This window comes from Callionymus lyra, chromosome 13 (assembly GCF_982586985.1).
Source record: "Callionymus lyra chromosome 13, fCalLyr1.hap1.1, whole genome shotgun sequence".
NCBI classification, from domain to species: Eukaryota; Metazoa; Chordata; class Actinopteri; order Syngnathiformes; family Callionymidae; genus Callionymus; species Callionymus lyra.
Genome location: NC_141830.1, coordinates 18,906,303 through 18,978,391, shown reverse-complemented (window position 1 = coordinate 18,978,391; position 72,089 = coordinate 18,906,303). Strand labels below are relative to the sequence as shown.

The 72,089-nt window shown below is 38.9% G+C and overlaps 1 protein-coding gene and 1 pseudogene across 1 annotated transcript; both read left to right on the top strand.

Annotated features, from left to right (window-relative positions):
* Nucleotides 1-18,603: 18,603 nt before the first annotated feature.
* erfl1 (Ets2 repressor factor like 1) lies at nt 18,604-60,171 on the top strand. The gene is made up of 6 exons (XM_087806423.1): nt 18,604-18,683; nt 52,105-52,178; nt 53,044-53,278; nt 55,561-55,738; nt 57,427-57,556; nt 59,374-60,171. The coding sequence occupies exons 2-6, from the start codon at nt 52,118-52,120 to the stop codon at nt 60,159-60,161; spliced, it is 1,392 nt and encodes a 463-aa protein (XP_087662549.1). The 5' UTR covers nt 18,604-18,683; nt 52,105-52,117; the 3' UTR covers nt 60,162-60,171.
* Nucleotides 60,172-70,810: 10,639 nt separating this feature from the next.
* Nucleotides 70,811-70,906, top strand: LOC148067646 (U2 spliceosomal RNA; annotated as a pseudogene).
* The last annotated feature ends 1,183 nt before the right edge of the window (nt 70,907-72,089 follow it).

The window sequence follows — 72,089 nt, the reverse complement described above, 5'->3', positions numbered from 1 at the left end:
TTTGGCCTAAACTATATAAACTTTATTTAAATTGATTAGGATGACAAAAAAAAACGTTCTTTGTTGGAAAGTTATGAGTAAGTTTAATAAAAAGAGGAATTCTAACGATTATGACCAGTTGCTTACTGTCATATAAATAGTGAAAAAATATCTACACTTCCTACACTTGTAAAGCTGACTCCAGAACAGTTAGTGCCTCACCACAATCTGCTGTTGTCCATTATGATGCAACGATGATGGTCTTGTTCTAAAACGGTGAATCAGCTGCTTTAGATTGAAAGCGTAAATTTAATTTTCAAAGCAGTATTGACAAAAATAGTCAAAGTTTAAAAGCCAAATCATGTGAAGACCCACATTTCCTGACTTACTTACATGAATAAAATGTTGAAGTCTTCCTCTCTAAGAAGCAGTAAATCCCTCATCATGACCATGTTTTGAACTTATTACTTAATATAATATAAAGTCCTCCCCCGTCTGAAATCTCGAGAGGTTGCAAGAGCGAAGTCCATTATGATGGAATAATGGCTTCACTCCTCTTCCAGCCAGCTGTAATCATGCCCTGCTTTGTTTATACAACGAGTCCCTCGGAGATGGAGATCTCGGGAATCGATGACATGCCGTGACAAACCTCAATGTTTAACTAATCACAACAGAGTGGTGGCGGCTAAGGTAAACAAACTGGATCCAGCCTGATTCTTACAATAGAGGTCAAAGATCAATGTAAGAGATCAACACATTAGTTGACCTTTAAAGAGTTTTAAGTTCCACTTAATCACTTATCCTTGTCACTCTGTCAGGTACATCAAAAGTGTCTGAAACACATGCTTTGTATATTGTGTTTATTATGGTTTTCTTTTCAAGATGACTCCAAAGTTGTCGATGCACCTGGGGAGCTGGGATGAACAAAAAAAAGTCTAAAATGGTGGATTAAGATGTGTTTGATCAGATTAGCGTCTCCTGTGTTTGTAGTCAATTATGTAATGTGACCTGAAAGGATAGAGAGTGACATTCAGTTTACTTTTTATGAAGGTATAACAAACTCATATTTGGGCCACTTTTAGCTCAGCTCACTTTCAAATAGATTCATAGTAATGGTAAGAAGCGTCTCGATGAGATCGTGTGCACGGGCAGAAGCTGACTCATTCCTCTTAGCTCCACTCATTCACAGGTTGATCGTGTGGATCTCAGTCCCGTAATTGATTTTGATAAACTAACATGCATGGTGCGAGGAAGTCCTCCCGTATTGAGAGAAAATCGAGAGTGTGGCGACCGAGAGGCCACCCCCCCAAATCAGCCATGATAAAAGTGGAGCTGGAATGGGTTGTGGGATGGAATCAAGAGAAATGAGATACACCAAATTAGAAGAGATTGGCCTGATGGACTTGGATTAGAAGGAAAAGGTGTGTTACAAGGGGAGGGGGACGACGAGAGAAGGGAGGAGAGAGAGTGGGTGAGTGCATATGTGAAAGATGGGGAGAACTAGAGAGGAGGGGGTCTCGGTACTTGGCAGTCTCTGGGTATCTCAGGTTCTCTACGGCCGAGAAAGCGGTCGATATTTAATTGTTATTGCTAGCATGGAACGCACGGAAGCGGGGCCTGTACGAAAATTTCTCATTTATTTGGTATTCTTGTTTTCTCTCCTTTTCCTTCGTTCCTTTCCAAAGGATGTGGGAGAGCGGTGGGAGGGGGGTAAATGGACCTTTGGATGGATCCGTAGCAGATCTGAAGAAGTAGACTAACAAACCTAGTACCTCTCTCTCAAGTTGGTGCCCCCCGAAAATAAACGGAAAAATGTGTTCAAATCAAAATTTACATTACATTCAAATATGGTTATATACTATATAGCTTAACTTTTTTTTTAGTCTCAATCTCCACTGTTACATTCTCAGGTGAAGTTGAAATCCTTTAAGGCTTTGTTGCATTTCTTCATTTCTTCATCCAGTTCCTAAAGTTCTGTCCTTTGAATAATGCAGGGAGGGCTGGATGGGTACATAGCTAGATAGTTCAAAGTTCACAAGTTGCCAGACCATTCCAGGGCACTAATAGATAGCCATGCACATTACCAAATGGTTATAATTTGGATTTACTTTTCCTTATAACGTCCATATTGAAGAAATCCTTTAAGAAACATCTTAAGACATTTTTATTTGTTCAGGCTTTTCCTTGATTTTCTGGAACTCCTGTGTTGTTCTCAGTGTTATCTCGATATTTTAAGTATATATTTTATTGAATTTTGTTTTTGATTGTTTAAGCGCTTTGTGACCCTGGTCTGGAAAAGCACTATATAAATAAAAATGACTTACTTACTTGCTTAAACATATGAAACAAATGTCATAAAACCACGTTTATTCTCATTATTCATCATAAAGGATCATTTCTGATTTCATTTGTTCTGCCAAAAAGCTCTTTGCTCTAGTCAAGTCAAAAACTTTAGAACAATATGAACAAATAAGTAGAAAAGAAAGGAAAATAAACGTATCAGTTAATTGTTAATAATTGTATATATATACATTTTGCTCTAGTCAAGTCAAAAACTTTAGAACAATATGAACAAATAAGTAGAAAAGAAAGGAAAATAAACGTATCAGTTAATTGTTAATAATTGTATATATATACATGTATATCGGCTATATTTATTGTTTTACTTGACACATTAAAACGAGGACAATGGGAATTGGCTGTAAATGGATTTTTTTCTTTCATTGAACTAATCGTCTTTTTTGGAACATCTTAAAATCTCAGAACCAACAAAGTAGATACAGAGTTCGTATGTCTTTAAGCTGCTGCTTTTCCAAACACATGGTAGACTAGTAAGTTTCATCTTCCACCAAGGTTGCTCCAATTTGATCAACACTTTGGATGCAGCAGTGAGTAGAGTCGGCAATGACAACACCTGGCACTAAAGTCCTTCAGTTTACCATCTGAAAGAAAGGAAAGTTTAAAATCCCCAAATGGAATGTTGCAGAGAGCTTTAAAATCATGAAAATGCAATCTCTTTTTTTTCCCTCTTTTCAAATTTCCATCCCATGTTCTTGAACAACTTTTTGTATCTCTCTGAGTGCACTCCCACCTGTCCAAACATGCCAAACCCCAGTCACATCCATCCATCGTCCTCCCAAATATTATCTCCACTCCACTCTCTCACAGATCGAATCTTATTTAGGAGCAGCGACGGGATTCGCCATCTGTTTTCAGATTCCATTCCCTCCATGAACTTTATTTTCCCCCCCGACTTTCGACTTTGGACAAAATTATAACCCGATCGATCCGCTCTGCCGTCTACATATATTTTCTCTTCACTCCGTGGGTCAATTTTCTGTCTCACGTCCACGGGAAAAGCGCCTCAGAAAAACGCGCTGATTGAAAGTTAAACGCACTCGGGTCTGATGTGAGGTGAAGAGGTTCGAGCGCCTCCTCCTCCCCCCTTCTCTCTCTCTCTCTCTCTCTCCCTCCCTCCCACTGCGCTCCCATCCATCTCCTCACTGTTCCTCCACTGGTCCATTCGCTGTCCATCATCTCCTCTTTCGGACAGCAACTTTTTTTTTTTGGTTGCTGCCCCAGTAACTTTTTCTTGGCACATTTTTTTTCCACGCGCGCACGACCAACCGGACCTCTTCCCGAGCACGTCTCCAGTGGGGGGTCAGGATTCCCAAACATCCCGGGGTTGGGATCCAGCTGGTCAATGAAGGAGCATCGGTGAAGGTAAGACTCTCCTCTGGATGAATAATGAAGAGACGTGTCTAATATCTTATTCTCGCGGGGGAGATTCTGCGCTTTGAGAGGAAAACATGAGCAACTCCCGCGGATATTGATCAATGCGTCGATCCTGGACTCTCCATCCAAAACAGATCGACTGCAAAAAAAAAATCCTGAAAGATTTCTATCGTCTTGTTTGTTGCCTTCTTCAAGGACCCACGTGTGTAGAAAGTGTGGTCTGGACTGAAAGTAGTGCAACTCTGAGAAGTTGCGCAACTTAAAGCGACAGGTCCGCGTGCATGGATGGACGAGTTAAGTACAATTCAGTTTTGACGGAATTATCTTGTCAGTATGTTGAAAAGTTTAAGTTGCAGAAAGTTCATTTTCTTCCATTTTTATTCTAGCAATGAAGCCTCTTTCAAGAGAGGACGAAGAAAGACATTGACTTAAAGCTGAATTTGGACCTCCAACTTTCTAGTGGGGCTGCTCCATAGTCCTAGTTCATAGTCCTATATATACATACAATAACAAAACAACATGTTAGTTCTATATATAATTGAGTGTCTAAGTAGAAAACACAGATCAAGCAACGCTGTTTTGGATGCAGCATCAGAACATGAGTGAAATATTAATTCAAACTCTGCGGTCATATTAGGAAGGTGCCGTGGATGTTGGCAGTTACAGTTACAGTTACAGTTTTTAAAAATTATCTTTGATAAATTAATGTCAATGAGGGACATATCCCGAAAGAAGCTCCTTATCATGTTTCTGTCAATTAATCAATTGACTTACTTGTGCATAATTGTTAGAATCCTAAAATGTATCTGAATAAAATGTACATTTCTACAGATATATATAAATTATGTGTACATTTGCAGAGGTAACATGCACTTCTTATTTTAATGAAACATCCCGATAAATCATAAATAGCATTGGTTTGTATTTTATCTGCGTCACATAGGGGCCAATGTTGATAGAATTATCCAGGCAGGAAATGTGTGACGACAACACACCAACACAGCCCTCAGTGATGACAATCTTGCTTTACTTCTTCATTACTTTAGTCCCGAGATCTTAAAAATGCCAAATCAGCTGTTTTAATTGACAGCTGGCTGATCCAATAAATTATCTTTGCAGTCCAACTCAATGGACGGATCTTGTGACAAAGAAGAAGCTGCCATTGGTGGATTTCCTAACTAGTGGTCGGCTGCTCCAATCACAAACTTCCATCCTGTTACCATGTAGTGTCAATAAAGTATTTGTGTGGGTCGTCGCGGTCCCTCCTTCCTAATTAAACAGTTTAATGTTGGATATTATAGATGCCTTTTAATTAAAGGTGTTTTTTTTTGTTAGATAATATTCCCATCACTATGGGAATATACATTTTATAAAAATAATAATAAATAAAGTAATAATGATAACAACAACAAGAATAATAGTAACAATGATTTAATGGAATGTTAAAAGCTCAGTGTATTTTTTTTATTTATTTTTTTATTCCTAGGCCTTAATGGGAATTTAAATATTTTAATTAATCATAAGTCATTTTGGGTAAATATGAAAAAGGTTTATCAAATATGACTTGATTCAAGATTTCCTCTTCCCACCTATAACCTTCGCTAAGGATCTACAAGCTAATTTCAAAGCGCACATAAAAAAATCCTAGACCCTCAAACTGAATCCTTTTAACTCTAAAAACAAATCTAAATGAGTCTCTAAAGGAAGTTTGTGAGCATACTTGCATTAACTATAACTTTAAATATCAATATGTTGTAAAATATTTTGCACCTTTACCTGCAATGAATGAGATTTCTTATTAAAAACACATTTTTCCTTCTTTTTTTGCTTTTGGATTTTGAGCTTTGCACCTTGGTCCTCGGAATTCATGTCTGACTGACACAGATGAAAAACAACTGCCATTATCTAAAGAAAAGAATGACAAAAAAAATCGTGTTTTCATGTCTCAGTAGGAAAATGATTTATCATTGTGAGATCTTGAGACAAACCTCATATCAAGGTGCAGGCGCAGAAAGTTTGAATTCATTTAGGATAAATTAACCTAAAATAATTTGAACTTGTTTGAGGAAGAGAGAAAAATCATTGTTGAAACACTCACCAAACCAAAGAAACCTTCACCAGTGAGACGTTCGGTTCCTACTCCGTCATCCTTCCACTTGTCAGACGCGACTGTGAGCAAGTTTCCTGATCGACACCGATAATGTGTCAATCAATAGGGCAGTTTTGTGCTTATTCTAAACCACATTATATCCACCCCGTGTAAGAATCAAGACACCACAAGACGCCCGCTGCAAGGGACCAGCCCTTCATTGATTAGGTATTAGCAGCAACTCCTTCAACGCCCAGCCACTTGTTTGCTAACACTGCTCAGTCTCCGTTTGAATGATCAGTAAAAGCACGGCAGCCGATATTTATAGAGGCTTTAACAGGTTCATTAAAGTCAGCGGGGATGTTCCGTCCGGAGCGCGGAGTCGTAAAGGACACGGCGAAGTGGCTTCCGAACATTAGAGACTACAGTCAATGGCTTCTATCGTTCCTCATCTGCTTTACGGCCTTATTGACATTTATGGCCGTTATGAGGTTAAGCTAAGAGCGCTAACACATGCAGGGGCCACTGCTGTGTAATCAAGGGCCCTTTAAAATAAAGTCCATAATCCACTTGTGTCAGGGAGTGGAGAGGAGGGTCGGTCTGTTAAATAACCTCATATCACCGAAGACGAGAATCATCTCGAGTGACCCATTTCTTTGACACAAATATGTTGTGGAAATAGAAATTATGGAAATGTTTGAACAGTTTCACGACACAAAGAGGATGACACACACTTATTTTAGCAGTTTATCATATCCTGATAGCCAATTGGGAAACATTATTTTAATGTTATGTTAAAAATATGTATGTTAATGGAGAGATTTTAAATGTGATTTTGAAGCCAGTTTTACATTTAAGCTTTTCCCCAATTTTCCAACAGTATGTAGACATTTTTTAAACAGTTAATTATAAAAAAAGGAAACTTGATAGCAGTAATGTATCACATTTTTAAAAAATATATTTGTATGCAATAACTATAAATAAAACTAAAATAAATGCACTTATATATTGAATTGGGGGTGCGTAAGGTTATGTTTATTATTATTGCTAATTGTTTTTACTGCAGAATTTATTTACTCATATAAACATGCACAATATAGCTACTATAGTTAATTATGTGATAAACTATTTATGCAAGTTGTATTCATGTAATTTACATGTGTAAATATACTGTACAATACACTATTTTAAATTAACAAAGAATTAGATAGAAATAATGATTATGTATAATCTATATTAGGAGGTTTTGTCGATAATGATGTGTTAATTATTTATCTTATTAACTTTCTCTCCATAAAATTTTTGTTTTTTTAATAATTTCAATAACTATCTATCATAATATTCACATTGTGAATATTTTTTACCACATCTACTGTTTCTGTCAATTTTCTAATAATTTACACTTCAACTGTATTTCAAAATCAATTTTCATTCTCACCTTCCATGACGTTGTTTTTATTGTATGTGCCCCCTGTTTAGGAGTCGCTGACCCCCGCCTCAGTTCTCTTTTCTCAACAACTCCATCTTCCACTTAACCCCATATTTCACAGCTGAACTACAGTTAATTTCCCCCCAGTCATCTGTACAGTGCTCCATATACCGGCGGAGCACGCTTAATTACCCACAATTAAAGCCAAACGCTAACGAGAAAATTGCTCTGTTATGAAAGGACTTCAAAAGGACGGGAGTAAGTCGAATAGATTGGAGAGAGAAAAGTTGTGTGGTTGCCCCGGGTGGAGGGCGAGGGGGGGTGGGTAAGGCTGCGGTGGTGAATCCCCCCCAAGCCGTCCCAGTGGAAGCCGCTAAGCAAAGAGTCCACGGGCAGAACTGGAAGCTGTAGACTCTGATATTCAACGGATAAAGCAAAAGTGTTCTTGGTTTTAAATTATAATGATCCGTTTTTGATGTATGAGGTGAAATACTTGATTCTGAAAAGTAAGACACATCCAGAAGATCCGGATTTATCTCCGTCTCTGGTCCGTGGTCGACACTCTCCCTGTCTTTTCTCCCGCCCAACCGCTCACCGCAGAAGATCGTTCACAAACAGCCTGGTTCTGCTCGAGGTTTCTGCGCTGTGCGATGTGATTCACTGTTTACTAATCTTTTACTTAGTGTTATTTGATCTGTAGTGTTTGAAGATAACTCTGTTATTATTTGGCACTTTAAATAAAATGTAATTGAATTAATATGTACTATATCCAGTTCAATTTGTTGATGGTAAAGCTGACAAACAGGAAGTTTGTCAGAAGCTTAAATAGAATAATTTGTTCTATAGATAACATTTGATCCATCTGCAAAACAATTGATTTTTCTGTAATCAGGAATTTTTGGTGGAAAAAAAATTCTCTCTATTTCTACATGTTTTGATATCTTAATAATGACAAATACCAATTATGTTGTTTGGTGTACAATAGTTTTGAGTGAGTAAGCACCAAAATAAAGATAAGGATGACCCATGTTACTAAACTTGGTTCGAGGTGCTCAGGCTGCCCATCACCACCAGCACCGAGCCAATACACGCTGAAGATGACGCCTTTGATGGAAAGATGGTATCGAAACAAGGACTTACCATCATCTCAGCTGAGTGATGTAAATTGATTTCCTGGGAAAATCTTGCAGACATATCTATTAAAATCTGTGTCACAGTTCCAGCAATTTAGCACTTTAGGATTTAGATCAGGAAGATAGACTTTGAAACAAATAAAAAAGATAATATACTGTATAAACTGTCTAGAAATTCAAGGAAATTTGGACTCATTTCTGAACTGTTCTAACTCATCCTAACCATTTTCTTTTTAGATAACCTTGGCATGTTTTTTAGTATCACGTGGCCCTGTAGAAAATGTGTGTCTAGAATAAAAACTCCTTCTTCGTCTTCGGTGACGTCTACTACATACTGGTGCTTCTATTATGGTTAATCTATTTATATCACTATTCATTGTTAGGCAAGAGAATCGTACATATAACTTAATCCTCCTGTAAAAAAATATAGTACAATTTATTTAGTATCATTGAGGATCCACAACCTTCTGGCAGGCTTTCGGAAAGGAAAACAAGTTTATGTTACGATTTGTCGAGATGTAGACTCATAGCAAACATTTTTTCTTGGCATTCTTTCATCCGTGAAAATAAAATTAATTTAAGATTATGACTGACTTCGGACACTCCTGGGTTACTGGGGTTTGATCGTATGGCTCATACCAAATAGTCAATGAACTAACAAGTCGCTGTTCCGCTTACTGCCATACTGGTGGTATTAGATAAATAAATCCAATTAATCGATGGTATTCCTGCATGTTCCAGTTTAATTCAGTATTAAGTGGTTACAGGTGATCCCAGCTTCATTTGGTGAGAGGTAGTGGACACCCTGGAAAGGTATGCAATCCATTATAATGCAATCAGACTCAATCATACAAGGGGCATAAATGTCTTTAAGCAAACTTTCTTAATTATCCTTGTGTTTATCCTCTTTCACCAACACTCTTAATCCCTTTCCGATCAGTTTAGCTCTTTTTGTAAGTCTGTGTATAATTGTTGACATCCATAATCTCTTTTAATTTATTTTAAACACTGGCATATTCACGTTATCAACATAAACAATGATCTACTTTGATTTTGAACCAACAATCCAACGTAAAAATAACTTTGATTTGCCCTTAACTGACTGTTTACATTGACAATAATCAAAAGTATTCATATGAGCTCTGGAAGGAAACCAGAGTGCAACAAGGAGACGGACAAAAAGCTTCACGGCGTAACTTCACGAAAGATGCCATTTTTCATGATAATTCTCCTCCGATCCAGTCCTTTATTGAGACATCCTGCCTGACGAAGTCGGCCTACTGGCGGCCCCGACAGCCTCCCGGCTTCCATTTAACGAGATTACATTTTGATCACAAGCCCATTCTTGTAAAACAACGGTATTATCTCATTAAAGCCTGGTGGAGGGGGAAAAATAACAGTGCCGCTGAATTGAAACGTCCAGATGTGAAGAGTTTATCTGGCACAATATACCTGACCACAAAGCCCATTCCCTGTCACCGAGGAATGAGACCGGTCCTTCCACACCATCACCCACTCCCCCCGCCACTCGGCATCCCCCCCACCCACCCACCCTTCCCTCACCTCCCAATCCAATCTAAGGCCGGCAAAATGAAACAAATAAACACTAATACGGATTATTTACGTCCAGTTTACAGCACATGACGCGAGGTATGAGGGAGAAAAAGCGCTATAGGTTGGTGGATAATTGTAACAGTGGTAGTAATAAGTGCAGCGGCTACAGTGATAACAATTAGATTTGATTTCATTTGAGAATGCCTCCACAGCTGCTCCCCACTCACCCCTGAACCCCCTCCCTTCACTGCTCTCCCCCTAGATTAAAGTGGGTGTGTTAATTCCGTGGTGTAGCGATCGAACAGCTCTGGCAACAATGGGAAATGGGCTATTGATCAGAACAGCTCAGATTAAGACTAGGCAGTGGAGCTCTTTCTTGCTCTCTTTCCTTTCCTTTTCTCTCCATTTCCCACCTTCTTCTGCCCGTCTTCCTGTCCGTCCCGTTTGTGTCATCCCCGCCTCCCCCACTCCCTTGTTTTTCGCACCCACAAAGAAGAAGAAAGCAAGTGCATGGATGAGAGCACCTCTGATGATCATTCCATCCTCTCCAACTTCCTTTCTTTTAGGGTTTACGTCAATACGACACCTTTGTGGTCAGATCTTCTCCAGCAACCTTAATCTTTTCTCAATATTCACTCCATAGCCACCTCATATTTCCTTAAGTTCGTGTCTTCTTTGCTATATTACAAACCTAAGTAAGCCTCCATTAATGTTTAGACGACTTGGTTTTTCTACTAAAGGTCAACTCAATTCTTAGTTTACCAGACCCTAAATGTATTCTCATTAAGTCGGACTTTAAAAGGGATGTAAGATGACCATCCTTTCAAATTTACACCCCAAAACACTACTAAATATATATTTTCTTTTGCTGTATTCCCCTTGAATTCTCAACACGTTGTTGTTAACCACATCAATGTTGAGACAAACTTTACAAAATCATGCACGTCCCAGTTGAGTTTGTTTATTTCACATCATTAGATAAACCTTCAAGTTGAAATAAACCAACACAATAGCAAATTATATAAATGGTGGCAACATAACTAAAGAAACAGTATAAATAGTACACTTAAAAAGGAATGACCAGGTCAATGTATAATTATAATAAAAAAATAAAATAAAAAGTGACCATCCTTATATATATATATATATATATATATGTTTCCGATGCATGCATGATCACTTTTTATACTCAGCAACCTGCATCTCTAACAGACAGTTGCTTTGATCTTAAAATGGTTGGTTTTCTAAAAAAGAAAAAGGGATAAAAAAGAGACTAGCAAAGAATACTTGAGAGAAAATAACACATGTATTAATGGAAGTACTGTAAAAAACTGGTGGTTGTAAACCTGTGTATATCCTTTGCTTCCAAGTGAAATGACAGATAACACTAGAATAAAAAATTAAATAAAATGAAATCCTAAAAGTGTACACATATTGTGTGAACTTGTCTGGCCAAATTATGAGTTTCAACCAATTTTAACTCAAAAATATAACTATAACTATAACATATATATAACTTAATATTTAGGACTTTTAAATGAGCTGTGGGGGAATGTTAGAACTATGCATAACTACTTAATGTGAAATTGTCTTTTATTGTCAAGAAAGTTTGTTCTGATTAATAAAGAAGTAGCCAAATATGTGAAGAAATATCTAGACTCCAACCTGATATGCTAATATCCAAATATGCGTTTTTATGACATCGTAACAATAAGTCTCTTCAGCAGTTTTACGCAAAATATTAACAGTGTAACTTTCATGTCAGCGAAGAAATTCAAGCCTATTCTTATTCCCCAAAATACAAAAATCTCCATATTTTGAAACAGGTTTCTGACAAAGAAAGTTCAATATAGTCGACGTAACTAAACTAATAAACTATTTCTGTTTTGCTGTGGTTAGAATACATTTTTAAAAAATCCTCTCACACTTCTTCATCACTCTGGTCTCAAATCACTCATTTTGTTCATAAGTTCCTCACTGTCGTGATTTGTTCTTGTCATGATCTTCCCCTGGTTCCCCTCGTAACGTTAAAAAATGTCCCCGCAATTGACCTCCTTATGACACCAGAACATAACAAACCATGTTACTTAAGAATATAAGGAAATTTGTACCATGAAAATCGTTTATTTTGACAGGATTTTAAACATAATAACAAAAAAAAATTAAATGCACTAATAATTGGAATTTTATTAATATATATATAATTAAACATAGCAGTAGTACAAAGAATGAAACATTAGATTCTGATGAAAGATAAAACCAAGATGATTGTTGGGATGTTTCAGTTGCTGGAGGAGGAAGTCATCTTTGCATTCATCCCTACACCAGTTCCCGTCAGCATTGCTCACAATGATAATCACACTGAGTCTCAATAAAAACCCGTCCTATCCAAGAGCTCGCCGACCAAAAATGAGCTGTCATGATGGGGCCCGGGGACACGAGACATTGGATTTGCATTGAGCAGACGTAAAACAAAGCAAATGTGAGGAGACAGCAAATCCATACAGTGAAAAGTGAGCTAAGAATCTTCTGCTCTACTTATATTAATTAACTCAGTCAATGGGGATGTGATGGGTCCGTTTTTCATCCTCTCCCGGCGCCCCGTGGCCGATCCGTCACACACACCTCCCAGGTGTCACCGGCTGCGCGAGCCAGAAAGCAACAGACGATAGGACGAAAGCAGTGCTTAGAGGTTACTGGTTGGTGTCTGCTTCTGCCCTTTTGGATATTAGAGGAGACAAATGCTACACACACGGCAAACAGACTTGCAAAGAAAACACACACACACACACTCACACACACACACCAGTGGTCTCATCAATATTGCCATGACCCTCTGGGGACTCAAGAGTATTGGCAAAGCTTTCACCCGCTCATTGCGAGAGTGTGTGATATCCTCTACACACACACACACACACACACGCGGTCTTGATGTTCAGCTTGAAAAACTGATCTCTGGCAGCAAACAAATATATTTTGGGTAGTTCTTTAAGTAAAAGTGTGAACAGCTGAAGAGGAATGGAGTCCTGGGGGATCCACAGGGGTTAACAAGGAGTGATGGAGAGCCAGGTTCATAAGTTGACACTAGAGGGCAATGATGAGAGCCGTGGCTGTCGTGATGTATGGCTGTAGGAACGGTTGGTCTATAAACTTTGAACCGTATTATAGAAACTATTCATTTTGTTGAGTACAACTGCCTTATAGATGCTTCAAATATAATTATGTTGTAATAATACGAGTCAAACATAGTGATATCATATATTGATATGTCACAATATAATGACAAACCTACATGATTCTAAATATATGATACTAAATTAAAATAATTAACATAAAATAATAAAAGAAAATTATCTATACATTAATATGTATATCATAAAAACTACAATAACAATATGATTTATTACAGTTATTTATTTATTTATTATTTTCTCCCTAATGTTAATTGCATGAAAAATAATTCGATGAATTATTATAATAAATCAATAATTATTATCCCCAATAAACTACTCTTTTCTAGTTCATACGTCGCTCCGATCATCAGTCGAGGAAATTCTCCTCCTGCCACAACCTTTTGCCAGAGACCAGAGATATTTATAGAAGAAGAGAAGAGATAACTTTGTACATCCAACGTCGGGTCACCGTGGCTTTGACCTTCGACCCGTGCGAGTGTGTAACGGTGACAGTTGTTGTCAGTGTGAGTCTTTGACTCGAGTCAGAGCTGCTCCCCCGCACCTCCACCCCCAGGTCTCTCCCCTGATACGCCGTCATAGACCCCGGATAAGTGAGTTCCAGAGGTTTAGTTAATTGATTATTAGGCGGCTGATTGGGGATCAATTAAATAATTAAAGTTGGTTAAAAGAAAAGTCGATCTGACCGTGGGGTTTACTTTCTCTTCTGGTCTGTTTGTGCTTCAGTCAGACGAGACTTTTATTTTGTTCGTTTTTTTCATGAACCCTGATAAGTGCAAACACCTTCAACTAAGGGGGTACGAGACATTCTTCAGTCGGTGGACTTTAAATTGTTTTTTTTGAGTTTGCACTATGATGCAGAGATTAGTACACAGCAGGTAGAGTGAGGATGACGATCGGCTCTTCTTCGGGTGCTAGAGTCACTGGATCTTCCTCCTTGTTCCATGTGTTGTTCATCCAGTGGTCAACAAGGTCCCATTAGGGGGTTTTGTTATATTATTATTCAACCATTTAGCCAATTTTAAATCTTTTTTTGGGTCCAATTTTTTTTCGGTTTTCCGTTGATTGACAGACAATAAAGGTTCGGGAAAAAAATGTTGTTTTTTTCTTCTTTGAAGGACATTTTTGGAATCACTTACTGTCGTTCATTTTAAACCCTACGATCTGTAATGAAACATTTTTTTGTCAGTTTGGTTTGTTGTGACTAATAAGTAGCATTTCTAGCTTCTCAGGCGACACTCAGACACGGTGGGTTCTGACCTCAGGTCTGTTCTGTTGGACTCAGACTACACCATTACATTATATAAATGTATTATTATTATTATTACGTAACAAACTCCAATGATTTCTGAATATAATAAACATCTAAACGATGAATTAATTAGTCATAAACACAACAAAAAGTCTGCAAGTTCAAGTGAACTCTTGAGTCCAATCCATGAGGAGATTGAATCTTCTGAACAGAGTTCCTGTCCAGGGTGTCCCCTCTCTCTTCCTCCAGCAAACTGGGATTGGCAGCTCAGTGAAGGAATTGGAAGAAAAAAGAATTTAAATGTTTGGAGAGTGAGTTGAATCCCCATAAAACATCTTCTATTTTAGATTTGTTGAAGTGTTTGAAATGAAAAACTGGGGTCAACTCACGCACCTCATCGAGACCAACTTTCATAATCCGAAAAAATTTGGGGAAAACACACACACATATATATATAGACTTCGTACCCCGACTTTTCCCTCTCACACATACTCTCACACAAACCTCTATATGAGACACAGGAGCGGAAACGGGTCGAATCCTACTTCAAATTCTCTTTCCTCTCGGCTTGTCGACCGGGGAAAACAAACCGACCCGAGGCGCGGCGAGTGGGGATTTACTAATTAACTACTTACACACTCGCACGCACACGCACGGGCGCGCGCACACACCGACGAATGGAGAGAGAGCGAGAGTGATGCTCTCCTCCTCCCTCCTCCCTCCATCCCTCCTCCCTCCTCCCAGTGCTCTCCTCCCAGGGTTCAGGTGCTGCTAGTTCCTCCTCTCCGGTCTCCGGTGCGCCGTCACATTGAGTGCGTGTGGATAGACGGATCATCCGCTTTGACAACTCTACCAGAAAGAAAAAAAAACACACTTTTTAAAAAACATCCCGGTATGTAGTTTGACTTCATCTTGTTTCTCCTTTATATGTGTTTTTTTGTTGTTGTTGTACTTGCGTTTACTTTATCACCGGAAAAGTGAAAAGTTTACCTGACAGCAATGTTTTGGCATCTGCCATTTTGTTGCACTTTTTAATTACTATTTTACTTTTACTTTTTATGTACTATTTACGTGTTTATTTTAAATGGATGTGGCTTGTTTTATTTAAAATGTGTGGCAAAAAAAAGGAATTTATCTCATCGTTTGTATGCCCGTTTTTTAAATTATTATCATTATTATTATTATTATTTCCTGTTATTATTTCTACGTTTTCATGTTAAAGATGGCGCGTTTATTTTTCAACTCGAATAAGAAAAGAGTTTATTTGATGTTTTATGTTGGAAGTGTAAGTGTTTGGCTCTCGCAGCAGGAGGATGTAGTGGGACGCGTGTGCGTGTGCGTGGAAGTCTGCGCTTGTACTCTGTGCACGCACTTTGATGCGCTCAGCTGTCGGCGTTGGCCCCAGGATTAGCCTTTAAGTGTCTCTATTTGTTAAAGCGTTGGGGCCTCACCTCCACGCACCGGATCCATCAGTCAATTAAACAGCCGCTCACACACGGAGAGACCCCCCCACCCTGAGCCCACCCCAACTCACCCCACTCACCCCTTAAAAAAAATCCCTAAAACTCTGCATATTCAGGTCATCAATTAAAATTGTCTTGTGAAAAGTTGTTTTTTTAAATATCCACGAATTGTTTACTTTCAAGTGCAACGGAATAAGTTCTGAATTTCCATGTACTTGTTTATTTATTTATTTTTTTGGTGGGTGTTTATCGCCTCACACAACTTTGATAAATATTTATGCGCGCCCAGGGTGAGTGGGTGAACCCCATCAATGATTTGTGTCGGTATATTTCCAGATAAACACTGTTTGAGAATCGATACACGCATGTAACTATTGCAGATTAAGAGATCGATCGATGGATCCACAACAACCCCGGCCGATGTTTTTTTTTTTTTTGTTTTTTTTTTCCAGCGTCAATTATTCACAAGTTTGTGTGTAAAGTTTGTTGCCTCATTAGAAAGGTGTGCCAACTTTTTTTATGAAACAATTTCGATATCAATTATAATATTTATATGTACTTCTAGAATACTATTCCGCGTGGACTGGTATTTCATTAACTTTGCTTCATTGCATCAATCTATGGTCGTTATTGTCATTAATTTCTGTGTCAAGTGGGTTCAGTGTCTGTTTCCAGGTAATTCATTTTTGAAGTTAATTTGGTCACTTGTGTGTCGCGCGCTAAACCAACTCATCCGTCTCTGTGCGGCCAGTGAGTGATGGAAATATTTGTAAAAACGTTTGGGCCTTTTGCGGAAATTGACCTTCGAGCATCTGACAGTGAGGTCACTCAATAATTGTTTTAGTTAATTGACATTAATTAATATATAGTATTAATTGGAGTGGTTAGGTATAATTCTTTTTTTTTTCTTCAACGGAATTATAGTAATATAGTACGTTGGATTATAAATTGATACTAATAATAACCGCATTTAATTCACTGATCAGATCGGAATGAATAATTATGTGAGGTTACACTTTACAAATAAAAGCGTGTATTAATTATTTATTTAGGAATAATCATAACTACTTGGAATGCAACGAAAACTTAAAAGGATAAGTAAATCAATAATTTCGTTGCCCTTAATATCGGATGTAAATTTTGGAAAAGACGAAAAAACAATTTAAACTATTGCGTGAATAACCAATATTCATGTATTTTTATAGTTAGAACGAGTGTGTTTCCAACGATTTATTTTTAAGGTCATTTATTTGTTCGACAAATTAACATACACTGAATATTAAATTAAATCCCAGAACCACTCATTTACTAGTATTTAGATCTAGTTTAATCAATTTTTATTTTGAACCTAAAAACTGAGCGTCTAAAAAAAACGATAATTAAACAATTGTTTATAAAAAACAAATTAAAAAGGAAGGAATTACATTTGGGTATATAGTTTTACATTTTCATATTTATCGTTATTTTAAATGAAACACTGAGGAAAAAAAACGTTGTTTTTTTTTTTTTTCAAACGGGACAGAAATAACTTTTTCGAAGGTTTAAATATCGAATGATTTTTCGGAGGAAATAAGCATTTTTTGATGTTAAAAAAAACAAACAATCTCGGTCGTTTAATTGAACTCAAATGTATTAATATTTCCTCAATCAACAAATTAAAAAAACAGTGTGTATTCTGTGTCGGATACACCCGACTTCAAACTTTCCGTTTTTCAATTGATTTCAAATATGTCCATTATTGTTGTTAATATAGTTTTTTTTGGAATCATTGCAAAACTATTTTCCTGTTGATTTCCTTATCATATGTTCGGCAGTATATATGTAAGTTTTAAACATTAAATCTCGAGCGTGCTCACCTGTCGAGGGTCTCACACCTTCTGACGGCTCTCGAAAGACGGTGGATTTTTTTCTTTTTTTCTCTTTTTTTCTTTCAAAACGCTCTCATCCTTAATGTGTTGTCATGTGGAAAGCAATCTGCTATGATCAAAGAGCCGCTCGTTAGTGCGCTCGATATCTCTTTTCCAGCCAGATTCTCAAATATCGATAAGGAGACAGCGGAGAGTTTCCTCCGTGCTGCGTTCACGGCCTCAGCGCAGCCGATACTCCCGGATATATCACACTGAGAAACATCACGCATTCGATATTCAGGCGTAACTTAATATAAATAAAGGTCAGAATCGCCATCACGCATTTAATGAGTCGTTTATCATTTTTCAACAGTTGGGTAAATTAAACATGATATAATGTTTTCACTCTCGCATATTAAATATGTGTTTTAATTGTTCATTGACTGTTGAAAAAGATTATTTCAATGTCAAGGATCATTTAGGGAAATGTTTTTTTTTAAGTCCGTCTGCATTTTGTCAGATGTTCACGTCCTTATTGATTTAAAGTTTGACACAAACAATATAATATAGGGTTAAAAAAAATACTTTGTCTAATACCAAAGTATTTGTTAATAACGTTTCCCTTGTATTACCGAAACGATCAGTGATTAAACAAGTATTAACATATACGACCATGATTCCTGTCAACCGTCTTTTCCAAAATGTTCCCTTATTTGTTCGTTTAAAATGAAATAACAGAACGAAAATAAAGAGAAAAGTTATAGCTAACATCCTTCAAATACACACGTCACGTGATCAGATGTAGACTAACTTTACACACGAACTAGAACAAAAAAGTGTTTTCATAAAAGTGAATTATGTCAACGTTGTTCTTCCAGAGATCCCTTTCCTGCACGACCACCGCTGTCCCTCAGAGCCACGCAGCGGAGAAGAAGTTTACCTCAGCCCGAGAAACAGTTCAGGGCTTCGGCCTCAGGTGCATCTCTGAGGCGGGGCGGCGCGGAAGTCCAGGTGAGTCCACTTGAACTTCTTATATAAACACCATCGCTTTCGCGTTAATTTTAAAACTTTCAGTTCACGCAAAGAATTGGTCATTAGAGAAGGAAATAAAAATACGTGCATTCTATTTCGCCGAAGATCATTTTAACATGTTCTGCTTCATTTGGGTTTGGTAAAGGAACAACACAATCGTCATTTGTAATGGCAGACTGACAGAGGTTGAAACGGACTCAACACTCAGGTCCTAAACACCACTCGAGCTCTTCTTTTATTTTTATTTTTTGCAAATTAGGAAAGTCTCGATCACTAGACATGAATTGTATTTCATTTATGATATTACAAAAAAATCCATTTCCCTTTTGCAATTTGGATTTTTCTGTATAAATATGTGTATTATTTGTCATTAAAATGCACACATAACTAACTAACTAAATATGGACCACCTTAAATCAGCCCTTAAAAGCATTTATGTAAAAAATAAATAATTGAATACCACATTGTTTAAATATAGTCCAAATGGTTAATTAACCTTATTGCAGAGGAATTAAAATGAAATAAAAGTGTGTTAATATTCACTTACAAATGGTTCAGAAACATTTTTGTCTTATTTTTCCTATGTTTTGATAACAACTTGTTGGAATTGGTTCTTCCACTATTTTAGCATTATAAAAGTGAATCACAAATGAGTAAATATATTATACCCTCATGGCCATTTAACATTCTAAAATCTAATTTTTGTTTTTGTTAGTTTTCTAAGCGGATTGTTTCACATCTTTTTGTTCCCAAACATAAACCATACCTAACATGTTGGCTCTTCCCAATCAGATATACACTTGAAACCAGCCAGTACTTCATCACTTCCTTCACTCCTCAACTCCCCACTTAATCCTTCCTTTCTGGTATTTGCCCCTTGGCTCCCTTTCAAATATGTATTTCATTATTCAACACTCAGACTGATTGCTAGTGAACACACGTCCACCTGTTACACTTTGGGTTATTAATTCCCTGGACATGTATCATCTGTTAAGTCAATATTTAAAAAAAAAAACATTATAGTGTACTTCTTTACGTGGTCTTCGAGGAATACTAAAAAGATCTAATGAACAGTAATTTCTGCATTTTTTGGCCTGAAAATTTCATTTGAAAAGCAATTAATTTCAGAATTATATCAAATATTACTTATTCAAATGAACAGGAACAAGGTTCAACAACCCCTTGACACAATTTAAGGCTTTCAGATTAAAAATCATAAGTAAGTAAGTAAGTAATTTTTATTTGTATAGCGCTTTTCCAGACCAGGGTCACAAAGCGCTTAAACAATCAAAACAATACTCAATAAAGTATATACTTTAAAGGTCAAGATAAAACTGATAACACAACAGGAGTTCCAGAAAATCAAGGAAAAGCCTGAACAAATAGAAACGTCTTAAGATGTTTCTAAGCTTTCTGTATAACAATAGACAAAACTCAACAAACTACTATTTATTCACCAGCTAATAAAAAAATATATACACGTTATGTTGTGACAAACACCAAAAAACAGACCATACATAACCACTTTAAAACAGTCTACAATAGCAGTCTATACCATTTTAGGAATATGTGAAACCCCTTCAGAATAATGTCTCTGAAGATGACTTGAAGATCGTGGATCTTGGAGTTCGGTCCCTCACAAATGAAGATACCGTTGCCCGAGGGTGTCCGGCGTATCTCCACCACTAACTTATCCCTCACCTCTCCTTGTAACCCTGTCGCGGCAGGTAACTGGAAACTTGTACACAATAATAAGCGCCTCATCTATCTATCTATCTCTCTATCTGGTCTGTCAGCAGTTAGGCAAGTGTCTGAGAGGCTCGCGGGCGTGAAAGGTCACTTAATCAATGGCGTACAATTTGACAAATCCCAGCTCTTATCATCCTCATGGGTGTTTGGGCCAAAAGGACCACCAAGATAAATGCTTAATCCTGACATCGCTGTGATGAAAGAGCCAGGTTGGGGAGGGGGGGGGGCGGTCGGGGGTGGCAAAAAGTCAATGCAATGAGTTCCAAATGTATAAAGTTATATAGCCCAAATGAACATGTATATCAGTCAAACATACCAAATAACTTTTTCTTTATATTTGTTTACTGTTTGAATGATTAATATCATGCATTTTGTTACGATTAAAAAAAAGATTTGTCCCCAAAAAGAGGACCTAGTCCTCACTCAAACAGCCTCACAAACAGACTTTGAATCAACAGTTCTCTCCCAATAATATTTATATCACAAATCCCTTTATACATGGAAATAATTGAAATATATTGAGGTGATTTCCTTATGTATGTGAGAAGATCGGGATCTCTCATGGAGTTTGGACCACTTAACCAATATCTAAGATAATGGCCAACCTTCCGAAAGAAACCTGGAGTTCCACCTGTACTAACAATGTCTTTTTTTTACATGACGGTTATAGTTATTCTTACCTTTGCGGTTGTAGTCGACACTCATCCCTTTCCTAGGGTTGACAGAGAGCCATGGTCTGCTTCAATTTGAGTTTCTTGGTGTAACGTGGTGAATTATTAGCCTTTTTTAAAAAATCTTGTTTTGGTGCCGTTACGTTTTCAGAATCATCCTTGCCTTATGGTCATTGTTTAGGAATTCCTATTCCTCGAAAATCTTTGTCTCATCATGAATAAAATAAACACCTTATTCAGATGAAAATTCAAAATGATGGCTTACACTAACTAATCCCGGTGGCCATTTGGCCATCAAACCGCTTTGAACTGGACAGATGCCGAATAAGAAATCCAGATTCGTTGTGCTGTCATTTTTTTTTTTTGGGATTGTGTCTTTGTGTAAAGTTGAAGCAAACAAAGGTGTATAGGAGCTTGAACTCTCTCGTGGCATGTTAGCCAGTCGGCAGCAGAGTGCAACCAAGAGGAAAATGAGCTTTTGTCCACTAGACTGGCTTATTTTGTCCCTCAGGTTCTCGAACGGCAGGGGTTTCGGACGAATGGCACAATTTCTTTTACGTTTAACAAGGATCAGCCGTCGCTGTGTGGCAGGACACCAGTTGTTTTCCAGTGAACTGCGCTGTATTTTTTAGTTCTGGTGCGGCTTCACTGGTGTTAATCATATCTGCCGTACACTGTGATCACAGATAGACTCAACACTTTAGGACTATCTTTCTATGCATTTAACACATTTTATACTAAAGTCATGTTTTATTATAGATTTATCTTTTCAGGTGTATGTTCTCAAATGCCAAACTCATTTGTTATTTTTGTTCAAATTAAGAAGTATGTCGCATCCCCATCACCCTAAATATTTACACAATATCCAAACCATAATCTTCAGCACTTTGCAGATTTCACAATGATGCCGATTAATCTAGATTTTTACAGATTAAAAGTCTCCAGAATGCGCAATAGCAGACATTGCAAGGAAAACACGGAAGAGATAACGTGCAGAGATAGATGATAGTTTGATTTTGTTTTGAACTTTAATTCGTGCATTATGCACTCATTATGGTAAACAAGCAGAAAAAAAATACATATGATGCGGCTGTTTAAATTAAAGGAAATTGGATGTACAGAAGGGAAATAGAGATGATGGATGTCAGCTTGGCATCAATGAATCAATGGTTAGACTTCTGAGATGGGCGCATATGGAAATGACTAATTTCTAAAGGATTACCAAAGCTTTTTAAAATAGCTTTTCAGAGTTAAACTTGAGTCGATAATGACTGTTCGGGTAATTTTTTTTTTTTTCATGTATGTATTCATCTTTATCTAGATGGATAACTGCCATGTTACATGCACTTTTGGGGAAAATGCATTTATTTATTTAAATAGATATTTATGTTCTTATTAAATATATCATGTTCCAATGTGGACACTGCAAACTATTTTATTCAGGAGCGCTCAAGTTACTGTGGTCTTCTTTAACAACACAGAATATGGGTTTGCAGATTTTTAAAAAAGAATCAAGGAACTTTGGAAAGCAGAAGAAAACATTACTATTAGGATGAATAGAAGAAAAGGAGGATGCGTCGTTGACCGCGCAGAGAGAGCAAACGTGAATGGAAAGACATCGACAATATTTGATCACTTGTATTCTTTTTTTCTAAATGTTAAAAGGATAGAAAGTACACGTCCAGGATTATAAAGTCCGCGAGTGGGATGTATGAGAAGAAGAGAGAGGAGCAGATTCACCAGACGAGAGATTAAGTCAACTTGTCCCCGGTCAGTCATTAATCCGATTTAAGAGCAATTAAAGTGAGACGGATTTCTTCCTAAAGAGAAAGAAATGGATGAAGAGAAGGAATACAGAGAAGGTATAGCGAGCAATAGGGCATTGGAGGAGAAAATTAGTCGAATAAAACAGGAGACCTAAAATTCATTTGTGTTGTAAAGGTGGCTGTGAAACACAAAAGTTGTACCATATGGTTCAAAAGCTCCGTTCTTAGAAAAGGAAAACTAAACTGGTTGGTTCTTACCATGGTCTTACTATTAGTGGTGTTTTTCATATTCTCCTTAAAAATGGTGAAATTTTCAGAGGAGGCTTAAATGAAGGCAGATGCAGAATGTAATGCCTTTCCTTGACTGGAGAAAAAAAAGGCTAATGTGGACTAGCATTGATAGCATTGGTCAATATGTATGAGATATTCTATTGCTAATATATTTATATATTTATATCATAGAAATAATACAACTATGATTTAAAGATAAGCCTGTTGGTTTTTCAATCCTGGCGAATGTTAGATTTTTTGCCTGAGGGAAGAAAAGTTCAATAGATTACTGTACATGGATGAAATGTTTCTTTATAATTCGATACAAAGTATTTCAAAAGAAGCTTCATTTCTCCTCCCTTCCGCCTCCACCCTGGCTCTTTTAGCTGTGTTGTTCCAGATGTGTATCAGGGGTCTCGGGGTCGACAGAAGGGTCCCCTCGCGCTGTAGCGTTTCTGTGTCTATTGAGAGATGGTTGGTTGTGATAGCTCTGCTGTCTGACACGTACACAACAGTACATAAATCAAACACACATACACTCTCCATTTATCTCCCACTCAGGCTGGATGTGATAGCGGCCGACTCTGCATAGACAAACAAAGGTTGTGGCCCGTCTTGTTAAGTTTGAAAGTAATGGCTCGCCGTAAAAAAAAAAAAAGGTTTGCTGTTGTTGTCTCTATTGTTCCAACTTTTCCAGTCTCAGTGCCGCTTTTGTTGGATGTGTTGTGTAAACAGCACAAAAAGATTTGGTCCATAATTGCTCTTCCACATAACTGCAGGACATCAGCTTGTTATTATGGAGTCTGTTAAAGGAAAGAATGAAGGAAATTGAAAGAGATTTTTCTGAGACGCACTTTTCCATCAAAATGGAAATGGTTTTACATGATTTCATTGACTTCTAGCAGCACAGAACACTTTTGCTAGTCAATTGAAACTATTATAACCTAAATAACCAATCAAACATTTTTCTTTTAGTCAAGCTCTCATTTTTGACAAATCTTGTCTATTTCAGCAGATTTTAAGTAACTTTCAAAGAGAACGACAGAAACATGATGGCCTTTTCCCCCACTCTGGAAAATTAAATTCTGTTCATGTGAAAAAGCAATCCATGTTACTGATTGTTAACTTTTTCTGACAAGTTCCCTCATTCCCGGGTATGCCCAGGCTATAGCTATCCCAGATATATAGGGCTAGAGTTAATATATTTTACTAGTAAATTTAAAAGGATTTCCCCTTTTTTTTAATCATTGAAAAAAGTCTGGCACTTGTTTAATTTCATTTTCAAGTAAGCAAAGATAATTAAAATTAAAAGGAGATTTCCATTCATTTTCAGGAAATGTTGATATCAGTACAAGGATCATAACATGTTGGTGTTGCTGCAGTTTATCGTCCAGATCCTGAAGATTCTTCACAGCCACTGCTGCCGTTTGCCCATTTTTCTTGCTTGGTTTCCACAGCATTGTGCATGTAGGTTCTGGAACACTACCGCCCCTTTTCTGTGTAATTTAAAAATGTACTTATTGGAGATTTTAAACGCTAAAAATGTCTTATATGTTAGAAAATAATTCAGGACTATACTACACTAATACCGTATTTCTCGCACCGGGTCTATTTCTTTATACAGTACATACCTGTAGGTGTATCTGATTTTAAGGCAGTACAGCTTTATAATATTACTAAAGAGCCTCACAGATTAATACTACTGAGCCTTAAAGGCCAACACTTTGAACAACGAGACTGAAAAACTCTTTCTTTCCAACCGCCATCAGACTCCTTAAACAGTTAAACCACATCTACCTCATGCACTACTTGTACTTTTGTTGCTCTGTTTTTATATTTTATTCTTTCAAATTTATATATATTTATTTACATATGTATGTATATATATACTGTATATATATATATGTTTATACTGTGCACTTTTGTTTGGGGTACAAAGGTAGAATTTCATGGTACGTAGTACCTATGACAATAAACGCTTTGAATCTTGAATCTTGAATCTTTGGAGTAATATTACGAATCTAAGTTGCAGCTTTGTAACCGAACGAAGTTGTATTAAAACATTTTGACAGATTTTTGAGCACCGTGATATCGGTTCAAGATGCACAACCAGAATACACAAAACATTATACGAAACAGACAATAGGTGCAAGTGGTTTGTTTTTAAATTAGGATTTTAATTTAGCAATATAGCCTGAAAAATGCGGTACTAATAAAGTAAACATCTAAATATTGGTGGAAGGTGTTGAATCTCTAATGGCCTGACTAGTTCTTTCAACAGACAACGAATTAGGGTTTATTTTCTTCAAAGTAGAAGACAATATCTTTCGTGAACATTGTAGTTCTCTCTGCTCATCAGCAGTTGATAACTAGCCCCAGATTGAGAGGCCATTTGGCTGCTGTTGACAGGAGGGAGAACAGCAATCGACAAGGTCCTGCCGGGGAGGCGTGTCTCCAGCTGCACGTCCAGAGCGTTCGTGGCGTTTAATACACTGTAGCAGTGTTCCTCGCAGCTTTCACTCCGCATGCTACTGCCATAGGGATCAATATGTACTGGGCTGGAGAGGAATGGAACATCTGATGCCACTCGGAGAGGGGGGTGGGGGGGGGGGGGTAAGACTCAAACAGCCAGACGGGGTATGGCAGCTGGGGATTTAGAGGGAACGAGAGGAACACACTTGAAAACAAGGGACCAAGACGAGAGAGGAAATGATCAGACGGACATTTTTAAAGACATGAAGGCCCTGCATGGAGAAAAAATATGGGGAAGAAAGTGGTCAGCGGTTGAAAGAGACATTCAGCGAAGAGGGAGAAACAGATTGGCACAAACAGGGATCCGTGCCGAAGAAGAGGAAGACTCGAGACACAAGGGAGGATACGCAGAAGGAAAGGAAAAAAGAAGTGCTTAGGACGAAGCGGGAGGGAAACAGAGCGGTGGAGGGAAGGATGTGGAGAAGAGAAGAGGAGGGGGGTAAAATTTCCATCAGGTTTTCAATTGGGGCGGATCAATAGTGTATTAGAGCTCACCTTGACCCCATCTCTCCCCCCTTCTCCTCGGCCCAGCACACAGGCCAAGTTACACTCCCTCACAGCGGGGGGCGGCGAGAGAGAGAGAGATTACATTATGGTCGCACGCTCTCGGCTGAAGTGGCAGAAAATGGCACAATGAAAGAAAGAGAAGACAGAGGAGTGGAAAACAGTCACAAAACCGAGAGAAGTGAGAGTGTTGTCGGCTGGACGACGACACCGAGCGGTACCGGTTCAGGTGTCCTCACTTATCCACTCAGAAGTTGGATGTCACCGTCCTTAAAGTTGCTCGGTTTTCCGCTAACACAATCAGAGGTTTTATAAAGTACACTTAAAACACAGGCGTTCAAAGTTGAGTGTTTGGCAGAAAGTCAGATTATTTTACTGTTCGACTTTATCTTTGCCAATTCTGTGAATGTTTGGTGTCCAGTGAACTCACAGAAGATTACTTTTTTTTTTTCCAGGATCAAAACAGTTACTCAATCAGAATCATCTACAAAAATTAAAAAAAATATGCCTCTGAATCTCCATCCCAAAATTTAGAGCACTTGATTCAATAAGTATTAGGTTCCTTTTTACCAAGTAGCAAATGCCATCTTGAGTTTGTGGGCAGAGAAAGAGTAAAATCTTATTGAAAAATGTGTTTCACGGAGGGCCCTACATTGAGGGTGATACATTTTGCATTAGAAACCAAAGTAAGTGGTCAAATAAAAAGAAAAACTTCACCTTTAGAGGTAGATAAAACCAAATTCTTGAGAAGAACGTTTTTTTCTGTCGTGGTCAGTTGGTTCTGATCACCGTCCTGTTGGGTTACAAGAGGTAATTGAGACCGTTTTACCACCAGTTGGCATGTTTCGAATACAGTTGTAAATTGTATACATTTATATTTATACAAGTAACCATTGTGTTATCTCTGGGTAAAGTTGATGCACAGACACTGCTGTCCTAACCAGATTAACACTTGACTTCTACAGCACTGTGTATGAAAGTTCTCATGGAGATCTCATTTAAAAATGACTTTTACTGACATTTCATGCAATAAAATTAGTGTTTTATGGAGCAAATACATGCAGGACAATAGTGTAGGGCTTTACTACACTATATGATACTCATACAGTGACCATCAAAATAACAGTGAAACGTATTCACTCTAGTTCTCTCCACAAATAACCCAGTAGCATTCATATTTTTCAAAATAAAGGCAGGAACTGATGAAGAAATATTGCCGCTTTTATTTATATTTTATGACCCGTATTTCTTGTCACCAAATGAAATGCATGTAAGCTTGAAGATAATTTAAAGGGGGAAAATTAGTCTATATAGTGGTTCTGTAGTCTAATGTATTAACAGTTAAGAAAATTATTAAGATCCACTAGAATGCGTTACTGATGACCAAACACTTACAGTATTTTTTACATTTCTTTAAGCTAAATGCCATTGAGTTTTTAGTCTGAATGGAAGTCCTTCAGTTTTTGATGCACTCCAGCTACGGAACTGTGATACGTACTTAGTGCACCCTTCATGGCAGGAGGACGGCAGGAGTCGAAGCTGTTTGATGAGGACAGTCTAAGGGGGGCAGACACAGTGCACTGATAGGGGGGAGAGGTTGAATAAAAAAAATTGATCCGGGAATTTAGCATTTAGACACAGTTTACAAAGCGATATTGAGGTGACGGCACGAGAGCAGGGGGGAGGACACTTAACTTTACAATAGGTCAGCTACCTGACTCAACCGATGCCGCGTCTACATGTTCATTGTTAGGACAAAAAAAAAAAAATGGATCTTTACACATGTTTTCTCCTGCTCATGATTCATGTGTGATTTAGCTGTTTAGACAGGAGCTTGTTTGTAGACCTACTCTCAGCATCATCCTCATCTCTTCCCCACATTTCCTAATACTGTTCCTATTGTCACCCATCCACACTCCGGTGCACTTGCACACACACACATGCGTACACTTTTTTGTATCACACACACACACACACACACACACACAAACTCTGTCCCACTTGCTGAGGGCGAGAAAAAAGGGGAGAAAAGAAGAAATCGATCGCCGGGGATAGCGGTGCGCGTCGGAGGATCGTATCTTGTCAAAATAATATATTACCCTCATCCCCGCCTGATCGATGCGGTGGATTAGGGACGGAGGGCTCCCTCTCTCTCTCTATCTCCCCCTCCTCTTTCACTCTCTTTCCTCTGTGGTTCTTGGTGCAGTTTAATATTTACCTCCATGAAAGAGCGGCCGCGACGGCTCTCTGCCCTAATTGATTCCGACACATGGGGCTCTGTGCTCAGGTTGCGGATAAGGAAAGGGAGGGCCGGCTGGACTGCAGAGGTAGATGGGAAAAAAAAGAGGAGAAAAATGGCCCAAAAAAAAAAAAAGACTGAATAAAAGTAGAGAGAAAAAAGGGGGGTTATGCTTAAACTCACTTAGGCCTCAGAGAGTGGTGGAAAATGTTCTGTGGACAAAGTGTGGAGCAATATTGATACGACACACACAGCCGGCGATAATAATAGTGAGTGTCTCTTTGGACAAATTGATTTTTGGTAAATGGTGTTCTGGGGAAAAGAGAAAAGGCATGTAAAACAAAGTTTTTAATGGATAAACTGTCGCTCAACATTTTCTAAAGATAAACAAGAACATTTTAAAGGCAATGCTGGAAACTAGACAAGTCTGTTTTAATGGCCAGAGTAGATGGGAAAATAGGGCTAAGATGAGGTTAGCTTACAAAACAAAAACAACCAACACAAAACAAGATCTTCTAAATAAATATTTAATGCCAGACACATTTGTCTGTCCGACAAAAATGCTTGTTAATCTCGAACACAGTTGGACTTTCATGGTCAGAGCTCACCCCTCACCCAAATAATTTGAGAACGATGGGTAAAACAATGCTTTAAAGATTTAATATGGATCATTTGCATCAGTATCTTGATAAGTAGATGCTATCAATACAAGTACTTATGTAGGTTTTCTCATGACAAAAAAGGTGGATAATAAGGCAGGCCGAGCGTTTGCACGAAGGGAGTGATGGTGGATTTCATGAAGGAAATGGATGAGAAAAAACAGGGGGAAACACAAAGTCGTTGCTGGAAATGGGAAAAGCGTGCGGAGACATCTTCGCAAAAAGGCAGGAAGAGAAACCGAGGGATGAGGGCAGAGGAGAGCAAATGAGAGGGGATTAAGAGAGCGACAAGAAGATGGATGGAAACAAAGGGGCGAAGCATGACAGGTGGAATGTAGAGCGCCAATAAAACGGCAGAACGCAGACGAAAGAAATAGGAGGGATGATGGAAAAAAGGAGGCTGCCGTGTAGGTGACAGAATGATATCAGGTGGGATAGACAGAAAGCAGGAGTGATAGCGGAGCGAGAGGCGGGAGCGAGGAGAGGGACCATATTTTCCCTTGAAGGAACTGGCCTGTCAGGCTGTTCCGCCGGCGCAGAGCGGCTCTATAAAATACAGGGAGCAGGCGGGTCGTGTCGGTGACTTATGTGTATATCTAGGCTTTGTCAATATTTCTTTCTGTCTTCCTTCCTCTGTGCGCTCTTGCCTCACTTCTCCCGAGTCCCGCTGTTTCCTCCAGTTTTTTTTTTACAATCTCTTAGGACGTCACATTTATTTTGAATTTCCTCATTTGACATCCTGGAGATGTGTTATTAATATTAAATCAGCATTATGTTTGACTTAATATAATCTAAATATTGGCACTAAAGTTATCATTAACTCGTTGAAATAATGATATCAATATAAATAATGATAATTAACATGTTTTATATAGAAGGGTAGTTGTTGTGGTCAGAGAGAAAGGATGTTTTTAAGACTGTTTCTATCAAATACCATTTTTTAAATGTCATTTCATCACTGGACCTGTTGCCCGGTTCATGTCAATTCAAAGCAGCTGGCTTTAATCCTATTAAACTCCCTAAAGAAAATTTGTTTTTTTAGCTTTTTCTATCATTGGTTAACTAACCCAATAATGGCTAAAAAAGGAAAAAAGAAAGTGCACACTTGAGCTGATCGACAGTCCAGCTGAAGCAAAAACATATAAGCTGTTAGTGTTTACATTTCACGAGCCAACACTAACAGTGGCACGATCACCTGAGGACTTGGCAGGTGCACACGGCTCACTGAGTCTCCATTACGAGACAATACAGTCAGGGCGATGAGCCTTGCAGTTAAATTGACATCATTGACAGAGCGCCAGAAATATTCTCACTGATGTTTGCAGCATAAAAACTCTGCCTCCAGCTGCTGGTTTTTGCCCGATGGCTGCTCTTATTTTGCATCTCTGTGGTTTGGAGTTTTCACCCCCGTGCGTTTGTCAGTCTTTGCCCCGGTACAGAAGCACCGGGTGGTATGCTGATTAATTCATGTGGGTCCCTGGGAGCATCGCACCTCTTCTTCCTCATTTGGCATGGTTTAGTATCTTGAATGAAGGCCTGCGGAGACCTGGGTCCACGGGGGGGTGTGTGTGGTGGGGGGGCAGACTTCCTGCAGGTGCACGGCTCGACAACTGGTGGACACTCACTGGCAAATTAGCCAGCGCTACGTTTCATGTATATTCATCAGCACAACAAATTAAAACTTGAGATCAGAAGGAAAACAAAATTGGATTTTTGCATTTACATTTTTTTCTCTATTGACTTCCTTTAATTTAAGACATTTTTAAATAAACTTTTTTTTTCTTTTTTTTATGTCTACTGAGTTTAGTTTTAGTCTCTTAAGAAATAAATGGTAAGTCCAACTTTTGAAATTGAATAAACATGGCAGTGACGAGGAAAACCACATTAACAGAGATGGTAGGAATGTTTCGCATGGAGACTGTTTGATACATTCTGACCATTAGCATTTATTTACAGATATTTATATACAGAAAAGAAAAATAGTGCAAAGGCTCAATTAAATCGCCACAATTTGTAGTGGTATTCTCATTTTTCAATGCATCAAGTTGAGCATTCATATTTTATAGCTGTAGGTTTACCAAGTTTATACATTATTTGTTATTACATGGAATAAAAGTTTTAATTTTTCTTATTTTTCCAGTCACATTGGCAAAGTGGACCCTGCATTAATGTCAGTGTAATGTAAAAGTTATTTTAAGTTGTGCATAATCAATCGTCGAGGTCAAGACATTTTCCAAACAATACTCTAATGCTTCCATATACATTTAACCCTTGTGTTATCTCAGCGTCAAAGTCAACAACCTCCTTGGCTTACTGAAATACATATGGAGTGGTGGAGGTGGTATTTGTTTGGGGGCTTTCGGGTCACATTGACCCTGAGATGACAAAAGGGTTTAGGATAGGCTCATTCTTTTGGGATACATTTACCAACACCTGCATAAATAAGCAGTATATTTTAACCTTAAATATGAATATATGAGGTCCATAAATTGTAATTTTGTTTAACTTGGTCAATTATAAACGTGATTTAAGAATAATGAGGCCTACATTGCTTGAAAGCATATAGAATCTTATCTAAGAAACATAAAGATTTTTGTTCTACTGCATCTTCAGAAGGTAGCAATAAAAGAAAGAAAACAGAATAAAACAAATCTCTCAGCAGATATAATGTGAATCCAGTTCAACTCTCCACCGGTGAAGCGGAACAGCAGCATAGTCGCGCCTGAAAGAGAACTTATTTATTTCACAGAACAACCTGAAAATATCCAATATGTCTCCATGACTTCCTCTGTCTCCTTTTTTTTTTTCTTTCTGGTGCTGTCTTTTCTTTATTTACACCCCTCCTGCGCTCTGCGGCGTCTCAGGGAACGGTAACACAAGTGTCACTTGTCATTATTGGTCTAATTCAGTAATCCGTCATCGTGCGCTCACTGTATGCAGCAGATTATACGCCGGCACAGCAGGTGTACCACGCACTGAGCTGGAGATTCGATTTGACACGCACATGCCGGCGAGAGGTTCCAGACCTCAGAGAGACTGACTAAAGGTTTATTTGTGTGTGCGAGGAAGGAAGTAGAACAACCGCAGAAATGATTTTAGGATCACACTTTTTGATATCGAATTACATCTTTGAAAGCAAACTTTATTATGAATATATGGAATACAAAGCTGTATCAGGGTCTTCATGTGTGTAATGTAAGAAAAAAAAAGGGCCTTTAAACCGTTTTTAAAGTGATAAAGTTGTCTTTCTTACGTAGTTATTGACTTATTATAGTTATTATCCATAGTTATTGAGTATAAAGAGACACGGCAAAGATGAGAAATATTGACTTAAAATGTCCTCAACTGTTTTTTAAATCAAAACTAAAAACTGACCACATCATTAAAAAGTCCATTAAAAAACACCCTTTTCATGATATTTTATGTTTTCTGAATCAATATTCTGTATCTGGAGGGATATTTAGCTCAAGCACTTTTCAGTGGAAGAATAAAAAAAAACACATTAAGTTTGATTGATTAAAAAAAGGGACAATTAATATTTAAAATATATGTTTTAAAGTTATTTTAACTTTGTAGCAGAATAGTTTGTTTTGTTGTTTCAAAAATGAAAATATGATTATGAGTAACGTTAAACATTAAGTGTTAAATTTAGCTTTCTATAAATAAAAAGATGATATAATGACAAATGTCTAGATTTAACTTATAGTTTAAAGAAATCAAGACCTAGACAAATTAATGACTTGAAGTCAATTTCATTTTCATTCCTCCCTCATCAAATGTAGTTTAACTGATAACTGTTATAATAATATAATTAGACTAAATCCACAGGTGATGCGACCGCACAGCGTAATTTGTTATTCTAAAGAGACTTTTTCACTGTTTTGAGAAAATTCTGAAGCAGTTTCTTCGATTAAAGCCGTGGAATGAAAGTGAGGATCGCGTCTTAAGTTTGATGTAGGAACCCCTGTCTCTCTCTTTATCAATGGCAATTTGTATGTGAGCGCTCACTTCTCAAACTCCCAGCGGAATCAACGGATTTCATCAGGTTCTTAACCTCACCAGGCTACAAATCCTGTTACCACTGTAACTGTTTTAAACTGTTTAAACTATCGAGATGCTCCACGAGACAATCCCGGACCACCCCGGAGCACAAGGCCTAACCGCATTTTCACTTTTTTTTTCTCTCTTTTTATTCCATCGTGGCTTCATATAACATCTGCCATTTCCACAGTTTGATCAAACTGAAGCCGACTCCGATGGGAATTTCTATTGGTTTGTCGACATAGTTTCAAGTTTTTTTTTCTTGTTCATTTTATTGATCCTTTTTTATCAATCTGTCTTATTGAGTTGAAAGTTTTAGATTGAACTCTAGATTGAAGAAGGCATTCATGATTCCTTTGGAATCATTAAGGAATTTTTTTTTTTTAATTTGCTGTTAAATGAATAAGTTTTAACCCTTGTGTTATCTCAGGGTCAAGATGACCCGAACACCCAAAAACAAGTGTTTGTTGTATCCATTGTGTAGTCTCTCAGTCCAAGTGAACGACCTCCACTATTTCCTGACGCTGAGCTAACACAAGGGTTAGGCATTTGTTTTGTTGGACTAGTAGTCATATTTCTACACACTTAAGTTGTCATAACAGTTGTTAAAAGGTTTATAATTTGGCAGCTGCATGTGTTCTTGAAGGCGAATCAATTTCTGTGATCAGCCAAAGAATTGACATCATAAATCATTATCATCCTTTTATGTTTTGTTGGTGAGGCTACAGTATAAAGATGCACTTCTGGGTGTAAATATGTTTTTTTTTTAATGTTTAATGAAGAGGCCGAAGATTCACTTTGTTATTTTAAAAATGCAGATTTTGTCCTTTCACGATGTATGTTTACACAATAATTTGAGGAAATCAATCACTATATATTTAACAGAAATGAAGAGATACTGAATTTGGCTTCTTTCATGTTTGCTTTGTGTGTTACTATACTGACATGGAAGTTTTCTCCAAACTATTATCTGCCATTCACTAATTAAGTCAAATATTACACCAAGAAAATCACTCATTTATCAAAACATTAAAGTTTTCAGGGTTTTTTTGGGGTTTTTTTTTTGTATTGCTGACCCAAAGGAGTGACCAAAAATGTGCTGCAATGTTTAAAGTGAACCTTTAGAAAATGTCATTGAGATCAATTTATCCATTTTTGCTAACTGTTGACTTAACCCCTTGACTTAGTTTAGGTACATTTTTCAGCCTGAACCTAAATTATACGTAGACTTTAGTTGTTTTTTTTAAATCTTCATGACATTTTTAAAAAGCAATGATCAACTTCTGCTACTGAAGGATCTTCTGGATAACGTTTGCTGATCAGACCGATCGATACGCGTCAATAACTTTCCCTCGGCGGGCTCATAACGCATCCATTGATGACGCCGTTGGTCCGGCGCACGTGTAAGTGCCCTCTTGAGATAATTGTGTTTGAATACCAATATTTAATCCTTCTGAAATTGTCGATTGATTCGTACCGGGGCTACGTGGCTGCGAAAGAAAAAAAAAAAGGGGGGAAGAGTCGACGACAAGCGGCAGACAAATGAGCTACGAGGAGGAGGAAGAAGAGCAGGGAAGTGTTTGAATTACGATCCTGTATATGCTCCAGTGGTCAGCGGGGCCGAGCTGCTGAAGAAAAGATGAGAGCTGAGCCCCAAGGTAGCGAACGAGTGTCTGGCAGTGGAGAGAGTGGAGGACAGCTGATGATGAATGGATGGAGAGCACGGATGAGAGACGCGGCAGCATGAAACGCTATCCACGGCCTGCTCTGAGGATGATGAAACGTTAATTAAAGTAAACGAGCTATACCTGAGCTCCACGGCTTTACTGCCTGTCACCCTCCGTCTGGGAGGAGCAGGGGTTTGACTGGAGAAGAGTTGCTTAATCCAGCTGTGACTCGAGATGTTTGGTGTCACGGATGCCTACACGATGCCATCACTCTTGGGATGACGTTAAAAAGTAACAACTAATGTTTTGATTTAAGTGTGTCTTAAATTCATCAGTATCTGTCTCTTTGTACAAAACTCTGTTTTCGTTGAGATATTTCTTCATTTTTCTTGAGATGAAATCTCGTTCGCCCAAACCGAACTCTGCTGTGATGAGTCAAGCGTCGAGATCTGTCACCACCCGTCATCGACCCCGGAAGTCTTCGCCTCCAACGGACTCGTTGTATAATTACGTCTGCTCTCGTAACCTCTCGTTCGCCAAGACGGAGGAGAACTTGATTAAGTAATAAGTTCAAAACATGGTGATGACGTGAGTGAGTCAGGAAAGTTGGGTTTTCATATTAGTTTCCCTTTAAGTCTTCTAGTACAACTTCCTTAGTTTACTGCTCTTTCCCTGAGAATCATTACGAACACTAACTGCTCTTCATTCATTTGTGAGGCGTCATTTTTCGATTCAATAAATGTTTTTGAGTCGTTGTCTGATCGGACAAACATATGGGTAGATAACAAAAAAAACAAGCCTTAGATCATCCATTGTTAAATGTGTGCCGTCTGTTTGTATTCTCTCTTAAAGCCATCACCATCTTTTTTGAATTGATTCAGTTCTTTACGCTGCCGTCTCCTACGTCTCACCATTCATTGATGCCAAGTTTATGCTTAGATCGATCAAGTTTAAATAAAAAGCTACATAATATGCATTTGTCTTTTGTGCTTGACTATTAAAAAATACAACAATCTCCTTGTTTACTGATAGTTGGCAGCATTTTGGTTAAAAAAACAAATGAAAAAAAATGTATTGGGGGCAAACTGCTTCCATTACATACGTTGTACTTTTGCCTGCTCTACTGCTTTAAATATAATACTTTTGACACAGTATCTGACTGAATAAACACTATAGTTTCATATATTTCTACAATGACTGCTGTAATGCCTCTTATAGTTACACTGTTATTACATGATACCACAACAATCTGTATCCATAACAACCTTTGACTCATCAACACTCATTCTAATAATATATATTCTATGCAACTGTGAGCGCTGTTACGATAAAGTATCATTTTTTCTGTTTGTAACTTTTGATGGAGATCCAGCTGTGTCTGTTAGATAGCTACACACTTACATGATATTTGACTTGTGGTCGGTAATCCATGTGTGAGATTACCTGCCCCTGGATCATGTCTTACATACATGATCCTCATATACTTTCTGTCCACGCCACGTTTATATCTGCCAAGATTACCTTTGTTTCTGGTTTAATGCCGAAATGTATTAAATTAATCTGCTCTGTAATTCCTTTCTTTATTTATTTCGGTCGGCCTTGCTATCACTCTCTCCCTTTTTTCATCTCTCTCCAACGATTATCCTGCCGTCTAATTAGAAATCGATGCCGCCGGGCCGCCGGGTATTTGCAATGTGTGTTTGTGGACGTTGAGAACAATTCCCCGGACAGAAAAGACTGAGAGAAGAAGAAAGGGAGAGAGGAAGAGGAAACAACATGACACACACACACATTCACATGGAGGCAGAGCAAACGCACAACAGACTCCGTTGCTCGCAGCCATTCTTCTTACTTAAAAGCAGCAGGCTAAGTAAAAAAAGGAAAATTCAAGGAAAGGAAAAATGAAATAGAAAATCATATTTTAACGAATGGCACCAGGGAGTTTGGTGGAGATGCCGGGGAGGCTTTCCGTTGTCTTTTTAGGAAAACAAACACATCTTCAAGTGGAAATGCACTTTACACGTGTTGACCTTTGTCGAACCTCGGACGACCCGTTTCTCCGAGAAACTTTCTGAAAGTCAAGTACAACTATCAGGAAAGTTTCAATTTTATTCCAAGAATATAACATGGGAAATCAAGGATCCAACATTTTTGTTGTATATAAGTATATATATATATACAATATCTGTGAGCTTTATAATCAAATGGTACCTATAGGAATATTGTTTATATATATATATATATATATATATGTATATATATATATATATATATATAAATATATATTAAAAAAATGATATGACATGAGTCAATATATATAAACAATATTCTTATAGGTACCATGTTATTATAAAGCACACAACGTCTAATGTTATAGCAGAAAAATGTAATTGATTAATTGATAAATAAATTAAAATCAATTCAATTTTATTTAAAGTGTCTTATCATAACAAAGTTATCTTAAGACACACAGGAAAAACAGATCCCAGCAATTGTAATACTACAATTACTACGTAATACTATACTATACTAAAATTAGATTGGTAGATTGGGATCTGCAATGTGTTTTGAACAACATTATACAAATTATAATTTGCATATTAAATATGTTTTAAATTAAATCTTGGGAGGATAAAATAAGTGTGTTCATTATCACTATAGGAGTTAAATAATAAGTTTGAAAACAATTTAAAAAAAGAGGCAAAATTCATGGGTTCGACATGATTTTCTTCTGCTCCACGGTGTCACGCCGAGCAGCCGTCTTCTTCTCCTCCCACCACAGCGACTCTCGGTTACAAGTCGGCGCAGAAGCTGCGACATTACCAGAGCCAATCGAAGCAAAGCGAATTAAGCAGCCGCACGGAGAGAGAGCGAAGAAACAGCCAAGTTAAAAAAATATATATAGAAGGGACGAGAGCTCACTTTTATTAGTTCAATATTACAGCGTTTATTGTCTCGTCCCTTAATGTGTTTTCGGCTGCTGCCCCGGTGTGTTTTCCGTGTTTATCATCTGGAACAAGATGAGGCGTCTCTCTCTCTCTCTTTCTCTGAACCCCTCTACATGGGCTTCAGGAAGTGTCCTATCGGGGAAAGCTGTGTTGGAGTGTCACCCTCCTCGGCATGATGAGGGAGAACTGAACAACTTTCCTTTTTCCCTCATTGTTGCCGCATATTTCGTCAACCTCTGTGATGGTTTACTCGTGCCAAAACTGTGCGTCAGTGTGTGTGTGTGTGTGTGTGTGTGTGTGTGTGTGGGTCGTCCCACTATAACAGTCGTATCTGAAGTTCCATCCTTGTGTTGCTGTCAGCCTGTCTTTCCATCTCGCTCGCTCATTAAATGTACCTCACACACACACACACACACACACACACCCCTCTCTCTCTCTCTCTCTTTCTCTCTCTCCCTCAATCTCACCCTCTCCCCGCCTCTCCTCCTTCTTCTTCTTCCTCCGCGCCTCACGCTCTCCCCTTGCCGATGGCTATATGATCGTGAAAAATGTGTTTACAAAACTCGCTCTCGCGCAGATCAAACTGTACGGACGAATCAAAGACTTTTGGCGAGAAGGAGAGACGGGCGAGAGGGAGAAGCGAGACAGAGCGAGAGAGAGTGTGTGAGCAGAGGGTCCTTATAATTTAAAAAATTCTCTGTGTGTTACTCTCTCTTTGCTCCTTGTATGTGTGTGTTTATCTGTTTGTGTGTGTGTGAATGTGTGTGTCTGCATCTCTTTTTGGTAATGTAATATCTTTTCAGGCCCAAAACAAACCATCCCCGTCTCACATTTAAACATGTGATAATGCAATATTGATGCCAGTTTCTGTCTAACGCAATACTGGGGCCATTCTCTCTGGACGCACCGGCCCCCCCGATAGTCCGATAGTACCAGGCACACTTAAAAAGAATTACTGTGATCCCTGCAATAAATTTTAGAGAAGAGATGCTACACAGATCATCTCCCCGAAGGATATAAAGTGGGGCTCAGTTGAAAAAACCCTCAGTGGGTTCCAATAAACACAGAAGCATCAGGGTCACATCTCAGGTTAAATCTTTGGAACAAGAAGACAAAAATTGGACCCTGTGCTTTTTTTTTTCTTCATGACTTGAATGTTTTATGCAGTCTTTGATGGAGACTTGGTGAGCAGTTTCAAAACTTAAATTGATACAACCGAAGACATCGGTTGAACCTGGTCTCGAACTTTATTTCGTTCCAACTTTCCAAACAGGAAGTTGACAGACAGACGCTCGCTCGTCTCGAGGATTACCTCAGCGACCGGAGGGTTAGTATGTGTGCGACACATTTAAAGAAGGACAGGAAGGAGACACAAGAGGAGGAAGACGAGTGTCAATTAGAAGAGTGTGAGTGGGTGAGCAGGGAGGAGGCAGACGGACGATTATAGCGGGGTTTATGTATGAGCTATTGATTGAGTCGCTGGTGACTTCTTGAGTGGTTAATTCGGGAAGTGAGCGCGATAGAGAGAGTAACTCGCTGACCAGAGAGGGGAGGTGTTTGTGTTTGCCGCGCCGTCTGATGAACCGTAATCCTAGAGATAACTTAGAGTGAGTTTAGAGATGAAACGAGCTACTGGGTTAACATTGTTTCTCCATTTTTTTCCGGATTAAACCTTTTTTTTTCCCTCCGCATCCTCGAGGATCTAAGATCTCGGTGAAATACCGTTCAAACAAAATGAGACGGTCCGTCCTATGCATACCTCATTTTTTTTTGGTGGTCAATTAAACACTGGCGAACTTCCCGCTGCATCCTGTTAAAATAAACCCTCAAGAAGTCCAATTAAGAGTGTTTTTTTTTTTTTCGAATGTGCAACACATCAAAAGCGGTGCCGAGAGTAATTACAACAAACTAAAATAACATGATGTTCCGGGTCTCGTGAGGTTATTGAGTTCCACCTGACCTGGGTTTAGATTCGCAGCAAACATTCTGTCGGTTCCACCTCGAATCCTCTGCATAATCCTTGATATGCATTACTTTGATGAATACTTTGACTTAAGCTATCATGAATTAATATTTAGGTGAATATTTATTAGATAAATTTCTGTTTTCATTTTGACCCAAACCTGTATTCACATTATCTAGCGCTAAAGGTTCAACAATTTAAAGCCAACTGAGATTATATTTAGTTAAACAACCAGTTTTTTAACTTGTATCGTTGTAACTTTTTATAAATTAACCTCTGGGTTGTGGCTGAATGTTCAATACTAAACAGCAAGAGCGTTGAAGACATGTATGTTCTGTGTGTCTTGGTTTGCATCATGTCAACTTTAGAGAGATATTATCAAAATAAAAGTAAGTAAGTAAGTAAGTAATTTTTATTTATATAGCGCTTTTCCAGACCAGGGTCACAAAGCATTTAAACAATCAAAACAATATTCAATAAAGTATATACTTTAAAGGTCAAGATAAAACTGATAACACAACAGGAGTTCCAGAAAATCAAGGAAAAGCCTGAACAAATAAAAAGGTCTTAAGATGTTTCTTGAAGGAGTCAGTAGATCATCAAGCGCAAAGAGAGAGAAAGATCGTTCCAAAGCTTAGGAGCAACAGCCTAAAACCTGCCGTTGTTATTCCCAGTTGCCTTTCTAAATATGACCTTGTTTTTGATTTCTTCCTCTCAAGAGTTTAAATTGTCTCTACATCTATTAACAGCCCTGTTAAAATATTCGGTTAAATATTATTATTTTAAAAATAATTTTATTTTTATAATTGCATAATTACATTCGCTGATATTCTTATAACTGTTTTGTTTAAAATGTTTATTTTAGGTTCTTTATTGTTCATTTTTATACCAAGCATGTGACCCAGAACTAGTCGCTGTCCATGGTGCTGTTCTCTCTGACACATGATCAGCTCCCAGATTCTTAAAATTGATTATAAAATAAAAGTTTCTATCATGGCTGGTTCATCATCACGAGGATTGTTTCAATTCAAACATGACAGTTTAGACTTTTAAACACTTTCTTTTTTTTAAAAAAGCACGGTTTGGTCAAGAGCTCCAGAACCACCTCTGCTTTATTTCCTTTTGACTTCAATGATTCTCATGATGTCGTGTTTGCGAGTCAACTTGGTTTGACTGTGTAATGAGATGTGTGATCAACACACACACACACGCACACACACACACACACGCACACACACACACAAAGATAAACACACACACACACGCACACACACACACAAAGATAAACACACACATACATACACGCAAAGGTAAACACACACACACACACGAAGTTAACACACACACACGCACACACACGCACACACACGCACACACACATACACGCAAAGTTAAACACACACACACACACACACACACTTGTGTCAATGGGCGTGAAGTGGAGCTCGTCTGCTCTCTTGCGACAACAGATGGTTCTGTTGTTCTGTCTGTCAACTCGTGACGGAAAGTCAAAGTCGCGCGTGTGTGTGTGTGTGTGTGTGTGTGTGTGTGTGTGTGTGTGTGTGGGGGTGTGTGTGTGTGTGTGTGTGTGTGTGTGTGTGTGTGTGTGTGTGTGTGTGTGTGTGTGTGTGTGTGTGTGTGTGTGTTCGCGGTGATGCTGCTGGCGGGGATGTCCTGCAGACAAATTCCCTAAAAGCCAAGCGCGTGTTTTTTTTTGTGCACCGTGCGTGTGTGTGCGTGTGTGCGCGTGTGTGCGTGAAGGTCAGTCCTCCTTCTTCCCGCTCGCGCGGGTTTTGATCTGGCGGGCTCCAGATCAAAGGCGCTTCTCTGGCTATTAGTCCGCGCGAGCCATTGATCCCGCATCGATCCGCGCGAGACACCGCCGCCCCGCGGAACACCGCGCGAGCCTCCCCAAAGCTCCGAGACTACGCGCGCGCGCGAATCTTGGGGAAAAGGGGGCGCGTGTGTGTTGGCGGGCGCGCATGCGCGTGCCTCGCGCTCTCCCTTCTTTGCCGCGGGACATGAAACAATGAGGCTCGAGCCGGTGTTAATAAAGCGCGCTTTCCCTCCTTTCAACTCGGGCGCGAGGCGGACCAGCCGGCAGCGGCGCGCGATCGATAATTAATGACGATGAATAATTTAACCTATCGATTGATACTTTCTTCTTCATCCTCTTCCCTCTTCTTCTGCCTTCTTTTCTTAAGGCCGGCGCCTCCTCGCCCCGCGCGCATCTACCTGAGCTCGAGCGAGTTTCTTTTTTTGGAAAAAGTCTTAAACTCTTCTTTACTTATCTTTATTTATCTTTATTTATCTTTATTTATCTTTATTTATCTTTATGTATCTGTATTTATCTTTATTTATCTGTATTTATCTTTATTTATCTTTATTTATCTTTATTTATCATGGACGACAGTTGCATGTTTATGATCAGAAAAGAGTTTGAACTTTAACTGACTTTAACTTTTCTCATGTCAACATTCTACCAAAGTGTGACGTCACAAGTGAGACTGGGAAATAAAAGATAATCGCAACATTTAAAAAAAATATATGTATATATAGTGCATTTACAACAGAAATGTATCAAGTTATTTTATTTGTCTTTACAAATAATGTCTGTTTTCGAAATCACCAGAAGCTCCATCACACACATCGTGGCTGAAAGAAGTTTTCAGCAACTTAATTTTTTTTTTTTTTAAATACATCACACTTTAAAGAGAGTCCAGCACTAAGAGGAAATTTTCTGGCTTATGCAAGGACACTTGACTGTCACCTCATGAAAATCTTTGATTTCTTGTTTATTTTAAATGCTTGTTTAGATTGACAATGTCATTATCTACAGGATGTTGGGAGGGGGGGTGTTTTGTTTTTATTTTGTGTTTTTTGTTTAAGTTCTTTTTTTATCCTTTCTGTTGATTATACAAGTATGTATCTTTACATATTTTCATATTTTTCTTATGAATATACTGTATATGTTTGAGTGTGTGTAAAAGTATACATATATAATTCAATTACAATTAACATGCAAATATGTATGTATTTTGTTCATTTTTGTGTTGCAATTGAATTTACGGCTGCTAGATGGCAGGAGGCGCTACATCCCCCACAACGACAGTAACAATGACAATCGCAGCAATGGTTAAGGTAACAATGCCAGTTACTCTTTAAACCAAATTATGTAAAGACAACAGTCTGTAAATTCAACAATCATATCAATGGTATAACAATATTTCGCAATATATCATATTGATTTGTATCATTTTTGCAGATTCTTGCCAATACAAACCAGAATTAAAAGTCATGTTGATTTTGCAGATTAAACGGGATAAATGTGAAAGTCTAAAAAAAAGTTTCTTAACTTCCTGTTTGAGACGTGTTTTCCAAGCAGTATTTATTTACAAAAATGTTTTGTCTTCCTACAAATAAAGTCTGATAAAAGCGTTATGTGACATAAATATGGTCGATAAATAAATTCAATTTAAGATTCTAGATTCAAGCTTACATTATAATGATGCTTTTTGAATATTTCTAAAGTCACCTGTGACTTAAAAATACTCGAGTTACACATTTGACGTGAACATTTGATGATTTCCGTCTGTCTCTCTTACCTTATACTGTGGCTAAAGCTGCACAGTTAGGAAAATCACACCATGGGTGGAATCTAGCTGCTTGGCAGAGGTCTGCCAAACCAAAATTTTGTTTGATTAGATCTCGAATAAGATACTTTTATTGCCAGTGTTGTAAACTAAACATAGACTTTTTGTGGTGTCAGTACAGAATAGAAGAATGAAAAAAGAGACATAAATTTCCCACTTAACCCAAGTGTAAATTCTTGAATATTGTTTTTTTTTTTTAATGTTTTCAATGTGTTGTTGAAAAGAATGACATCAATTGGCTGTTTACTTATTACTAATTTTCACGGCCATTAAATGTTTGGAATTAACTTCTAATAATCCTATTAAGTAATATTAGCATTGACTGGATAATTACTGAATTTGATTGACTATTTTCAAATATTTCCTTTTTTTGGTAATGGAGAAAAATAAACAGCAAAAGTATATTTATTTAATATTGTAACTGGTCATCGATATAATATTACTAAAAGTTGTGAAATATTTATTAATATTAAAAATTACTTAAACATTTACAGTAAGAATTTTCCCACATATTAGTTTTCTAATTGTTATTATTCACAGCTTGATTTAATTTTGAGTTAAAGTTAAAGATGGCGCTCGTGTTTCAAACACGAGTGGATTAACAACACCTACATTTTGAGTACGAAAGAAAAGCTATTTTTTATCTCTTCATTCACTTTGAGTCACAGGTGGGGGTTTTTTTTAAGCTGTCTGACCCCCGCCTGGATCCCCTCGCAACGAAAAACAAGATATATCGACATCACAATCAGCAACTTATAAATGTTCAATGTGTTTCAAACTGGATATCAGTGAATGCTATTCTAGCAGGTGATAGCTTGTCAGGATGTGAAGGACCCTGCAGTGAGGAGTAATGGCGGCTCTGTTGGTTGAGAGCTTCGAGCTGCTGGAACTATACGTCTCCAGCACTGTCAGCTTTGCAGGGTTTTTTGGGGATTCGAAAAAATGTGTGTGTTGGACTGTGGCACGGATTTTTGGTTCACAAATAGCCACTGAACGTTCACAAAAGTAGCCGAAAATTGTTAGGTTAGGTTAGGTTAGGTAGAACTTTATTGTTTTTTTCCAATTAGCTACAGCAATAAAGCAATTTTTCATTAAAAAATAAATAAAAATAAAATAAGAACAAGAAAAAAGAGAGATAAAGAGAAAGAACAAGATGATAAATAAGATGTTGCTGTGTAAATTGTGAGTTCAGTTAATTTCCAATTATTTATAAACCTTTCATTGTGGAAAAAAAACGTCGCTCTCGAGCAGAATAATCCCTCTTTCATACAGTATTGGTTTGTGCCCGTTGATTTTGTTTCTGGATTGTTATCAGGTGTAATCTAACCTTTATATAATCCAACTGCCTAACAGTTCGATATTCACTTCTGAATGTTCAAATGTTGTTTTTTCCTATCAAACCTGAGTGAGAACTGAAGGGTAATAAGTTGAAGTACTTTCTCTTTAATTCATTACAACAACGGAAAGAAAAGTTACATTTTTTTACATTTTCCTTGATTTTATGGAACTCCTGTTGTGTTCTCAGTATTATCTTGACCTTTAAAGTATATACTTTATTGAGTATTGTTTTGATTGTTTAAGCGCTTTGTGACCCTGGTCTAGAAAAGCGCGATATAAATAAAAATTACTTACTTTACTTACTTACATTAATAAATGTTAGATCAATAGTTTCTTCTTTGAAATATGACTGATTTTTAAAATAAAAAACAATGTGTTAGATTATCGTATGTCAAATATGATATTTAATTGTAAGGTAAGGTAAGGTAAGGTAAAACTTTATTGATCCCTCAGGAGGTGTCCTTCGGGAATTTTTTTTTCCAATAGCCACAGAAAATACAGCAATTTTTCATAAAAAATAAACCAAAATAAAATACGAACAAGAACAAAGAGAAATAAAGAGAAAGAACAAGATACAATTGTGCTTATATAAAGAGATTTAAAAGGAAAATTAGTCAGTGTTGCAATCTAAAAGAGCCTTTAAATGTTAGATGTATTAGAATTGAATGATAAAAAACATTACGATGCCTCACTTAACTCTGACCGTGTGACAAAATGATACAATATTCTTCATAAAAAGCTCTTTTACGGACCCATTTCGCCAACTCGTAATGATGTCTCACCCAAAAAAAAAACAATCCCTTGTCAAAAACTTTGATTTCTTCTTGACTTAGGATGGTCTGGTTCCCTTTTTGCTCTCCCTGCCCTCCTCCCTCTGTTCCTCGCTCTCCTCCTCATTTTCGGCTCCCCTTCTTTCCGTCTCCTCTAACAAACCCATCGCACAGTCCCTCTGTTCTTCCACCCTCGGGCTGACCAGTGTGTCAGAGCTAACCAGGGAGAGGAACAGAGAGAGGCGGCGATGGAAGGAGAGGCAGAGATGTAGAGAGGGGGTTCAGTCGGGCCTTTTTCAGGGGCAACCGAAAAAAAAAAAAAAAGGGGAAGATGAGACAGATGTACAGATGCCGTTTCATCTGGTGGAGAAAGAAAGCAGTAGAGGCCAGACGCTTCATGCCTCTCATATTTCTCTTTCTTTCCACGGCCTATCATGCTTTCCTTCTTTAGACAGCACTGGAGACGTAATGTTGCCTGAATGTCAGCCCCCGCTCCTCGCAGCTTCTACCCCAGTCACTCCGCTGAATTCCAAAAACATTGTTAGAGCTGCTGCTCTGTGTTGCTCACAGTTTCACATCTGTGGCCTACTAACCTCACATCCAGCATCGCTGCTGCTGCTGCTGGTGGGCCCTCAGTCCCGGGGTATCAGTGGAGATCCCACCCCGCAGTTTAGGAGAAAAGCTATTATCACTGGTGCGTTGAGGGGCAGGACCGACTGGTAGATGATATTCATGAGGTTCGTTTAGAATCTGAAGAGAATCTTAAGATTGTAATGGGAGCAATGTATATAAAAAATATATATGTTCATTGATCTCCAAAGAATACATTGTCTTATGTGTCTTTTACAGTATATAGTTTTAACTGTGTATTGATTTTGATTGTTAAAGCGCTTTGTGACCCTGGTCTAGAAAGACGCTTTACAAATAACTTACTTACATTAAAACAAGTTCATAATTTATGGGAGGACAAATTGTCATGAAATTATAAATAACAAAGAACTTAAAATTAGTGTTAAATTATAACAGAACACAGCGTAAGCATGAAAAATAACTCAAACTGTTAATAAAAATGGTAATAAGTTATATTATAAATTGAAAACAATAGAAAAATCAAGAGGATCACACTAAGAAAAATAAAAAAAAAGATGTTTTAAGATTTGTTTTGAATCAAAATGTGGGAAAACACATCTAAAGCAATTTTATGAAACTACCAAAATAACAGTTAAAGCTGTCAGAATATATATTTTTTTATTTTTGAGAAATGAATAAATTGATAGAAATAATCCTTATTACACATGAGAACTTATTACATTTTAAAGGGGGATTCTACCCCCATTAGAAAATAATAAAAGTAGCTGAAATTCAGAAAATATTTATTATATATTATGCACAATTGTGTGGTTTTAAATTCATTAAAATTAGACCTTATTAATTTGTGTTGCTTTATTCTGCTCCCCAAAACTTTCACGGATAATTCAATAGTCCAGTAATAATCTTTTTCACATGTATTGCAGTAGTATTTGCAATTGGAGTATCTGAACTTTGACCCAGGTAAGAAAGTTTAGCCCTCGGTCCACCGCCAGTGAGCTCTATATTATTATATAAACTTCAGTAGGTAAGATGAAAAATATTATATATAAAACAACTTTATTATTATTATTATTAATATGTTAATTATTATTAGTAATTAAAGCAAACGTCTCACAGTTAATTCAGATACTTTACGTCACACACACACACTAACGATCCTCATATAACATGTGATACTTTACGTCACACACACACACTAACAATCCTCAGATAACATGTGATACTTTACGTCACACACACACACACTAACAATCCACCTCAAAGCAGGCAGAGTGAGGATGTTTGTTTGGAAGCAAAAATCACCTTTTAGCCTTGACTCTCCAAACGCACACACCCACACACACTTCACACACTGCTATTATCAAACACTTCTGATTCAGACTCACAGGAGGGATGGCGGCGGAGATGCCGTGACACTTCACGTCCTACATGTGGAGGAGCACAACCAGCTTTGAACGCCGAGCGAGCGTTCAACAGCCGCAGTAAAATATTGTCGTTCTGACTCATAAGATACAATTACCCGTTGACTCATGTCTGGTATTGATATTTGATTTTGTAGTGGGAAGAAAGCTGTTTTCTAAAAAACATTCTTTTGTTATTTTGGCTCTTCGTTGTCAAGGAATTGCAGGGTTTACGTTGAATACCGGTTGGATTCGTGTGACCTGGCTATAGATTATATATATATTTATATCATATAATATTATTGAATATTGTTTTGATTGTTTAAGCGCTTTGTGACCCTGGTCTGGAAAAGCGCTATATAAATAAAAATTACTTACTTACTTACTTACTTACTTACTATAGCTATTCCTTCGCTTCCTCCAGAGCAGATTGAGACGGCGGTCAATCTGTGACACGATCTGAGATAAATTCACTGGTACAGTTAACAAATAATCCTGTTATCTTCAATTTGTAAGTAAATAAGTAAGTAATTAATATTTATAGAGCGCTTTTCTAGACCAGGGTCACAGAGCGCTTAAACAATCATAAAAATACTCAAAGAATACATACTAAAAAGATCAAGATAACACCGAGAAAAATACATCCCAGAAAATCAGGGAAAAGCCTGCACAAATAAGAAATACTTTATTGAATATTGTTTAAGTGCTTTTATGACCCTGGTCTGGAAAAGCGGTATATAAATAAAAATTACTTACTTACTTAAGATTTTTCTTGAACGTAATCAATATTAATCTAATATTATCCTATTTTCATAATACATTCATCTGTTATAAACACTATACTAATCATTTAATTCAATACAATGCATTTATTATGTCAGGAACTAACTAAAAAGTTAATTATTCTTGACTTTCCCGTACATTTTGTCACCTCTGGCATCATGTCATCCTTGACCCGCTCTGCATTTTCAGGCTCTTGAATGAGTCTCTGAAGCTCAGCGACTATAGTTAAACTGCATCCATGTCTTTGTCTGAACATATCTCGGTGCAACATCTTGAGCAAACACAGACCCGAGTCCTCGTATTGATTGAGCCAATATCCATGGGCTGTGTGTCAACCACCTGAATACCTGTGTACTGGTGTCATATCTGCCTGTGCGTCTGCTCGTACGATCCATTACGATCCGCCAGAGTCTGCATCTGACAGACTGTGCATGCAGGAGTGTGTGTACGAGTGTGTCTGAGGAACACTATTCCCTGGGCTGCTAGTTATAATGTTTCTGGGGGTGATGGGGGGAACTTGAAAGCCCTGCGCTGCCCAAATCAAAACTAACAAGGAAATGATGGGGGCTCCTTTATCTCCTCTCTGGCCTGAGGGGTGCGAGGGGGGCTCGAGAACGAGGAGAGGATCGGGAGGGAGAGAGAGGGGATGGATGGAGTGGGAGAGGTGGTGGTGGAGGAGGGGTTGGGGGGGTGACTTGGCTTCCTCTTTGATTTGTAAAAAATGCATTACCTCCGAAATCAAACGGAAAATTACTGCGCCAAAGCAAAACACGGCGCCGGAGAGAGGGAGGAATAAAAGGGTGGGACAGGAAGTGAGGGGTGAGGGAGACAGTGGATGGGTGAAGGTGGGAAAGAGAGAGAGAGAGAGGTCACCTGCCATATGCCAGGGCAAGGATTCCAGAAGATACGTAGGATGTTTCGGTCGCAGAGTCGAGCACACATGTACAATAAAGGCATCACAAGTGTACAGGAGCGAACACCTTATGAAAGACCTTGGTCCACTGAGAATTGTCAACTTCAGGATGACCACACAAAGGAAATGAGCGAACCCTGGAAAAGTAGTTGACGTTTCTTTAGCCAAACAAACTTTCAAAGCTCACGATTGACTTGTAATTTATGAGAGGATGTGCTTTAATACGACTTCCTCTCTCTTTGCGCTTGATGGATCTACTGACTCCTTCAAGAAACATCTTAAGACGTTTTTATTTGTTCAGGCTTTTCCTTGATTTTCTGGAACTCCTGTTGTGTTATCAGTTTTATCTTGACCTTTAAAGTATATACTTTATTGAATATTGTTTTGATTGTTTAAGCGCTTTGTGACCCTGGTCTGGAAAAGCGCTATATGAATAAAAATGACTTACTTACTTACATACTAAATATCTGAAATAAACTTTACCTTATTGACAAATCTTATGTTATACACATGACTACTTCTAGTTTTGACCTAAGTCTACTTACTCTCAGAGAGTTTAGGGGATAGTTTCTTGAGGAAAAATATCCAGTTTAATCTGTCGCCTTGTTGTCTCTCCTCTGAGGTTCAGGTACTTGGTTGGCAGGAGATAAAATCCAAATCAAACCTCAACCCCTTGGTCAGAGCAAGAAGAATCTGTCAGTGGAATCTAGATAAGAGATCACAATTTAAACTGTGACTACATAAGAATGACTGAATTCACAGGCAATGGTTTACGTAGTTTTCGGCTCAAAATAAATAGAAGCAGCAGCAGCTCCGCGTTCAAAGGTTCAAGACCGAGAGAGCGAGCGAGGCCACTATCCAAGCGACCAGAATATCGGCGCGAGCATAAGAGATGAAGCGAGCGGGTCAAAGGGAGAGAGAAGTGCCTGGAGTTAGCAATAATAATTTATACAAACACACCTTAATAATTCACGTTCCATTTCAATGCTGGAGGGAAAATCCAAAATTCACAGAGCATAATTAAATAGAAGCAGAGAGAGAGAGGAGAGAGACAGAGAGACCAGGACCGACGTACTAGTGTAACAGCAGGACATTGCTTCCATCTGAGCTTTGTAAAACAACCCTGATGAAACTGTGATATCCAAAAACTTGATCCTCTCGGAAAAGAGGCGTTCAGTCACGAGGAAACGGAATAATCGGAATCTTCTCTCTGTTGGCTGATGTCTGTTGCTGAGCAGATCACTTTATCGTTTTTAGTTGGTCAATCTTCTCTTACAGAGGTTTGCCGTTAGATATCTTGATAGAAGTAGATATCTTATTATTATTTTTGTATTATCCTTGCAAATCAAAAAAAATGTATTCAATAGTGGCCCTGCTGCTGCATGATTTTGGAAACAATGATAACTATTTTATTTTTTAAACATGATTTTTGAGATCATAGGGCAAAAACATATTTTTGTATTGCTGGCTTCCTTTCCTTTCCTTTCCTTTCAAAAACGATACATGAACGCTTTACAGCAAAATGTATTTATTTATCTTCTCAACATTTCTGTTTTTAATTCTTCCTTATTGATTTTTTTTTTGTTGCCATTTTTCTCAGCTGGTTATCAGTTTATTACATTTGAATTATGCCATTTTCCCGAGAATATTGAGCAAAAAAGAACTCATTTTCATGTATTATTTTAATTTGATGTAGGTTTTATTAATACAATTTTTTTTTTTTAAATGTAAAAAGAATGAAAAAAAAGAATACATAGCCAATGTGTATTCAGTGGTAAAATAATTTTGTTTTTCTCTATGTTTTTGTAGTTTAAATGAATCTAAAAATATACATGTTATTTATATATTGGTTTGAATAGTTCTTGCTATTATTTGTGAGTCCATTTTGCAAAGAATTTACAACAAGTGTTATATGTATATGTAATCATTTGTGTTGCGCTTTTTCACTTTTTCAGTTTGCAATTACATATTATAGTTGTTAAGTGGTTTGTTCTAATAAAATCCCCTCTATTTTGCCATGGTGGATTTTGTTTTTAGTTTAAATTACCTCACATTTAATGGATTGTAACGAACATGCAGATAAAGTGCTGATGTGTTGATTTAAGTGTGTCTTAAATAGATCTTAGACCTCTATTGTACTCATCAGTATGTTTCTTTTTGTACAAAACTCTCTTTTCATTGAAATATTTACATTAGAAAATGTGCTTAAGCCCCGCCCACTGAAAACGCCTCATTTTTCTTTATAATCTTGTTTACCATATCCTCACCTACTCTCTGTGATTGGTCAAGCATTGAGCTTTGTCATCAATCCCAGAAGTTGTCAACCTTGTTGTATAAACAAAGCAGGGAGTGATTGGCGGGGGAGTGAGTACCAATATTCTGTCATGATGGGCTTCGCTCTCGTAACCTCGTAAACCTTGTTTTTTCACAATAGTTGCCCTTCAAACACCTTTAAGAGTAATTTAACTTCCTGCATTACTTAGTACATAACTTTCTATCCATCAACTTTGCTCGCTCGGTGTCATCGGGCTGCTCATTTATGCTTCTTCATTCTCTCGTGGAATCATGCTCTTTGATATGTCGGACCAGGTAAGGTCCACGGTAGTTCATTATTCCGACAGATTAGATCATTCCGTGAAAGCTGAAAACTTTTCAGTGGGTTTTTCAAAAGTATGTTTAATGCCTCCTCTTCATAAATGCACTACTGGGATGTCCACCGTGTTGCATCAGGCGCAGCCACACAAACACCTGATGCCTGGCACTGATATATCAAACATGACCTCGCCAGATTTCACATTGATTGGACGGTGTAAACCCACTGAGTGATCCAGAGCCAGACATCTAATGCAATATCTTCAAATTTGGATCTGAGAGAAGTTACGGCCTGACTCCTGGGCTGCGGCAACCTGTTGAAAAAAAGTGTCTGAACTAAATGTGTTTCAGGTGTTGTGGTGGGATGGACTGTAACTGCGTCAGTGATCTGCTGCTCCCCCCGGTGCCGGCGCTCTGGACACCAGGTAAACATTATGATCGGTTACATCATCTGTTGAAAGAAAAGTGCATTTATAGTGTCATGAATTTAATGTTTAATGTTAACTAAGTAAAGCAAATAATGTTTAATCAATAAATCAATGGTAATTATTACTTGTAACATATTTATTTATTATTAAATTATGATGACGGTTAAGTCACCCTCTTAATCTTTTAAATATATATATAAATATATAAAAACAATATTTTTTAAAAAAGTAAATAAGCCAAAATTCAAAAAATTATTGCACTTTTTAATTGTAAATGCAATTTTAGCTTTGGCAGAATGAAGCCTCCTTAAAAACTTGGCTCTTCCTGGTTCTTCTTTTAAAACTTAAAGTTGAATAAAGCAGAATGTCAAAGCACTTGTAACTATTGCAGTGCATTATGGGATATAAGTTCAGAGGCATTACTATTCACCAGCAGATGTTAAGTAAATATTGTATTTATATTTGATAAAAAACTTTTTAGTGGATTTAATGTATGTATGTATCTCTGTGTGTTTGTGTCAATTTGTTTTCTCCCACTGGAGTGTGTGGCCCGAGAATGTCCGCGATGAGTTATTTAACGAACGTCTCTGATGTTCACCGGGTCTGATGTCAGAAGTCCGAGCGCCGCCGCATCAATCACTGATCTGTCATCATCCCGCTGACCAATCTGTTGAGGCTACAGGGCACGAGCGCCGGCTAACATTGCTCAAGGCTCGTGCTGTGATATGAAACACATCATCCCTCGCCTTCATCACCCATCATTCATCTGGACAGCGTCCTCCCCCAACACAACCCCCCCCCCCTCTATTCCGTCAGCAGGACAAAAGACGGGTCTTTAACATCGTCTGCTCCCTCTGCTCAGGGTTCGCCTTCCCGGACTGGGCCTACAAGCCCGAGTCCAGCCCTGGATCCAGACAGATCCAGCTGTGGCACTTCATCCTGGAGCTGCTGCAGAAGGAGGAGTACAACGGGGTCATCGCCTGGCAGGGGGACTACGGGGAGTTCGTCATCAAGGATCCGGACGAGGTGGCTCGGCTGTGGGGGATCAGGAAGTGCAAACCTCACATGAACTATGATAAACTGAGTCGAGCATTGAGGTAAAACCAAGTCTATGAATCGATCGATGACATGTTTTTCTTGAAGTTGTTACTGGAATAAAATAAATAGAATAAAGATCATGCTTTGCACTTTGGGCCCATCACAGCAACTGGTGACATCTTACTAGAAAAAGGGTTATTCAGTAATACTAGTCATAACTTAGGAAAATGTAGATATCCATTAGTTTAGTAAGTAGAGGGTATATGAATGAAAACACATTTTAAAATGCTGTGCATTTCATAAAAACTAAGTGAATTAATATCACATACATTTTAGTTTATAGATAAAGCATGTTTTTTTTTATCCCTTGTGTTGTCTCTGGATCAATGTGGACCACTAACACATTTTTTTGGACCTCGGGTCACTTTGACCCTGAGATGACACAAGGGTCAACTGTGCAAATATAGTATCAGATGCCAAAAAATCCTCAAGAAACTTTTATTGCACATTAAGTAAGTAAGTTATTTTTATTTATATAGCGCTTTTCCAGACCAGGGTCACAAAGCGCTTAAACAATCAAAACAAAATTCAATAATGTATATACTTTAAAGGGCAAGATAAAACTGAGAACACAACAGGAGTTCCAGAAATGACAAGATTAACCTCTACTAGTGCAACATTCATTACAGAGCCCATATTTGTTCTGTAAATAGAAAAATAGATTTTAAAGGCGGTACTTTATATGTACATTTTAGCCACAATACATTGACAATATTAGATAGAGCGTCGAAAATGTCATGGTAGAGACACTTGTTTTCATCTCTAACCGTTCATTTCTGTTAAGAAAACATCCATCTCCAGCTACTGTCTCTCTCCTCAGCTGCGGCGAACAGAGCTCCAGTCTGTGCTTGATAAAATAGAAAGATAAAGGTGGGACGTCGATACCCTCAATTGCTCCTTATCTGTGGACATCCTTGTGGAAAAGTTCAACCATTAAGCTCCCAAATAAAAAATTCAATAACTATTTCGAAATTCAGCCGCTGTGAAGTTGCTCGCTCTTCTTCAAAGCTCAGAGTTCAGCGGCTCAACTTGCCAAAGGTGATTTCTACACACTCGCTCTCACTTTAAAACCTCGAACTGTTTTCTTTATGCTAATGTCTGGGGCCCGCCCTCACCCCCGCGCTCTCCCCTCCTGCGTTCCTTTGGCCTCCACTTAATGGGGGCTGTCGTCGGACTCTAATTGTTATGAATTGGCTGGGGCCTCAATTAGCCTTCTTAATTAGCCTCACTTAATTGCTCAATTAAGGGCCACGGCACAATTGCCACGCAAAGCAAAACACATACGTGCGACGCTGCCGTGTTTGTTGACGATGCGTCTGCATAATGTCGAGCTCTTTTAATGAATTCTCCATCGACCAAAGTTACTTTTTCACACAAAGAAATAGAAGGAGAAACAGCGTCAGAGATGAAAACTTTGGATACATCTGCAGGTTTTTTCAATTAGCGGCGTCTCGGTGACACCCCCCCCCGCCCTGCTCGACACCGCCCACCATCAACGCTCCCACCTTCAGACAGATGGTGCCTTCTCGTGTTTTCTCTGCTGATCACGCAGCATCCGGTAACTCGGTGACGACTCGGTGGGTGGTGCGGCAAACTGACGTGACGAAGGCCCCCGACAAGCCCCCGAGGGAGTCACACCTGAGGTCGTCGCTACAGAGACAGCAGCCCACGTTTCCTGCTGAAAACAGCTTTGTTCCTCACAAGGTTACGAATAATCCCTGATGAACATCACCGCCTGTGATGTGAAGATCTGGTTAGAGCTGGACCAACATGCAAGTGGAACAGGAACAACCATGCAACAGACAAAAACATACGCGAGCCACAAAACGTCTGAATCTCAAGTGTCCATACCACAGTTCAACTAAGAAGGATTAAAAGGGTAATCCAGAAAATTGAGAAGAAAAATGGAGACAAACCATTTACCTATGATGACAATCTGGCACCTGTTGCTTGGGCAGAGGTGGTTTAAAAGCTCTGCAGATGATGAATTAATTAGGTGCAGCTTATGAGGCACAGCAACAGGCATCGTCGTCCTGGACAAACTAAAGAAACAGCACAAAGTGGGAATAACAGGAGATTTCAGCAGACTTACCACAACTCCAACAATGTGTATCTGAGTAGCCGAAGGTGCCTTGAAACTACTTCTGACCACGTGTCCAGGGTGTCCCATGTCACTCACTGGCAATAACTGGGGGCTTTATAAGTGAATTAGTAACACAAACTGTGTTCATGCTGTTTTCCTAAACCAAACACTTCCTTCCCTCCCTCTCTGTCTCCGCAGGTATTATTACAACAAGCGCATTTTGCACAAAACCAAAGGGAAACGTTTCACCTACAAGTTCAACTTCAGCAAGGTCGTACTGGTCAACTACCCCATACTCGACATGGCCAACTCTCCCTTCTTCCTGGCCCAGAACCACTTTAATGGGGGGACCACGACACCAGACTGTAACCCAGAGGTAAACGTTACCTTCCAGCAAAAGTGCATGTCTGTCTGCCTGTCTATCTGACTATCCAGCTAGTAGTGGCCGGAAGTACTTTAATACTAGCAATTTCTAGTAGTAGTACCAGTAGAGGTAGAAAACTCCATATGCTTTAGGGTCTTACCAGTAAAATGATGGGCAGGTGTTCTGATGTAGTTCTGGTCACTTGAGATATCCTAGAAGCAGCTTTTGGTTTCGGCAATGGGGGCAAAGTATTAAAGAAGTAGCCGCTGTAGCTTCAGTGTACTGGTAGCAGAAACAGAGTTTTCCATTTAGTAAGTAAATGGTAGCAATGGCAGCCATAGTACAAAAAGTTATAGTCGCAGTATTTCCTTTTATAGTAGTTTCAACGACTAGTTATGCGGAGGTAAAAGTAGCAGGAGTGGTTGATTAAAGGTTGAGGACTTGCCAAAGTAGCCATGGAACCAGAACATACTGTAGGGTTTAAAAGCAACTGTTGTGAAAGTTGTGTAATCTGGAGGGTTGTCATCATGGCTGTGCCAATAGTGGTACCAGTAGTAGGATCCTGGATGGACCCACATGTCAGTAGGAGGCAGCAAATCCCAACCAGACTACGGGAAAGCTCACTTGAAAGCAATGATCTCAGATTCAAGTATGACAATAATCTAAGGATCTTACTCTTCATGTTGGGATGGACTCGAGTGATTTAAAGAGGTTTATATTTGGGACGTAGCTAAAGTGATTTGTCTGTCTGTGTGTGTGTCAGGCTTCAACCAGATCTTGACCATAGCTTTGATTGTGAGACAGTGACAAGGGTTGGATCAGGTGGAGGACAGTTTTTTTCCTCGTTTTTAACTAGCAGAGGGAATGATGCAAACAGCGACACAGTGCCAGCAAGGGCAGGAAACAAAGGAGTACCAGGGGACTGAGTGAGAATCGTTAGGACGTGCAGGCTCAAAGGAAGGAAGAGACAGAGTCAAATGAAGGCCAGCGATTAAGACGTTGGCTACAAAGGATAAATGATGAGAACCAGTGAGATCGTGAATCCGTTTGTGAGCCAGAATGAGGTAATGCAGTCGACGTGACAGGATGTGGAGCTGCTGTGTGTTCTTCTCTCTCTCTGTTTGGGGGTCGAAGAGGTGAAAATACAGAGAACAACTGGGGGAATTGCGAAGACAGAAGTGGGATTTCTTTTTTTTCCGCCCTCTGGATCAATAGTATCCTGTCACCTCGCCGCACCCAAGTTTGGGAAGACTGTACTTCAGACAGGCAAGATTTGTGTTGCTTAACAAAGCGCATTAAGGAGCCGCCATTGATCCGATCCGAGGCCCGTCTGTGGCGTCTTTTCATTTTCAGTCGATGACAGATGGATACGCCATCGAAGTCGGGGGATAAGGGCGTCAGGGGATAATGTCTCCTTTAGTTTTAAGGACGAGTTAAAACCTTCACCTCGTCACTGTCTCCTTCACAGTCACTGTCTTGTTATCCCAAACTTATCCGGGTGGACGTAGAATGGATGAAACTGTACGTTTGTTTGTGAATATTTTCTATATCACTAATTGAATATTTGTTAGCATGTGTCTTAAAGTTAGACATATTCGACTGGCATTTGCCTGAAGACCCGGTTGGAATTCGTATTGTTAGAGCGAGTCGTGGGATGGATTCTTACATTTTAAATGATTTATTTGTTGTGATTTCTTCAGGCCATACAGTCGCTGTTTCCTCGTCTGCCGGACTCTGCAAGAGGAGCTTCGCTCTTTGATCGTGGATCTGCTGCTGCAGGACCGGAGGGGGACAAACTCAGACTGGACGCATTTCCTTTCCTCGGTTCAGGTGAGACACAAACACACTCACCTTGAGAGACACACTTTTTTTAAAGACATAGCATTAACTGTTGTCACTAGAAAACATGCTCTAGTATAACCAGGACCCTAATGATGAGGAGAGAGGGAGGTTCAGGAGGAGAAACAAGGAAACGAGGGAGGCAGATATATATTGTTAAAGGAAATAAGACGGTCGTTCCATCGCAGCCTGCAGTCAGTCGCTGCTGCAGGTGCGATCTGCATTATACATTAGTGCAGATAAACAAGGATGCTGAAGAAACCAGGACACCACGGTGAGGATGTAGGTCAACAAACGTCATTCACCGGACAAAAGAGGTAGAAACAAACACAGAAAATAACCTACTTGTATCCTGAAATAGCACTGCTCGGGGGAAAAAGGTTTATTAAGCTAAATATAATCTTTAATGGCTTATTAATGACAATTTATTTTGTTTTTTTAAATGTGGTTATAAGTGCTCTATAGCCAATGCAACTTCAATAACTGTACAAGTCCAGGCCGCAGGAATATATTGACTAGATCCAGGGTCGTATCGGTAAATTCACGGTGACCCAGATTTTGAATCGAAATTGACTTCTTAGCACTACAGATGAAACTAGTTTGTGATCCACTTCCACAAGATCACAACGATAGCTCAGCGGGGGGGGGGGGCATAATTTAGATGGTAAATGACTGTTGATTGAAGCACTAGCTCGAGGTTTAGAAGAGAATAAGTAATGTTTAGTCATTGTTTTCTTTCTGTAACAACATAGCCTCACTTGGTAGGCGAAGTAAAAACGGACAGAAACATACCATAATGTTACACTGTAGCTCAGGTGTGAATACAAACAGCTTCTCATTGGAACTCATATACAAGTCCAGGAGATCTACTCTTGACTTTTCTGAGCTATGAGCATCTTCTTTACACATGTTCTGCAGTGTTTTGAATCAACTGAATTGCTTTTTAATTTCCATCAAGTCAGGGTCCTCAATAAAAACTGGAATCACCATCAGATTAGTTTAGGAACCACACGGTAAATGTAGGTCACTGACACCGTCTGTGGCGAACATCGGTCTGTGCATCAGAATGTGCTCCAGCAGTATATACAGATGAAAACCTCGCCGTCCCTCCTCCTGCTCTCATCTTCCTCTCTATTTGTCCTCGGGTCTTCTTCCCTCCCTTTTCCCTTCTCTCCCTCCCATGTGTCCCCGCCGTCCTAATCCCTTCCCAGGCAGGAAGGCCCTAATTGAGGGTGCAGGCTTCAGTTTGTGGCCTGTGGGCGCCCATTACTGTGTTTTCATAAGCAAGTGAGGCCTGCACGACTGATTCAATATTCATGTGTCTGCCAGCTACTCCAGCACCAGCACACCGACTCCTCACCACTGTCAAATTAGTCCTGCATAGTAAATCAGATGGTGGGATCGAGCGGGGGGGGGGGGGGGGGGGGGGGGACCAGTGTGCGGAGGAAAGAGGGAATCTTTGAGCGGCTTGACAGCTGGAAGGAAGTGTAGCAGGTCGAAAAGGCAATGCTTTTGTTTGTTCATTAAAATTGAATCGCAGCATCAACTGGAACTTACCCGCCCGCGGTGTCCGCCGCCTCCGTGTGCGCATGGAACTGATTTTAAATTTTGGAGTAATATTTAATTACACCTGCAGTTTTTTTTTTTCGTCCATTATTTAAAATACCCCTTCAAAGGAAATTCTATAGCACTTTTGGCCCTGGAGATGAAGAGACTCTTGGAGGTGTTTTTGAATGTTGTCGATTTCAAACACATTTGTTTAGAATCCCCCAAAAATGACTCATTCAACTTGTGTTTCTGTGTCCTAGGTGCTCCCTGCTACTCCAAACCACCGTCTCTGTTGGGACCCTATCCTCGCACCCCACCCTTCGACTACCCCTGGGGCTTCAACCCTTACCTCCCAGGGGCCTTCTCGCTCAACAACTGCCCCAAACTGCCCGCCGGCTCTCTGTACCCCTCCCAGTTCTACCCGGGTCCCTTACAAAGTGGCATCTCACAGCTTCCTCACCCCTTCTCCTCCCTGCTGCCCCCGGGTGAGGCGGGTGAGCGGGGGGCCGCGGGTCAAACTGGTGGAACAAATGGCACACCGGGGGGTCAGCCTCCTCGACTCACCCTGCCACCTTACCCGGCCGGCCTGTCCATCGGTCGGACTGACATAGGGGGGTCGCTGGGGGAGCGGGTGAACGCCAGCCCTCCTGCTACAGGCCTGGGTTTGGGCTTGGGCGACATCGGCCTGAGGGCCGGGCCCCTCGCTGGTAGTCCAGCTGAGAGGAGAGGCGGCGTGAAGCAAGACCCGGAGTCGGACTCGGACCTGGAGATCACAGATCTGAGTGACTGCAGTTCAGACAATGAGCCAGATTTCGGCATCAGGAAAGATTCCGGCCTGATGAGCCGTCCGCAGATCGTGAAGGACGGGAAGAAAGGAGGTGCTCTGCCCCCCATCGCCTCCCTGCCGCCCCCCGTGTCCCCACATCCTCTGAAGAGCCTGATACCCATCAGGCCCCCAACTCCATCCCTTCCACCATCACTGTCCCCTTCCATGTCCCTTCTTGAACGACACAAAGAGACAGAGACTCTGAAAATGATCCACAGCTAATACTTTTTCATCCTGATCCAGCCTGCTGCACTCTTTTTCTTTCCTTTTAATCCTAAACTTTTTCCTTTTTCACTGTCTTTGCACAATTCTAAACCTCTTCTTCAGACTCTTAATTGAATTGAGCCAGTGTAGACGATACGTTATTATTATAACGTTATTAATATATATATTATTTATATGTATTATTTATAATAGTTCCAATTGAGTAACGTTTTACACTGAATTACACGTTTTACAGCTACAAGTGCTCAAACAAGGTCTAATAGTGACCTCTAGTGGAGCAAGTAGTCAAGCCATGTTAAATACAACTAAATCAGGCATGTATTGCATATCTATTGTTAACTCATTTCAAAATAACTTGGGGGACAAAATATTATCCAACTGGAACAGGTGCATATAGAAACTCGTTTTCTGTCATTATTCTCAAACACACTGGCACAAATTGTATAGCTTCTTTATCAAAAACCTCTTCTTGTCATTTTATATTTATTCATTCATTATTCATTCTTTTTGTGGTTAAAAAGAAAGAAAAAGAGATCACTGGGACCCATTTTAAATTTGTATGAATAGTCTGCTGTATATATTTTATTATGGTGTAGATTTACATTGTATGATTATTCACTATGATAAGATTTAACTGTATTGTCGTGGTTTGATTCCGTATTTAAAGCAAGTGGCAGAAAATGATAAGCGCTGGTGTATCAAAGTTTAAATAATTAAGAGCATCTTAAGATTTTTTTTTTTTCTTCTAATGACGAGGACAGAGTTCACACTGGGAATTGTCTCAGAGTTAATCAAACCTGGTTAATTGTGCCCTTTGGTCATTTCTGCCAGATGTCCAACATCCCGACCCTTTGGGTTCAAAAACCGCCGCTAGACTTGTTTTCATAGTTAGCATTCACCCGCTGTAAGCGTCCTGTAATTAGTCAAATGTGAAATATATTGGCTTTTTCTAATGCTTCTCTCCAATTCTGTTTTGATTTTTTTGCAATCAATGTTTTTTTGTCTCTGCCAGCAAATACTTTTGCTCCAGGATATGAAGGAGTGGTGGAATATTCTGTTGCTCTGGTCATCCCTCCTCAGAACACTAAACCGCCTCATTGCCTCTCGCTGGTTTGTTCAATGGCGATCTGCAGATTATTCGTGAAAGCTCTGTTGTAAAGTCGATGTGAAGCTCTCTGTGTGTGTGTGTGTGTGTGTGGAGTCCTCTCAGCTGTAAATACTCTTTACTTTGTGTATGTGTGCGTACACATCCCAAAAATAACAACGCAGTGCTTTGACCTGTCACTTCTCTTTGTTTTACTGTAAAAGAGGTGAAATTGAAAGTGGAAAAAAATTAAGAAAAAGATGAATATCTTTAAAAGCAATAAACAATATTCTGAATAGTGGTTTCTTGTAGTGTGTCAGTATGTTTACATGTGAGTGGATGAATGCGTCACTCATTCCTTTTCATTTAGTCACCTTTCTACGAGTAAACTTCACCATTAAAAAAGATTTAGAAGCACAATTCTCCGTGGCCTGAAAATAAAATGTAAGTTTGCGTGTTACTTTACATTCAACATGTCTTTGTCCACTTGTCATTGACAAGAGTCCAACAAGAGGAACAAGTATAACGTTCTGGAATGGCCATCTCAGTCCCCAGACCTGAATATAATTAAAAAATGTATGGTGTGATTTAAAGCGGGCGGTCCATGCTCGGAAACCATCAAACTTGACTGAACTGGAGAGGATCTGTAAAGAAGAATGGTCCAAAATACCTTCCACCAGAATCCAGACCCTAATTTGAAGCCATAGGAAGCGTTCAGAGGCTGTTATTTCTTAAGAAGGATGATGCACAAAATATTGACTAATTTTTCTTTTGTGATGCCTACATTTATGCACATGCCTAATTTTGTTTAAATAATTCTTGCACACCTTCATATAAATCATATAAACTTGATTTCACTTCTCACATATCACTGTGTTTGTCTCCTATGAGATATATTTAACTGGAATTTTTTATCCAAACAACCAATGATTTATAAAGGTAAATGTACAGGAGTGGCCAAACTTTTTCATACCACTGTAAATAGTAGTTACGGAGCAGAAGAATTAAAAAAAAAAAAAAGAACTAAACCATGTCAAAGCAAGTAGATTTAAAAGAAGAGTCAGAAACGAGTCAGTAATGAGCTGGATAAGGATTCAAACAAGTCAGATGGAGTCAAAGCAAGATGGAAGAAATCCGAGTCACACAAAGGCTGCAAGGGTTTTCCAGGAAATTGGACAGAAAACAAAAAAGCAAAAAAGTTTCAAGGTTTAAAGACGATGGAATTAAGCAGTGACCGCAAGTCACTTTAATGACTTAAACACATCGCTGAGACAAAGACTCCCTTCCACATTCTATAGGTGTGGACCACAGGTTCACCCTGTTGGGTGCTTCTCCTCCTGCACAACTTCAAACACAACCACAAGATTAAATCTGATCCCATTACACCTTACAGAGGTGCGGCCTGGGGCCACATGCAGCCCTGTGAGTGTATTTTAACAGCCTGGAACATAAAAGTGATTATGAAAGCTAGTTAACGTTTTGTTTCATGTTGACCATTACAGCTCAATCTGTTTCATTTTTAGTCTTGAAAAAAATATATATATTTTTTTTTTCATTCTTATACATTCTTTTCATGATTTACACTAAAGTTCTTCATTGAAACTACATGTTTATTGTTTCCTTCATATAACGAAATATACCTGTTAAAAGCTGGTTCTTTACGTTAAGGAAAAGTTGACTTGATAAAAAGGTATGAGATTTATAACAGTAAGAAGTTTAACAAGTTTAGTAAAGGAATGATCAGATGAAACAATTACAAAAATAGAGATCTGGGTCAGTCTTTCAGAGTAGAAAACAAGGTTACCCTGCCAATGGCAGACTGGCTTGTCAAACATTCGTCAAAAACTGTCATCAAAACATGGCTTCAGCTTCATCGTCTTGGTTAGTATTTCTGTTTTCTGGTCTGGGACCCTTTTCACGTGATGTTGAGACATGTTGGAGTTAAATTAAAGAAATAAAAATACATATTTGACCTATCGACCCTAAAACGTTTTTATTGCACAGAATGATTGTAACATACTTTATATTTGTTTTCATTGGTGTTGTAACACGATATCTTTTCCACCCTGCTGTGCATAATTTGGCACAAAAGCGTGACATGACCTAAAACAAAAAGATAAGATGAAGCACATTTAAACCAGCTAGTGAGGATGTTTTACTGGAGCCATTGAGAAGACGCTTTAGAAATAACCATTACTTACATATGTTATCAACAAACACTTCCAACCCAGAACTGCTGGTTTAGCAGCTTCTAGCATTAGCTTGGTTAGCTAAGCTGCTAGCATTAACTTAGTTAGCTTAGCTGCCAGTGTTAGCTCAGTTAGGTTAGATCATAGACATATATACGTAGACGCCGCATCGACTGCTGCCGCCCACTAGAGCGGTGTGTAAACAGGGCGGCCATCTTGGTACATGTCTATAGAGGAATGATGTGTTTACACTATAAAAGTGATCATAGATCTCTCAAGCTTTTTTCACAGGGTTTGTTTTTCAAACCTCAGACCAAATGATAGACAGTATTATATATATTTGTATTATTATAAAAAATAATTCCAGAATTCAGCAAATAGTTGTATTTTAATATTGAGAAGTATCTCTTTCCCTGTAGTTCTTAATGCGCAGCTGCCTCTGATGTCACTGTACCAAGATGGCAGCGCTTTATACACATCCTGCAGTCGATGCTTGTCTATGCGCTGCCAGCGTTAGCTCAGTTAGACGCTAACTAGCTTAGTTAGCTTAGCTTCAAGTCCTCTTTGCCCCTAAAAACTTGACGTTAAAAGTCTTTGGGTGTTTTGTTACAGCGCATAAACTAGCAGATATATGTCGTACACACCACTGTGGTGGACAGTGCAACAGTACTAGCATGAGTACCTTCAGTAGTACTTCTGTGAGCGGTATTAGTACTGACAGTGAAGTAGTTCAGGATGTTTCTCACTCACAGAGATGTCTTGTAATTTCCGGTTTACTAAATGTGTAAAAAAAAAAGGTTAGTTCTTTCATTTGAAGACAATTACTGGTTCAACGATTCCTCACGTAGAGCTCTGACGAGAAGGATGCTGACCACGGTTACCATGGCGACGTCAGCCACATGCACGATCAGCAGCATCAGCAAGTAAAGTGAACAGCAGCATGTGTGCGGGTGGTTGACGTGGCCGTCACCTCTGAGAAGTTTTCAGGTATTTCTCTGACCATCTATCAGCAACTGGAACCTTCCCAGAAAACAACCCACTTGGGAAGACCACACAGGGTCAAAGTCACTTGACGTTGAGTCTCCATACGAGTCACTGAGCAAGACACAAACAAAAGAACCAACAAGTCTTAAGACATTTGCCAGGATGTGTGTGTGTGCGCTGAGAACCCGCAGTAGCCAAGAGATTAAGCAGGTGAAGCATTAATGTGAAGAAGAAGAAGCAAGCTATTTTGATTGTGACCCTGGTCTAGAAAGGCGCTATATAAATAGAGATTATTATTATTATTATTATTATTGACACATGGTTGACAATAGTAAAGTCCAGCATCTTCAGTCTTTACCTCCATCATTGAACAGTTGTAATCTGTTTTTTTAAGCCAACGTTCCCAATGGACTCCATCACGAAACTCCCTGTTAGTCCCTGTGAGGTCACATGACACAGTGACTTTGTCTCCCACTAGAATGATGTTAGAAGATACTCCAGTTGCTGCTGTGAAAACAGGAGTGTCATGGTCCAATTCCACTCCATCAAACTTCTCCAGGCATGTGGCGGTGTGCGATGCTCTTACCTGTGCAGATGAGCAGAATCACCAGAAGACAAAATAGTTTGCCTGACATGGTTTTCTTGTGTCTTGTCTTGCGCCTCTCGTGATGGAATGTCCTTTTTTTTCCGTTCTAATCTGGTTCCACTTTTGTGTTCATTTTATTCTCTGGTTGTATAATGAAGACGTGAACTTGAGTGAGTCTTGCTCTTCCTGTGTCATCACTGTTAGCCAATGAGCAAAGACCAGTGCTGTCTCTCAAATCGCATACTTGTGTACTCAAAGTTAGTATTTTTATTGCGTAAGTGCGTCTCAATTCTTAGTATGCGAAATTTAGTGCGCCATGCACACTAAATTGTCACTAAAACGCCCACAAAACTGGGTATGGTTCGATGGACACTATCTACCCTAAACAGCTGCCATCTTAGTGACGTTGTAAACGGAAGTTACGTCGTAAATATATATATATATTTATCATATACGTACAGGTGCATTTTCAGCAGCAGTAGAAGGATGACACGTCATCGCTGCAGATACCAGCGTAAATATCTCGCCAATATTTCGATTCTCATATTTTTTCTTTATTTATTTATTTTCCAAACTTGCAAAACGTGCTGCCAGCAGGTGGCGATAGCGTTCAAACATCTGGTTGAAACCATCGTTAAATAGAAGTAGAAGAAGAAGCTGCCGCGTCATTTCCTGTTAGTGTGTAGTGGCTAGTATGTACACTATGCTGATGCATACTAACTTCTAGTATACTAAGAGAAGTATGCGATTTGAGACACAGCACATCACTACCGTCAAACTCTTGAGACTTTTGCTTAAAAATTAATCCAAACTGGTTTAAAAAAGGAGCCAATGTTTGTTATTTATTCATATCCAGATTTTAAACCAGCATGCTGGATAGAAACTTCTCAGAAAAACTACAAACATAAATATAACAGAGATAAAAGCTATATGCTAACTCCTGCAGGTTTTCAGTGGTTTATGTAGTACCTGGGTGTGGTATTTGACAAAGACATGTCTCTTGTTCAACACTGCAGAAAACTGACCAGAAAATGTTTCCTTCAACTGAGAAAAATCTCTAAATTTAGGAAAATGTTGTCACAACATGATCTGGAGCTTGTAATCCGGTGTTGGTGGATCAGAGTCCGGACCAGAGGAGAGAAATCCTTCCAGGCTGTTGCTCCTAAGCTTTGGAACGATCTTCCTCTCTCTTTGTGTTTGATGATCTACTGACTCCTTAAAGAAACATCTTAGGTTAGGTTAGGTAGAACTTTATTCTACCTAAATCTTAAAACATGATCTGGAGTTTGTAATCCATGCGTTTGTGTATTCTCGCCTGGACTATTGTAACAGTTTATTTTCATGTCTTAACAAGAAGGATCTGTCTCACCTGCAGTTGATTCAAAACTCTGCAGCGAGAATTCTGACCTGCTCAAGTAGAAGAACTCACATTTTTCCGATCCTTAAAACTCTTCACTGGCTTCCAGTTCCTTTCAGGATCAACTTTAAAATTTTGGTTCTTACTTTCAGATCTATTCATGGTCAGACTCCTCCTTACATCACTGATCTGATCCAGCCTTACACCCCAGCTCGGGCTCTGAGGTCTGTGGATCAGAATCTCCTGATGGTTCCACGCACACGGTTCAGGACCAGAGGAGAGAAATCCTTCCAGACTGTTGCTCCTAAGCTTTGGAACGATCTTCTTCTCTCTTTGTGTTTGATGATCTACTGACTCCTTCAAGTAACATCAGAAAAGCACCAAAGCAACTGAGAAAAACTGTCACTGAGTATTGTCTTTGATTGTTCAAGCGCTTTGTGACCCTGGTCTAGGAAGGCGCTTTACAAATAACCATTACTTACTGACCTACTTACTTACGTTGACTATTGAAGTTTAACCGAGATTGTTGCTTGTTTTTATAACTTTCATACTTAGTCTTAATTAATCGAGAGATATTATACAAAAGGACATTTTTCACCGCGTTTCAGCTTGTTTTACAGTATTGCTTGATGTGACTGACATCCCTCGCTCCCTTTACTTACTCACTCACTTACTTACATTGTTCTCTGGGATTTGTGATTCTCTGGACTCTTTGGACCTTTTCTTGGCACTTTTTTTTCCACAGTCCAAAAACATACAGACACCGACGAGAACTTTTTGAGAAATTATCCGTAGGTATGAGTGTGTGCGTGAATTGTTGCACATAAGAAAATAACCGGTTGACAAATATTTCTTGCTTTATCGTGATTTGGACCTGGACTCTGAGACAGGACTCTTCCGCCATCTTGTGGACATTTGTTACATTTTGTCCGAGCTCGAATTTGTCAAATAAACTGTATATTTGATTAAAAAAATTTTAAACATTGTAATGCATTGCCTTCTGCTCATGGGTCTCCTTTGATATAATGATATAATACTTTTTTTTTCTTTTTTTTTCATACCATACCACATAAATGCCATTTTATTTGCAAAGAACTTACACAAAACAACACATGTTAACTAAATATTTTAGAAAAAAAATAAATATAAATATAAAATAAGCTGAAGATTAAAATACAATAAGACAACTAAAACATAAAACCATTATATAGTTAAGAAAAAAATAGAAAGAAGAAATATGATAATACAATCAACAGTAAAACTATGTACTAAGTTCCTTTTTTTTTTTAATGGACATTGTCTGCTACATTGTAGCAGCTGAGAAAAGTGTAGTTATACTTCCGAAACCTGTAGCAGAGAAAAGAAGAGATGACATATGGTCAAAAAGAAGACCAACTGGGTTCACAATGGAGAGCAATAAAAAACGTTTCCACCAGCAGCAGTGAACTGCCTCGGCTTGGAGCTGACTTGTGACTGGATCGGGATTATAGCCCAGGTAGTGGATAAGAAAGATTCAATGGACATGAATGAGAGAAAGAGAGAAAACAAATAGCAGTAGATGGAGCTAAGATTCATTATAATGATTCTTGTTTTGCAGCACTGTGGTCATTTGAGTACAGTTTTTTAAATCTTCTGTATGTGTATCACATATTGTAGGATGGGAAAAAAAACAACCTTGACTAGTGTCAGATCTGTGATGTAGGTCGCTGGGGTGACAAGAACATCTACAAGGGTAGAGTTAGAGGAGGAGCTGAGGAGGACTCGACCAGCTGACCTCTACTGAGCTAGACCTGATATGTGGCCTGTGAAATATCTTCATGTTACTACGACTTCTCTTTTCAAATCTTCTTAATAAACATAATAAGTCATGTGTGGCTTTGATCCTTTGTCTTGTGTGTCAAACATCAACATTCAAATTGAGAAAATGAAAGAAATAAATGTATGAGGTTCGAACTCGCGAGAGCTGAACCCCATAGAGAATTAAGGAAATTGTTCAATCCTATATTCTATCCTGAGCGAAAAATCTTGTGTTTTGCTTTATTCAACTTTAATTTCAAGTCATTGTCACTGTGAGGATAAAGTAATTTCAGTGTGTATTAATAACTGCGTGCGTAGTTTCATGTGTGTATGGTTGCATGTGTTGCTGTTTTTTCAAGTGCAGTGTTGTGTCTGTCTGTGTGTGACTAATTTACATATGTCTTAATGCAGGAGTTGTATGATAATATAAATCATGCCAATGTGTCTAATTTGTTTTAGAAAAGACAACTTTGTAAAAGGGAGTCAGACATAATATTAATTCTCAATTCTACTCATTTTCCTTCCTAATAATTTACAGAATAAATTACCAAATGAGTGAAAAGAAAAACATGTAATAATTCAATATATATTTCAATTTCATACAACCATAGTAATATTGGGGGGGGGGTCCGCCGCCGCTGCTGTGGTGGATCCCTATCTCCTTGACTCGGTCCCCTGCTATGGACTTGGTGGCAGCCTGACGGTCTGGGGGTCTTCCGTGGCCCGGCCTGGCCCCGGGGCCCTATCCCCTGACTGGTTCTTCTGGCTGTCCCTCTGCCTCCGTGCCTGCGCCTGGTGCCTCCCCCTCTCTGCTTCCTCGGTCGTCCTCGCCTGTGCTTGCCCTCTCACGCCCCCGGTGGTGGTCCGCCTTCTCGCTGGTGTCTGGTGGTTATCTCGCCTGCCGGGTCCTGGTCTGGCTTGGGCCCCTGTGTCTGGATCCTGCTGTGCTAGGTATGTGCCCTCTGGCCTGGCTATTTCAACCTCCCCCCCCCCCTCTCCCCTCTATATATCTTCACCCGTCACCAGAGTCTGTATACCTGTGTATTGTATACATTTGTCCCAAACCCACACCTTTTTATTTCTCTCCCGGAGCCCCAGGGATCCACCTCCAGAGCTGCTGCTGATCCAGGGATCCATCTCCAGAGCTGCTGCTGATCCAGGGATCCACCTCCAGAGCTGCTGCTGATCCAGGATCTTCACCACGTCATCAGATCCCGAGTTCTCTCCAGCACCCCCATGGACCCTCCTACACTCTCCTCTTTTCTCTCACTATATCCTCCCTCACTCCTCTCCTTATCCATCTGTCTACCCCCCCATCCTTCCTCCCAGCCGGTCAAAGCGGCAGGCCGTCAACAATGAGTCTGGTTCCGCTCGAGGTTTCTGCCTTCTAAAAGGAAGTTTTTCCTCGCCATTGCTCACTGTACAGCTCACTGTACAGTGTTTTGTTTCTTGCTCTTTGTTGAATTGCTGGGATCTATTTTTCCTTAATCAACTGTAGTCTTATTTCAACTGTATAGTGTCTTGAGATAACTTTGTTATGATAAGACACTTTAAATAAAATTTTATTTTATTTTATTTAATAGTAATAATGTTAAAACAAACTCCATATTGTTATAATAATTATTAAATTTGGATGAATAGTTTATTGTACTGACACTTTTTCTGGAGTCAATGACTATTTAAATATAAAAACAAATACTTGCACAGCAGATAAAAAATATGACCAGTTAAAAAAGCCACATTTTAGTAACACATTAGTAAACACATCAGAGCCACCACATAAAGAACTTGGATGGATGTTTGAAATATGATGTAATTAATAAACAGGTAAACTAACCTCTAGCTGAAGCTAACAGTTATCTCAGTGTACTTCAGGTGAGCAGCAGGTGGAGGAGGAGATGTTCCACGAGGTCTCCAAACCACAGGATGTTCCTGGAATTACACGTCTTTTCTGGATGATTCATTCGCTTGTAAGTTACTTTTATTTCAATGTATTTGTTTTCCCCTCACTCTGCTGACAAGTTTGCAATACTTTGTGGAGTTTTAGACACTTGAGGCAAAGCTTGTCTTCATGAAAACTTTTAACGCCCATGTAGTTACATTTTTTTTAAATTGCTCTATAATTACCTCGTGTTGTAGAATGTTTCTTTAATAATAATGTTAATGTTAGTTTGTTTCTGACACTTTAATACAACTGCTGTGTTCGTTACTTCGAAGACGAAGGTTTGACTGTTGGAAAAGTTACTGAGTGAGTGTTTCTTCACACACTTTACCACAGTTAAGTGTTGTTTTCATATATAATGACTGGTGTGTTGCGTTAAGTTGTTGTGTTTGTTAAATATTACAAAATGCGTCATTGATCTTGTATGTCATTGCCACATTTTCCAGCAGAGGGAGCCATTACCTCACTCGAGTAAACGACCTCAAGTAAAATCGCTAGAAACTCATTTTTAAACACGTAAGCAAAGCGAAGTTTCGCAGCAAAGATGATGTTTTGGTCACAGATGATGTTTTCATTCGTTCAACCTAAATTCCCTCAACGGAGACAGACGTGTGTAGATTCGTTTTTGATGATGAAACTCTTTTTATCACCATCGCCATGTTTGTGTGTCTGGAGAAAGTGTTCTTTAGTTCGAACCCACTGTAGATATCGCTTCTCGGCCTTTTGGCTAAGATCAGGTGTAGTATCTGTTCTTATCAGTTTAATATCTGAACCTGGTATTGCAATACCTCCAGGCACAGTTCCTGTGTGACAGCAGCGAAGAATCGTCTTCTACGGGTTGGACCACGCAGTGTGGAACATGTTGATGTTGTGCATCTTGCAGCCTGAGAACATCGATGTGACATCAGCCAAATGAGTATTTCTGAGGTGCTGATGGAGGAAAAGAAGCAAACTATGACAGAAGAACAGACTGAGCACATACATATCAGTGCCTAAAGCATGGCATAAAGAAGTAAATCTTGAAGAACCGTTAAATCGAGGAATCAAGGTGCCCTTATCCTTCACCTATTACCGCTTTATAACTTGCTGGCGATTAAGGAAGAGCAAGAAGGAGGTGGTTGGAGTAAAGAAGTCTCATCAGCTATCCTCCAGTAAAGCCATCAGTTGGACCGCAGAACACCAAAAGGTACTATGTCCATCCACCTGTCCTAGGTTCATACTGCATTGTGACGCATCACAAGAAGGACTTGGTGCCGTTGTTTTAGTGTTACTATGCATCATCCTCTGTTGCTTACACGGATAACAACCTGCTAACTTACGTCCTGACCACAGCCAAATTAAATGCATCAACACATCGCTGGGCGGTTTTAACTTCTCCAGTTGTGATGACGTTTGAGGCCTCGAGAACCGGCATACCATGTGACTGGCATAATGGTATAATGTTACACGAAATGCAACAATCTCCCCTCACATCTATTAGATTTGGCGATTATTATTCTAGACTTCTTAGCCGACAATATATAGTCATGAAGCTTGCAAGAAAGAGGATTTTTTTCTTTGTGAGAGCGTTTTGAGCTGATTTCTCCGGAGCCCCAGACATGACATGATGGAAAAACCGATTTGTGGTCACGCAACGATTTAGATCCTGAAAATTTCTCAGTGTTATTTTGAATTTATTTAAATTTATTTTTATTCAATCGAATATCTTACTTCTAATCTAACAAATCGTAGCAGTAATTCGCTTTTCAAATAACAAACATTTTCGAATATTCCAATATTATTATAATAATATTTCAATTTCAAATTCAATTCAATTTCAATTCGATTTTTTTTCTTCACGATTTAAATAAATTATTAAATGTAATTAAGCGAATTATTTCGGAACTCGAATGTTTGTATCGCATTGTACAGTTGTGGGTTAATAGTAGTAAAACGGCTTCAGCCAATCAGCGGCTTCGTTACATGTAGCGTGGACACTTCCTATTG

Coding starts and splice junctions, on each gene's coding strand:
- erfl1 (XM_087806423.1), top strand. CDS start 52,118: ATGGACTGTAACTGCGTCAGTGATCTGCTGCTCCCCCCGGTGCCGGCG. Junction 53,279..55,560: donor AAACTGAGTCGAGCATTGAG/GTAAAACCAAGT, acceptor CTGTCTCCGCAG/GTATTATTACAACAAGCGCA. Junction 55,739..57,426: donor CACCAGACTGTAACCCAGAG/GTAAACGTTACC, acceptor TGATTTCTTCAG/GCCATACAGTCGCTGTTTCC.